This window comes from Onychomys torridus, chromosome 13 (assembly GCF_903995425.1).
Source record: "Onychomys torridus chromosome 13, mOncTor1.1, whole genome shotgun sequence".
Classification (NCBI taxonomy): Eukaryota; Metazoa; Chordata; class Mammalia; order Rodentia; family Cricetidae; genus Onychomys; species Onychomys torridus.
Window position 1 is genome coordinate 47,082,004 of NC_050455.1, and position 72,089 is coordinate 47,154,092.

Here is a 72,089-nt window from a genome sequence, read left to right on the forward strand (position 1 = left end):
TCCCCACCCATCAATGAACGCATGCAAACATTGAACAGCTGGTATGACCCTTTAGCAAGAGAATGCAGGTAATCTCCACAAGATGGCATTGCTTGAACTGAAGGACAGTCATTCACAATAGCTACTTAGATGTACAGTTTGCAAATACTTTTTATTTCATGAATTGGCTCACTACCAGCAGGTTTACTGTATGCATCTCATTTATCTGGGCTTGCTTTTGTTGCTTATGCCTTGATGTCTATGGCTTTGTGTTTCTCAGGTCATTGTTGTGACATTTTTCCTCTCTGTTGTATTCCAAGATCTTTAATATTTCCCATATTATAGGTAAACTTTGGGGGAGTTGATTTTTTATGATTTGATAACATATTCATTTAATTTGTCTGTGTATGAATACCCGGTTTTCCTGGTACCATTTATTTAATGAATGCCTTTCCCATAGTGCATATTTCTGTGAAAAAGCAGTTTGTCATGAACATCCAGAAATACCTCTGGATCAGCCTTTGGTGCAGTGGTTGGTTGCAGATTTATCAACTGGGGTATTATAATGGTAAAATTCTACTCATTAAATCATTACAGAAAAAAGGTATACCTCCTATCAATCAAACATACCTTGATTCTTATTTCAATTTTAATGGAATATGCTATAATTAATTTTTAGAGAACTGAATTCTCAGTGCTCTTAAGTATGATATAGGGTTATGATCAGGAGAGCTAAATTCTATTTTGTGGTGTGGTGCTTATTGAGTTTTATAGACTTGGATGAATTTTCCCAGTAACCCTAACTATGTAAAAGTTTTTACATGACAAAATTTAAAAATTACATTTTGTATATCTTTGCTTATAATTACACCTCTGTTCATGTTAGAAGCATATAAGTGCTGGCTCTTCCTCTACTTAATTTTATCATAGTTTGATTATCTTTTGTCATGTCATATAAACTTTATGTCAACAATAACGTTCTACATTATTTCACATGTATTTCTAGTAAAATATTGTTTAACTCTAAAAATTGGCCATTGTTATGCATTTAATTGTCAGACAGTGTGTTAAGTGTCCCCTCTTAGCATGCAAGAATATATGAACAATTCTACTTTTCTTTCCGTGTATATACATGTTTATTTATCTGTACATATGTGAGCAGGTAAGCACACACATATGTGCATATGCATGTGAAGGCCAGAGTGCAACATCAGATGTCTCTCTCAACCATTTTCCACCTTGTTTTCAGAGACCAAGTCTCTCACTGAAACTGGAGATAGACTCTTCTGTAAGGCTGTCTGGTTAGCAAGCTGCAGGGATCTCTCTGTCTCTACCTTTCCTCACCTCTGCTCCAATCCCCTCCCTACTTCTCCACTCCAGCCAACCTCAGTACTGGAATTACAGGTACACATCACACCAGATCTTCATACAAATGCTAGGGATCTGAACTTAGGTCCTCATACTTGTGTGGCAAGAACTTTATAGACTGAGCCATTTCCCCAGACTGTATGTTTTTCCCTTTAAAAAGAACTTTTAGTAAGTTATTATCTAGATGCTTTCAAACACTAACACCCAGAAAGAAGGTACCAGATGATGTCCTTGAAATGCAGACTTCCAAATATCACACCGTCCACACGTGGATGCTCTTGTCTCATTTCTGTTTAAAAATTCCTTTGGCATTTTTCTTTCCAATGGCTTATTCTCTTATTCTATGTCCTAGCTTACTTCACTATTTTCCAATATGATTACATTTAAAGTATAATCTACACATTAAAAGATCTTCTCTTAAGTACTCTCATTCAGAGCCGTTTTCAGCAGTTGTGTTATTACTTACTGGAAGAAGGTTGTGGTACTTGCATTCAATCAAAATTTTCCATCTTTGTGAAAATGTCCCTTTTCTCTGTGTAGAACTGTAGATATCAAATTGCAGCCTAGATAGTAGGAAACTCTGGTGGGATCAGAAGAGAGACTCATTTGGTAAAGAAACCCTAGTGTTTAAAAATTTAAATCCATGATGGGGTTCAATTTTTCAAACCTAGATACCAGTAAACAAGTATGAGATAAATGTAAATGCTATCCTCTTCAGCTGTCTAAATGAATGTTACATGGCCTGTTGACTTCATCATGGTAGCTTGGCACTTGAGGAGAGTGCCAATGTGTCTGTCTTTTCTAGGTATTAACCAAAATGTAATTTAGGATGAATGAAATGCTAAGCAGTCTCCAGACAACAACAAAACTTATACAGTCTTTGGCATTCTTAAATTCTTGAGATAGTCAGTTGTTGCTGTTAGATGTGTCATGGTTATTTGGTGTGTGTGTGTGTGTGTGTGTGTGTGTGTGTGTGTGTGTGTGTGGTGTGGTGTGTTAGAAAGGTAATTTTTTTTTCTTGTTGTTGTTGCTAAGTCTCCATGTCAGGAGCAGCATAAACAAAGTGAGAAAGTCATGAATTTGACACAGCAGTTCCATGTATTAGTCTTACTAGGGTAATCTTTCTTGGGACAAGGAAAGATACTTCTGTGCATGACACTGACAGTGTGGATCTAGTGAATTGATATGTTATGACAATAATAATGATCACTGTTCTACTATTCTACTTTCTAAATATTTTCAATTCATCACTTTCCTTCAACATTATTAAAGGTTTTCAGTTTTAAAATCTCTTAAAACTATAGGTGGATGTGAGATTTGCTTAGGACAACCAAGTAATAACCATGCACTCAATACTGATCTTACTTCTAAATAACTGTATTAGGCAAGAGTGTCTTAAGACCTGGGCTAAGTATATAATATCAGCAATCAAAAATGTTGAGTTACTATTTTGGATACTTAGAATGATTATTAAGGATTCTATTTTATTGCAATGTAACCCCCTACCTTCAATGCAAAATTGGCTCAGTCTCTATACTTCAGCCTTTGTGACTCTCTGTTACCTCTCCTTACATCCTTCAATATACTCCTGTGTTTCAGTCTATGTCTATGCCTCATGCTTGTGACGGGTGAGTAGGCTTCAGGGCTCCCGAGTAATCAACACATAAATAGCCACTGCTATCTACTCTTAAGGTCAATGCTGGAGATATCATGCTACTCAAAGGGAATTCATACTGACAATATGAATCATCTCTGTGTCATTTGGGAATGACTCATATTAGCTAATGACTGGCCTTCCAAGTACTGGCCATATGTTTTTGTTGTAAATACTATTAACTGATGGACTGCAGCCATTATCTAAATCAGCAGATATTTAAGCCTAGATGAGCAGTATGAAAGCTGAACAGTTGGCAGCATGATGTCTTTAGCTGCAGGGAAGGTGAACTGTCTGTGGCTTAGTGGCTTGTCATACTTTGATCTGTGGAATAGACATTTTCTCTTGGAAATCCCTTTAGAGAGTCCCATGCATTATTCACACACAAAAAAAAAATTATCTAGGAAAAGATTAGTATTTCCCAGCAGAATTACCAAATATTAGCTTGGTTTTCTTTCCTTATTATGCAATATATTAAAATAGACAATGGCAGCTGAAATACTTACATTTTAAAATGAATTTAATTCTCAGCATATATTATGCCATATATGATATAGTTTAGCAATTGTTTAACATAAAATGACATTTGAACATTCAATAAACATGAACAACATTTAATCTCATAATTTGTTAGTGAGAAGAAAGTTGAAACTGCAAGGAGAAATCATTTAATGCCATAGAGTAGACCAAATATAAATGTTTATTTTTATTTATTCACTTATTTATTCATTTATTCATTGAGACAGAATTTCTCTGTGAAGCCCTGGCTGTTCTGGAACTCACCATGTAGACCCATCTGACCTCAAACTCACAAATCTGCATACCTCTGCCTCCTGAGCACTGAGATTAAAGTTGTGCCCGCCCCCACTGTTTAAAAAACCTTTTTAAAACAAAGGTTTTTTAAAGTGGCAAAAAGTTTTATACATTTTAATCTCATATATTTTGAATGAAATAATCCCTGTAGGAGGCTTATTTGGCAGAATTTAATCAACTTCAATATTCTCCTATGATGTAGAAATTCTACTTGACACAAAATCTAGGGATGCTGTCACATAACTCACTAGAAGTCATAAAATGATAATGGCAGTATTCTCTGGACTAAGAGACAATTGGAAATCTATTAGTGTCCATATACTGAATGAATGAATTAATGAATGTACTGTATTACATTGATTCAATTAAATGATCAAGAACTGTTAAACAGACTAAATAGACTTATAGAATCAATATGTATATGTATTGGGCATATAATATTGTGGTGATATATTGTGTACCCTAATAAAATCTGCCTGAAGATCAGAAAACAGAACAAGCCACTAGATTAAACATAGAAGCCAGGCAGTGGAGGCACACACCTTCAATCCTAGCACTGGAGGCAGAGCTCCATCTGGATCTCTGTGAGTTCAAAGCCACCCTGGACTACATGAGATTGACTCAGTATAGGAGAGAAACAGAGCCAGGCAGTGGTGGCACACACCTTTAATCCTAATACTTGGGAGTCACATGCCTTTAATCCCGCACTAAGAAGGAAGTGATATGGTGGGTGGAGAAAGGTATATAAGGTGTGAGGAGATAAGAACTAAGGCTTTTCTGCAGCAGTCTTTTAAGGCTGAGGAGTTGGCAAGGTAAGACATGGCGACTGATCTTTCAGCTTTCACCCCAATATCAGGTTCAGGTTATTATTATTATTATTATTTATGACCTTTTAAAATTCGAGCAACATAATATTTCATGGGAAAAGTAAAATAGGATACTATAAAAATATCTTAAACATTCTAAATAATCATATTTTATGTAATGTATTTGCACAGGTAGAGAATAATGCCTGAGCATATACATAAATTCAAGAACAGCTTTCTCTGGGACAGCATATAGAATCTTAAACAGGATTTCAAGTTTATCTATAATATTTTATTATTTTAAGAAGCTTTCAGTAACAGAATGAAAATAAGGGGTAAATAATAAAACAACCACTTGTTTCAAAAATAGAAAACAAAAAAAGGAAAACCACCAATTTTGTATAGAACAAGTTAAATTTGTGTTCTTTGTATGTTGCCCATGTCTTAAACTTACATTTCAGAACTGTTTCCTGTAGTGTTGTGTAAATTTAGCCCTTCAATGGCTGTTGTGTGTCCTATTAAAAGTGTGAATCTTCACCAGATTCCTCGACAGACTTGAACTGTAAGATGAAGTGACTCCAAACATCTCAAGGGCCCCAGTCTACGAAGGACAGGCAGCATTCTAGGCCCAAACAACCTGTCTTCCTGAAGCCTACTGTTCTCTTGGTACTGTGTCTATACTTTTCCTGTATCATATTCTATATATTATAAGCATATAGAATTTTCAGGCTCATTTCTTTTGAAGATCCAATAGCACAGACAGTTAATAAATCAAAGATCAGCTCTTATTTTCGACATACAGTCAGACTGATCCCTAGGCCCTCTTAGTCTGGTTAGGGGTGTGATGTGATGTGCTTTCTCCAGTGGACTCTGAGTGTGACTTGTGGATAAAGCGTTGTGCACAGCTTTATCTGTGCTCTTTCTCCTTCACTATACCAGATGCAAATGAGGAGGACACAGGGGATGATGAAGCTCCAGAAGGGTAAATCCTGGTATTTGAATCAGTACATTAGAAAATCCACTTGATCAATCCTGTTTTATAGTGAGAAATAAACTTCTATAGCATTTAGATCAATTTATATATTTGGGTCAGTGACCTAAAACTCTTTAGCCTAGCCTGACCTGCACCATAGAGTTCATACTTAAATATTATGGATGCTTTAAGGATTCTTGATATATAATTCCAGGCTGCTTTCTGTAAAGAATATATAATTCTTAACACCACATCTGAGCAAAGTAGAGAATGGATTTGGGACAGTGAAAGAGAATGTGGTTCAGCACAAATAACATCAACCCAGGGAAAGCCATCATGCAGAACTGTCAGCAAGAACCCCCAGCACATGGTGATAGACACAGGGTGTCTGATGAAATAGTCTGACCTTTGCAAGAATAAGACACATCAGGCAAAGGCTGGAGGAAATGGATGGCTTAGGCCTCCCAGCTTAAAAGATGAGGACTTTCTGGTAAGAATTTTAGAACTTTGGGGTCATAGGCCATGTAGTTTAGAAAATCCTTTTTAGAATCCAGGGTCGGCTAAAGAAGCTTTAAGAGGGCTGAATATTGGGGTACAAGAACCTACCAAACTCTTCTAGAAGGGTTTGTGTTTATAAGTAAAAGCAGATAAAAAAAGTAGCTGCAAAGGCCCACTCACTGCCTGTTGCCAACTCAAACATGGCATGCTTTTGATGGATTGGTTAAAAGTCCATTAGTACTGCCAACACCTCAAGTGCACACAGTTTATACAACACACACTTGCCCTGCATTACTCTAAAAGCCCTGCACTTAAAGTGATTCTGTGTACAAGTCAGCAATAGGACAAGATGTCCTGTGGATGATGGGAAAGTAGTGGAATTTCATGCCCCTAGAGGATGGTTTAAAGAAGAAATTCTTTTCAATTGACTTCTATTTTGGTGCACTGTATGGGAATTCTTCAATCTAAACGAATGTGCTTTTTTTAAATGTACCCCCAGTGTCAGGTAGCTCTGAAGGTCACAGAGTTTCTGAGCTCAAATGCAGACACCGTTGCTCACCACTCATCTGCTCTTGAGTGGGTTTGATGATGATGCTCTGTGTCACTTTCCTCTTCAGCAAATAGGAATAACCACAATACCAATCCAGTGGCTATTAGATTAACTGAGTTATAGCTATGGAATACCAAAGCAGGCTGACTCCTAGCTCCCCAAGACTGTTGATTCTATGTGTTACTTAGGATGGCAAGACATGTCTTTACAGAAGTGGTCAAGTTCTAGATCTTCTGGTAGACAGAGTACTGAGAAGAAATTTCCTTTGTGTTAAGTTACCCAGAGAGTAACATTGTATTCCAACTACAGAAAACTAATACTAACGTGGATTCATGTCAGCAAAATCATAAGTGTTTGTTTTCTTCTTTCACTAAAGTGGCCAGAATTTCATGACCTTAAATATTGACATAGAAAAACTCATGGACTGTGTTTTCAGGGGACTTAACTACTAAAACATAACAAGGTGTCCCAGATAGTTTATTGTGATAAGGGGCATGGAGGGAACACACATGGCACTGTGATATTCCATCTTCCATTGATAGACATTTTCATCGGATCAAGCAAGGTCAAAGGACCATGCCAGTGTTAGAGGAACCAGCAGCCTCTAAGTCCTTCTCCTCCTGCTTAATTCAGGAGTATGATTTGTATGACAAACAATGTATCTCCTGGCAAGGTTATGTAAGACATTCACAAAAACCTTGAAAACAGCAGTACTGAATAGTATCTAGAGCTAGCATTGACTTCCCAAAGAATAGAACGTGAATGAGAGGGAAGGGAACGTGCAAGAAAACACATTTTGGAATCAAGTGGGACGACTCCCTACTGAGTGTCTATAAAGCACTTCATATTATGTAAATGCAACTCCTCCTGGACCATTTTTAGATTCAATCGATCTCCCTCCTCTCCCTCTTCATCTCCCTTCCTCCCTCCTGCTGTGTGTGTGTGTGTGTGTGTGTGTGTGTGTGTGTGTGTGTGTGTGTCTGTGCGCACGCGCAGATGTACTTAAGATGTCAGCATTGTATTACTGTATGAATCAAACTGAATAATCCGGGAAGTTACTTAGATGCGGGCCTCCTTACTAGTAGGTCAATAGAGAACTTCCCAAAAAGATGAAACTAAAGTGCCAGGTTAGAAGCCTAGACTATTTAGTAGGCGATTGGTTTAAAGGCCAAAGAACGCACAGATTTGTGCACAATGTGTTCTGTTGGGTTTTCTGTCTGCCCTGGCTCCCCAAGACTGTTTGCTCTTTACAAGCTTAAAACCCAGCAGCGTGACAGAGATGGGGTGATTTCCTGAAAAGAAAAATGATGGAGAATCAGGATGTTTCCATCACTTTTCAATAAGCTCCAGTTTGGACAGAAAAACTTTGCCTATGAAAGTAAACTTTGGCACCAAAGACATATTACCAACAAGACCTTATTTTCCTAAGTTTAAACATAGAAAGGGAGTGATCAGAAATCACTTAAACTCTTCATGGCAAAGTTTTAACATTTGATGAATATGACAGAATTAACTATAAAGAGTATCCACAGGGACCCTGTGATCACTGGTCCTCCACTACTTCTGAGAACCAGGATGAGCAGGTGACCTGCTTCTGGCTAATGACACATGAGAGAAAGCTTGCAGAGACACTTATGGAAAAGATATTCTCGGTTCAGCAATGACGAAGGAAGGGTCCCTGCTGTGTGTTTTCCTGCCTCCAGACACAGAGTACTACTCTGTGACACTTGGAGCTTCAGTGGGTACTGTGGGACCCAGAGAAAGAATGAGCTGTACTAGGGAGCTACTGACCTGGGACCATGGCTATGCTGAGCTGCTACTCTCCCCCCAGGACACCTCATTCTTCTGGACTCTAATTAGAATCAAAATAACAAAATTTTATTCACTGGAAATTCTGTTTCTGACAAAGAAATGTATGTGTAATTGATTCAATAAATACAAATAAATTCAGATTGTCAATGATGTTTGTTTGCATGGAGGAGAGTAAGGTATTACTATGTTACAATATTTTATAGGAGTAGATATTATTTCAAATTACTCAACCTGGTCACTTAAAACGTTTGAAGTTGAAAGAAAAAAAATGAACTGACTTTACATATGAATTTATTTGTTCAATGAGCATTTGTTACATTTTTATTGGTTAACAGGCATTGTTCTGCTGGGGATACTTGGATGCAAGAGTTGGACAAGTTTTCCTTCCTATCCTGTGTAGACACAAGTAACTCATGAAAAAATGTTTAATAGTAAATGGCAAGGGCTAAAAGAAATAAACATACAACTTTTCAATGAAAGAATCTCCTCCAGACAGACCTGAAGGCTGAGAAGGAGCCCAGCATATGAATCTTGGGGAATGTCTTACCGGACTCAGCACAGGGCTTGGGAATGGGGCAGTTCTTCAGGAATCCACTGTGGCTCAGCAATATGAGAGGAGAGGAAGCAGAAGAGGGAGCATGCAGCTGGACCCTGTATCACATTGCAGGTCCAAGGTAAGGCAGTAGATTGCTTTCCATTTTAAACACAGTTAGGAAGCCAAGGAAGGACTTGAAGGAGAGAAGTGAGATGCTCTCATTTATGTTATCAACAGCTCACTCTGCTGTGCTCAGTGTGGATTAAGAGACAGGGGTTCAAAGAGAAAACCACTTAGCAGTAATCCAGAGGGGACAGTGGCCACAATGGGCAGAGAAAAAGCAATACCGGAGGAAAACTGATGGGAAAAACAATGGAGTTGGCTGATGTATGGGATTTCAGCACAAATGAAGGCTGACTTAGCACCTTCTAGGTGTTTCACATGTTATGGGCGGTACAACCTTCTAATGTGGAGGGAGACTTTTATGATAAACATTCACAGCTCTGCTTTGAACATGGTACACTTGAGATGTTCTAGAGAGATCCCAGAGAAAGTGAAGGGTGAAGTTGGATATATGAGGACATGTGCTTGCTGTGGCAGGTGAGCTATGGGGCTCAGTCATGTCATGGACGGTTAGTGAATGAAGAAAGAGGAAAGGTACATAAGTCAATGTTGACATGGAGGCAGATAACAGAAGAGCAGTGAGGTAAACAAGAAAAGAAAAGCAGGTGAAAATCCTGCCATGGGAACTCAGAAGGCTACAGTACCATGGCGGCCGTGGTGTGGCCCATTCACAAAGTGTGAGTGCCCGGAGATGTGCTGGAATACACGTGAAAAGCTTAAGAAGCTGGGTACACAGATGGTCATCAGCCATGGACACGCCCCTGAGGTTTGCGACTCAGTTACTCCCATATGCACACATGAGGGATACAAGCGACCCAAAGAAGGCAGAAGCGGGGCTCCAGTGAGTTAACAGAAATAGGAAATGAAGCAGAGTCACTTTCTAAAAGTTTGTCTTTGAGGAGCTTAGAAATATACTGAGACCTGTTGGAGAAGAGGACGAGATGCACTGTCGCCTCCTCTAATCTAATATGAAGACTTCACTTTACAAGAGGTGCCTGACGAGGAAAATCCAGTGGAGAATAAGACATTGGGTGCAAAGGTACACAGTGGGGTGAGTGTGGAACAAAGGCTGTGGGGAGGTGGGTGGTGGTGGTAGTGGTGGTGGTGGTGGTGGTGGTGGTGGTGGTGATAGTGGCTGAAATAGTGATGCAGGGTGATGGTGGAGGTGGTTGGGATGATGGTGATGGGGTGGTGGTGGTGGTGGTGGTGGTGGTGGTGGTGGTGGTGATGGTGGTGATGGTGATGGTGGTGGTGGTGGTGGTGATGGGGATGGTGATGGTGGTGGTGGTAGTGATGGTGGTGATGGTGATAATGGTGGTGGTGGTGGTGGTGCTTGTGGTGGTAAAAGGATCCATAGTGCAAATGGATTCTCCCTAGCATCAAGGTTGTTTCCTTTAACTTCTCAGGATGGGAGATGTGACTATTGAGTGCTGTGCTGACTTCAAAGGCTCTGCCAATCTTGAATGACAAACACAAAACCCATTTGTCAAACGTGGCATGCCCACCCACATCTGAGCAATAACACAGTGACTCAGAATTGCAAGAAACAGCTGAAGTAGCTAAAGAAAGTCAGACATAGTGATTGAGGGGAGGTGTGATTAAACTGCCTGAAGATGGGCGGTTTCAAGATCTTAAGATAAATGTCATAGACAATAACATGTTCCAGTGTAGGAAAGAGTTTATAAATTTCATTTTTTTTCTTCCCCTTCCAGGAGTCCATTTATTGAAAAGTGAACCAGACTCCGTGCTGGACAGAAACATCCTGATGCAATACATGGAAATGCTGAAATTCAAACACAATAAATTATAAACATCTTTCTGTCCTCAAAGGATGATCCTGGAGAAGTGAGTGTACTAAAATAGAAATGTGTCTCTGAAAGGAAATTCTTTGAAAAGAAAGTATGACAGTTAGGAACAGCAGAACAGGTCAGAATTATAACCGCCTGAACACAGTGATGGATGACCAGGCCACACTGAGACAGGAGGACAGTGGATGTTTCAAATTAGTATACAGTTAATATGCCACAGAAAGATACTATCAAGTCAACGAAGTCCTATATTTCCCAATTTTAAGATGACTAACCTGCTCGTATCTTTATGCGCAGAATATTAGTTACTTTTCTGTTGTTGGAACACAATAGCACTGAGATTACTCACCTGCAGCCCTCCTAGGGAGACTAGTTAACCCCTCCCCTGTGCTATACCCAATGAGCACAAGCACACTATGGTTCTAGGCCACAGTGATAGGGTAGAGAACCCCATTTTATCCTAGCTTCAGTGTACATGTGTCTGTGTGTCTGTCCGTTCTTCATTCCCTCTCTGCCCCTAGCCAGAGTTTCAGGATCTAGAAGGAGCAGGACTCTGCATATATTTTTTTCTTCTTATTGTTTTAATGACTGTGAAGTAAAACATTTTGTACGCTTAATGTATACCTTTCAGATATCTAGTGGTGTTAAGCACTTTTTGTGTGTGCTTTCCAGAAATTTATGTTTCTTTCGTAAAGTGTCTGAACCTTTTATCTTGTTTCCATGGTATTGTTTGTTTCTACTATTGAATGACACGAGTTAGTCATATACTCTGATTTTCTGTGAAAATAGTATGTTTTCTCTAGTAGTTTCTCTTTGGGAAGAATCACTATGAAATACAACAACAATAAAAAAAATGCTGTGCTTTGTGCTCATTCCCATGTGTGCATTCTCCTGCCTCTAGTGTGGGGCTCCTTGCTTCCTTATCTGCTCTTGTGTCTGACTAATTGTTGGCCAAGACATCTATCAGTGGCGGTATACACCTCATATTCTCAGCTCTGGAAATGTCTTTCCCTATGAACTATGTGACCAGGTTACTACCTAGAGCCTTGTCTACTGGGAGGAATGCCTCTCATTCCTCCTATTCTTCAAGATTTACATAAACATACTGAGCCAATACATTTGTAAATCATGTTGCTTGTTTCCCATCAACTGGTGATAATGTCACCCTTTGGGACCTTAGGGGGAGTGCTGACGGGACAGTAGTGGCTGGCATGATGTCTACGTTACCTATTCATATGCTGCACATAGTTTATTTTTTCCTGTGCTTGATGTCAAGTATATTACTTCAATTTTTTTTATGGACTTCTACATGCCTGCTCAACTTCATATCTTCTTGGTGCATCTGATGAAACCATCTCAGGACATATGGTACCATTTGTTAGGTCATTTGAAGATTGATGGCATGGTCTGGTTTCAAAACTAGTGGTACTAGATTGTGATTCATATATTAGGCTTGCCATAGATTTAATGATCTAGTAATACTACTCTTGGTTAAATATCGAAGAGATTAAAATCAGCACACCGCAGAGATATTTGTAAACCCGTGTCTATTGTTATAATATTCATAGCAGCCAAACTACAGAACCAACTCAGATTTTTTTTATCAAAAGATGAGCTAATATTTTATGAGCACACACACACACACACACACACACACACACACACACATCATGCGGTGACATACACACACATATCACCACACACACAATGGGATTTTATTCAGCTTCAAAAAATGAAATTCTGACATCTGTAGGTAAATAAATAAAACTTTAGATCACTATGTTAAGAGAAATGACTGGACTCAGAAAGACAATTATTAAATATTTCCTCTTATATGTGAAATCTAGAATTAAATATATATATGAAAATAGAATAGGGACTTTGGGTGAGAGTCTAAACTTTAGAATCTAAAGGACACGAAGAACAAGAAAGAAGAAATAATAGGTGAATATGAAAGAAGGAGGCATGACTGTTTGGAAGAAAGGAGAGCAGCAGGGGTGGAGGAAGAAGACACAGTGTGTGTGTGTGTGTGTGTGTGTGTGTGTGTGTGTGTGTGTGTGTGTGGTGTAGGGGTGGTGAATAAGAGTTGTGTAATTTTGTATATATGAAAAGTCCCAGTAAAATCCATTAGCTTGCACGCTGATTTTATAGAATAAAAAAATATGAAAGCAAAGTGGGAGGGGCTGGGGCTGGGATGCAGCTCAGTTGTAGAATTCTTACCTAAAGCGTGAAACCTTAGGTTCAATCCCCAGTACAGCCAAAAACAAATCCGTATGTAGTAAGGATTTAATCTTCGGAACTCTGCTCCTGGCCGAGTTGCTGAGTTCCGGTCTTCACTCTTGGGTCCTGTCTTTCCACAGACTCCTCTGGCTGCCCAAACCACCTCTGGCCCTTGGACTCTGCTTCTCATCACCAGTTTTCTTTTTCCTAGTGCATCGGTCAAGCTTTGAAACTGTCACTCAATTCTTATAGTTATGTGCCCCGTATTTTTCAATGCTCGGTACAACTACCATGGCATTCACTCCTGCTAATATGATCCCCGGCCATTGTTGGTAAAATTTTGAACACTGCCAGGGCTGCTGGTTGTGCAGTGTTTATTTAGTGTTTGTTTATTGGTGGTGCTGTTCATTATCAGCCTGATGGCAGTTCATTTTACTCCATGATGCATGAAAACTGGCAAGCAGAACACTCACTAGGAAGCGCTGTTTGTCACTCTGTCTGCTTCTCTCTTGTGACTTCTAATGTCACATGGTAAATTATTTCACATTGCCTTTTGAGTAACCTAAACTGCCTTTGTACACTTTAACCTCTGTCCTTCACTTTAGATAATTTCTACCAGTCTTTTGCTATGTCAGAGATCATTTTCCTGCCACCTGTAACCTTACATGCAGACTTCCCAGGGACGTTTCATTCCAGACACTGGCTTTTGTTATTTATTTATTTTTTAGGACCATTCTTGTTTCTCTCATGTTGCTATCACTTTCCTCATGATCATCCTTTGCCGTGGAATAATCCTTTTGTACACTGTGAAGATTTGTTACTTGGATTGGTTTCATAAAAAAAAATGGTTGGTCAGTAGCCAGGCAGGACTTAGAGGTGGGATAACCAATCTAGGAGAATGATGGGGAAGAAGAAAGGCAGAGTCAGAAGGGTTGCCAGCCAGCTGTTGAGGAAGCAAGATATGTAGAAAACGAGGTAACAGGCCATGAGCCACATGGCAAAGCTATAGATAAAAAAATATAAGTTAAGTGAAATGTAAGAGTTAACTAGTAACAAGCCCGAGCTATTGGCTGACCATTTATAATTAATATTAAGCCTCTGCGTCAACTGGCTGGTGGGACAGAAACTTCTGCCTACAATCCTTTCCTCCAATATCCTAAATTTGCTTATAACTTTTTAAAGTTTTGCTCTCATAATTTCATCATCTGCAGTCCATTTCTGTGTACTAGAGGATTTTGATCAGTAATGCATGCCAACAAATGAAATGTGGTAACTGACATAAATAGGGCCACACAAGTCAAATAATGCCACCACTCGTGATGAGCTTTAGTCAGAAAAGAGATGGTCCAGGCCAGTAGCATTAATGTGGATACAAAGTCTTGGGATTTGGGGCATCAGGTTTCACTGATAAATTAGAGAGGGGAGAGAAAGAGAAGGGGAGGAACAGGACAACATTAAATGACAACCTATGATTATACTCTGTGACTAAAACGGAATAGCTATTTGTTTAGCTATAACAGGGAAAGGCAAATATTTAAGAAGCAGTAAAATCAAGAGTTCTGCCCGTCTCATGTTCAGTGTGAGATATCTACTCAGTTCTCATGCAAGATGGTCAATAGATACTTTTTCAAGAGTTGGAATTCAAGCCTGGGGGCAGGCATGATACCGGTTTAAAGTTTAAGGGGTATGGGTGGTATTTAAATGCTAGGGTCTGAAGAAGACATGTATTTAAATTGTTAGAGCAGTGGTTCTCAACCTGTGGGTCTCAACCCCATGGGGCCACAAATCAGATATCCTGCATATCAGATATTTACATTACGATTCATAACAGTAGCAAAATTACAATTATGGGGGTTAAGGATTTAGCTCAAGGCCCTGGGTTCAGTCCTCAGCTCTGGAAAAAAAAAAGACAAAAAAAATTACAGTTATGAAGTAACAATGAAAATAATTTTATGGTTGGGGGTTCACCACAACATGACGAACTATATTAAAGGGTCACAGCATGAAGAAGGTTAAGGACTACTGGGTTAGTGTTTTCAAGCAGTAAGAGGAACATAGGAAAAGAGTCTAAAACTAAGTCTGAAGGGGAAATATGAAGAGTATGGAGTCTAAGAGACGGAGTGAAGATTATGGCTCCAAAGAAAACAGCAATCAGTGTGTCAAGTGTTGTTGATTAATAGGAAAAACAAGAATCAAGTAGTTAATGTATCAATCCACTGAGGGGGTTGTTTCAGAAGTATATTAACATATTAATCAATGCCGTATAATCTAATTTCTTGAGTGGCTCAGAATTTGAATTCTGATAAAGTGCTTAACTTTTAATCAGCTTTGTTCCCCAAAGTCTATCTGAGATCAGTGTGAGCATTTCCATAATAATGGTTTTGTCAGTTAGGATGATCATATGCTATGTGTCACCTGAATGTCCATTTAGGGGTCCCTATTCACTGGCTCCTTCCAATACCATTTATTTAAGCTGACTTAGTTACTACTCTAACGATAGATTATTGGGAATAATTTACCAGTGAAATGGGCATTCATGTTCTTTTTCTACTATAGTGAGGCACAGCTTGTCACTGCTGCACCTCACTCAAGGTGATTGTGCCCAGTATTCATGGTGTTATTTATGATATGCTATTGTTATGGAGACTGGGATCACTACATTAGGCTGCCAAAAGCTAGATTCGGCACAATGGATATGAAAACTGATTTCTTTGGGGCGGGGTTGGGGAGGTGTGGGGGGGGGAGAAGAAGAAAAGCAAAAGAAAACCAACAAACAAAAAACATCTTATACATTTTATAAATGCACTTTATGTACTTTCTTTTAAATAAATCTCCTTAAGTTCCCTGAACAAACCGAACCAACAGTTCCAAATCAACAGCTGTAGTCTAAAAAACCCCACTATTTTATAAGGATTACTACCTCAAGTCTAATTTTATGCTTATATTCACCAGCCCTTCATCCCTAGGATCTGAGGTCAAGGATCCTGCTCTCAGGCTTGTGATTTGCGGCGACTTGTAGTGCCCAAGGGGTCACAATTGTGAAGGTGATCATTTCTACCTAACCGACACAGGAAAACGTTCTGTTTCAGTGAAAGTTCCAATTTTGCTCTTCCCTCTCCATTCCAAGCCTTCTCAGAAAACTAGCTGGAGATCAAGAAGGACCTGCTCTCGACCGCAGGTCGGAAGGCGGTCCTTTGCAGCCCGGTCTGGTCCTCCGCGGAGGCCTCGCGACTGCACTCCTGACTGTACCGGGCCACCCTAGCTAGCTGCAATTCCCGGCGCGCTGCAAGCCACAGGTGACCAGGGCTGCAGCAGCAGCAGCAGCGGCGGCGGCTGCAGGAGCAGCCCCGGGGGCGGCGCGGGCGGGGTCTCGGGCGTCCAGGGCCCCGCCCCTCGGCCTGGCGCGCGGAGGCGGCGCGCACGCGCGGGGAACATGGCGGCGGCGGAGCCCTCGGTGGCCGCGCTGGCTGGCGGCGGTGTGGGCGCGGGGCCGCCGTCGGGCGGCGTGCCGGTGCTCTTCTGCTTCTCGGTGTTCGCGCGGCCCGCCTCGGTGCCCCACGGCGCCGGCTACGACGTCCTCATCCAGAAGTTCCTGAGCCTGTATGGCGACCAGCTCGACATGCACCGCAAATTCGTGGTGCAGCTCTTCGCCGAGGAGTGGGGCCAGTACGTGGACCTGCCCAAGGGCTTCGCGGTGAGCGAGCGCTGCAAGCTGCGCCTGGTGCCGCTGCAGATCCAGGTGGGTCCCGCCCCCGCTCGCTCGCCCGTCCGCCCGCCCGCCAGCCCGCCGAGCCGGGTCCCCGCCGAGCCGCTCACGCCCCCACGTGTGTGGTCCCCAGCTCCCCAGGGCTTCGTGCGGCCGCCTCCTGCGTTGCCGTGCGGCCGCCGCTGCTCCTGTGTTCACCGGTTGCTGCAGATCGTGGAGTGGGGGCGGCGGGGGGGTGGGTGTGTTCGCTTTAGGGCTTGTTCCGGGAGTTGTGGTAACCAGTTGCAGAAATGCAAACTTTGCCGCGGCTCTCCTCCTTTCCTTTTCCTTTTGGCGACAATCGGATCGCCTCCATAGGAAGGGAACTGCAGTAGCTAGCTTGTGAATCCTAGGCTGGGGGAAGTTATACCCAAGGATTAGAGTTTATTAATTTCTGTATTGCTAAAAGCCGTCTTGCAGGACGGGACAACCTCTTGTCCTAAGATCAGAGGATTCTCTGACGAATGTCTGCTTTTGAGAGGAAAGGAGGTAACTTAGGCACCACACCACCCATAGTTTTGTTTGTTTGTTTGTTTGTTTGTTTTGTTTTTTTCTCTACGTGTAGAATTGCTAAGTCTCTTCTCTAGGAGATGAGCTGAAATGTGGCATTTGAGGTTGGAAGGAATTTTCATATCCAAGTGCCATTTTGAGAGGCATATCCCTGATTTTCGTTTCTTATCATCTCTGCTAAGTCGGAGACAGACTGGATGGTGCTGCCCTTCCCCCCCACATCTATGGATCCAAAGGGAGTTCTTTAACTTGATTAAAGTTCATATGTTCAGAGGACAGAGTTCATGGGCTAACTGCCAGAGCTGGAGTGGGTGGAGTGATCTGTCCTGCTGCCCAGATGGAGAGCTGCGTTTTTTAGTGCCTAAGATTCTCCATTTTTTATCTCTTTAAGAGTTCTAGATGACGGCTGTCTGCAGCCTTCCAACCGTCCGTTTAGATTACCGCTGCCAAACATCCAATATGTTGGATGCACTTTTGACAACTCCATTATAAGGCCAGAATCAAAATACCGAGTGGGTCTGGAGCTATATTGAAGATACAGACTTCTTTGTCAACCATTTCCTGCTATTGGGAGAGAGAGGGGCGCCTACCTGTGACTGCTGAACTAAACTAGGCTTCCGATTTTTACATATGCTTTTGCTTTTCTGTGTGCCACGGCAGGAATTTTTATGTTTTGAAAATTTCAAGGCATGATTCGACTTTTAGATTAAAGGGTCTGAAAATCAATTGTGTGTGTGTGTGTGTGTGTGTGTGTGTGTGTGTGTGTGTGTGAGAGAGAGAGAGAGAGAGAGAGAGGCAGAGAGGCAGGCAGAGACAGACAAGGACAGAGAGAAAGAGGCAGACATTCATGCTGAAAAGGCAGTATATAATTCAGGTCACTTTGGCTTTTGGAATATTTTATGTATAATTGATTTTTTTGGAATGATGTTTAAAACAATCATTATACAATAACAGTATTCTTTTCTATGCACTAACAAATAGTATGTTTTTTTCTCACTAAATAAACTAAGAATTCTTAAGCTTATCATACATCTGTGTCTGTATTTTGAAGTACTGACAAATACTTTCATATTCTCACTTTATTAATTGTGATATCTCCCTTCCATTGTGTGCCTCTCCCAGCATAGTTGTAGATAATATGAAAGAACTGTTTACATGTGACAGGATATACGTGTACACACATGTATTTATGTGTGGGGATGTATTTTCAGAAAAGATACTTCTTTTCATGGCTGCTATATTTTCGGGAACATATGTATATGTGTATAACCCTAGTGACCATGGGTGTTTTATGTCCAGAAGAGTTCATTCCACACTGAAATGGCATCTTTGAGTGCATTGCATGGTGGATACAAGCCTGGATTCAGTTCTCGTTGGAGGTAATCATGATGTTCATTACTCTGAGGAGCCGAGCACAGAAAGGTAGGAAGGTTAGCAAATGGTCCTGGATTATATGCTCATAATGGCCGAGCTAGCGAAGCATGAACAAGTCCTCATCAGACATCTGGATATCAGCCATAGCATGGCTGTTTTCTTTTCGTGGTTGATGGGAACGTTGAGCAGTCTGGAGAGCAAGCCAGACTTGAGCTTCTGTCTGTCGATTTCTCTGGATACTGCTCCCTACTGTTTTACAGTGAACACCTGTCACTCAGGCAGACTCAAGGTGGCTTCTGAGGAGATCGGAGTGATGCAGGTGGTAGGCCCCTTTGACTCAGGAGCAGGCACTGCTAGTTCTGTGTGTAATCCTTTGTGTGGGCAATGACCTTGTGCAAGGGTGGGTGGTTGTGCCACATGGCCCCTGCGGTTGACAGCACTTCTTTGGGAACTGATGATCTTGAAGAAGATCTTTATTGTCAGTACTGGTGTGGTAACTTTTTAGGGACTCCTTTTTAAAAAATATCCTGTCAGAGTGACTAAATGTCTGCTTGACAGCTCAGGTAGCTGAGGCATGGCTCATGTTTCATTCATGGTTTGTGTGCCCGGAGTCTGACAAATAGGACACAGAATGTAAATGAAGGGATCATGGGGTAGAAGTATAGGTGTTTTTATGATGATTCACTTGTACTCTTCCAAAAAGGTGTTGTCCAAGTCTGCATGATAGAGATGTGGGATGCTGGAGACTCACGTAAAGCTGGGACAGCGTCTCACACTTTGTCCAGGGCAGGAAGGGCCCAAGTAGAGGTCAGGAAGAAATGGTTGCTGGCAGGGAGGTGCAGGCCAGACAGAAGGGAAGGCGTTGGCAGCTTTTGAGAGCAGGAGATAAGAGCTTCCCTAGGCAGGTTATTTTGACGTGTTCCTGGGGTGGTTAATTAGGAAAGGATTTGGGTCCAGCTTTCATGTTCTAGTAAGATTTTTTTTTTTATTATGAGGGTGGAGCACAGACATTTTACTAGAAGAGACAGTCAAGTTTGTGATCAGAAAGAAGGAAAATGCAGATATAGAAAGAGGAGGAGAGAACTATGGTGGGCTGCTGGTGGCTTCTGGTTGGAAGGTAGAGATCAGGATTGTTGGACCTTTGCTTTATCCTGTTGGGGCTTAGCAGGAAAACAACATGGATAACTTCACACTCAGACCAAGTGAGGAGACTGCAGGGTGTATCTGAGGTGCAGTGTGCTTTAGGGGGACATTGAGAAGAGATGCTTAGATCCTGAATTTGGGGTGTTGCCTCCAGCCTGTTAGTTTGATAGACATAGGGAGTTATGGGATATGTGGTTATGAGGTATATGGGCCACTTACAAACTTGCATTATTGCCAGGTAATACCCAAACATTGTATCTTTTTGTTCCTTGTGAGTAAATTAGCTGCTACCTATTTATAGGTAGCAGCATTTGAGAGGGGGAGCTGCATGTGACCTGCATTTAAATTTCTTTCCTTCCTTCCTTCCTTCCTTCCTTCCTTCCTTCCTTCCTTCCTTCCTTTCTTTTTTTACATTTGGTTAGTCAAGGGGAATCTTAATGTAGATTTAAATGTCAGTGTGCTCTTGGCTCAGCTTCACTTTCATCCTAGTCTGAGGCACAGTCTCAAGAGATCCCTCAGGTCCTGCCTCTCAGTGGGTAGGCACAGCTGGCCTTCCTTGGGGAGTCAGAGAGCTCAGACTTCATTATAAGTTGTGGGTGTAATATTATACCAGAGACATCAATGCCCGGAATAGGTACATATGTTTTAAAAGCAAAAGTGAAATATTCCCTTGCCAACTAAATGAACAGACTCAGAATCTATTTTGCCAAAAATAAATCATGCGATGATGAGCCTTTTGGTGGTGTCTGGGAATGCACTTTATGAATGAGTTTCTTAATTTTGCACACTAAATTAGTACAGTGATGTTTCCAGAGAGATCTTGGTGGTAAATCATCTTTAACCTCATTAGAGAGCTTCCCAGCCTGTGCTGACTCAAATGTTTGTTTTGCAGGATATCACCACAGCCGAAGAAAAATGCTGTTTTTCTTAACTGTGTTAAAGATAAGGAAATTATATTGGAAGATGTTAATGATTTTCCTATATTTATGTAACTGAACCTAGTGAAGCTGAGGTTTGAACTCAGTCAAATGCCCCCAGGCCTGGGCTGTGCCTGGAATCAATCCTTGAAGGCTGTGTTGGGGGTGTGGGGTGGGGTGGGGGACTCTCTGATTGAAATGAGTTGATACTGGGTTCTTTACCAAAGCTATGCAGTTGGATTGGAAACAAGACTTCAGTGCTGATAACCTAGATCCCCTTCAGACTCTTACTCAAGTAGATCATATTTATCTCATGACTATAATAGGTTGTCGATTTTAAAAGAAAAGTCACCCCACTTAGAACATTTCCCATCCCTAAGCATGTACAGATTCCTCCCTGTGGCACAGGGACTATCATAAGCACTGCTAACTGAGAGATTGAAACAACACAGACATTCTCACATTTCTAGAGGCTACAGCCCAAGGGTGTGGGCAGGGATGCTTCCTCCTGAGGGCTTCCTTCTGAGGAAGAGTCTTTTCATGACTACCTCCAGTTTGTAGAAGACCATGTCTTACAGATACCATCACTCCAGGCTCTGCTTTCGTGGCCAAGACATTCTTGTTGTATGTGTATCTGTCTGTCCATCTCTCTGTATAAGCATCTCCTTTGCGTACAGACACCAGTCATCTGTAGTTACTTACCTACCTTACTTCAGTGGGTGACTTTATCTTATGTCAAGTTATCTGTAGTACTCCAGCTCCATGGAAGGTCATTCTCTAAGGTACTGGTGTTAGGAATTTCAAGTATGACTTTGCAGAGGATTGGGTACACTGTTCAACAGTGTGACACCATATCTTACTTCCATGCCAGGAACTGGTATGTGTCATTAAGCTGGGCCACCCATTTTTTGTGTTCCTGAGTGGCCTGTGGCCATTTTATAAAATGATCAGAGTACATGGCCAGGGTAGTATCCAGCTTTTCTGTGACAAGTCTATAGGTGAGAAATCTGCCACGCTGTGGTAGGTCTAAAGGAAGTGGACAAAGATTTTCCACCTAAATTCTATCTCTCAAACTCTTGTTTGAGGAAGTCGCTGATTAAAGTAATCAGTCTTTTATATTTAAATGTGTATGTTCATGTGTAGGTATAGGTGATTTGGTTTTTGCATCTGCACTGATTGGCACGTGCTACATTTTTGCTTCTGAAGATAATTGGTCAGCCCCGCTTGCATCATGGCAGCATTGGTTGTTAGTTATTTGGCGGCGCTCTTACCCTGCGAGGAAATGCCACGAACACGACAAGATCCACTAACAAGAGTTTTTATTAAGATAGGAAAGAAAGAGACAGGCATGAACAGGCCTGTGGAAAACACATGGTCAAGAGAAAGTGAGGCCGGGGAACATGGCCCTGGTTTATAAAGGGTAGGCTGCGCCTGCGCACATGAACCCATGTGGCTACTCCACGCATGTGCGTAGATCACATGGCTGCGCCCCACGCAAAGCCACGGGGGTCCTGGTCACGTGAGACATGTTGACCTGGAAATGGCTATTTTGAGCTGGAAATAGCTAGGCAGAAGTGTCTAGGTCCGCCAGGCATGCCCAACCATGGGGGCATGTTGTGAATTGGTATCATTGGTCATCTTGCAGTTGTAAAATGTATATTTGGGGCCATGGCAATAGTTTTTGTACCTACAATTTAGTTTTAATTAAATTTTTTTTTTTTACTTAGGCTAAGGAATCCTGAATTAGAATGGAATTGAATTGTAACAGGATCTTTTTGGACTCTGAGCATTTAGGGATAGGGAGGAGACAGGATTAGATGGATAACATGGTTATAATTTCTTGAGTTTTGTTTTTGTTTTTGTTTTTTCTGGCTTCATGGGTCTGGAGGTTATTTCTACAGTCACACCTTATCTCCAGCTACCATGTCCCAGGGAAGTCATTATTTTTATTTTAAATAAGGCTTGCATTTTAGAAGAGTTAGATTTATGCTGCAGTTGCTTAGATAGTACAGACTTTGTGTGTTCCTCTGCCCCACTCATTCCTCTGTTTTTCATATTGTACTTTCTTGTGGTTCATTTATCACAGCCGGTGGACTAGCATGGTGGATCCTTTTAAACTGCTTTTATTATTTTATTTATTTATTTTTTTTAGTATATATGTGTATCTCTAGAGTCACAGAACTTATGGAATGAATCTCTCACAATATATAAAGGGATTTTATTGGAATAACTTACAAACTGTGGTCCAATTAATCCAACTATGACTAGCCCTGAATGGGAAGTCCAAGAATCTAGTAGTTGCTCAGTCCCACAAGGCTTGATGTCTTAGCCGGTCTTCTGTAAATGTTGGAATCCTGGAGAAGTAGGCTCTCATGGCACTGAAGGAATGGAGGTGCTGGCAAGGCAAAGGCAAGCAGGCAAAGAAGAAAGAAACCCTTCTTTTTCCCTTGTCCTTATATAGGCTTCCAGCAGAAGGTGTGGCCTAGACTAAAGGTGTGTCTTCCCGCCTCAAGATCTGGATCAAAAGCTTGTGTCTTCCAGCCTCAAGATCCGAATCAAAGGTGCGCCCTCCATTTCTGGATTGTAGTTTGCTCCAGATATGGTCAAGTTGACAACCAAGATTAGCATTCACAGTGGGTATATGCATGTGAATGCAGGTGCCTTTGGACTTCAGAAGATGTGTCAGACCACCTGGATCTTGACAGGCAGTTGTGAGCTGCTCAGTGCATCCTGGGAACTAAACCTGGGCTTTTAACCAGTAAGCCATCTCTCCAGCCCCTGCACACTGGTTTTTACAAGCTTTTCCTTCTTGTCTTTTCTCTGTTTTGTGTTTCAGGATGACCTTATCCAAGGTCTAGTCCAGGATATGGTTAAATCCACTTGCCTTGCCGACTGTTTCCTCTCTGCTATGACACTTTCCTTGATTTAATTGTTATGAATGGCTTTGGCAGTATTAAAAAGCCCCAGTCAGATGTTTCGGTGGGGTGTCCTCAGTTTTTCTAGGGGTAGACTGAGATTGTAGGACTGTGAGGACCCATGAAGGCCATTCTCATGTCAAGTACTCAAGCGGTTGGTGTGGCTTTGTTGAGTACACGGGTGAGGATCTTCTAGCTCTTTTGTGTGTCAGGTTTCTCTGTGTGTCAGGGAGTTACTCTCCTGCCTACACACTCTACCTCAGGAAGATGTTTGCCAGATGCAGCTACATGCAAGGGTACAGGGAAGTGTCTGTGACTCACACAATCAGAAACTCCATCTTTACAATAAAATGTGTTGCTGTTCCCTGTAGCATCTTCTTTTGTTTACTGAAGAGTTCTGTGGGGTGGAGATGGCTGTAGGGCCGTTTTTCTTATGACCTCAGAACATTTATTTAGATTTCTGGCTAGGTAAGTATTTATTCAAATGTAGCTTAATATTTTGACAAATAATTTAACAAAATAACAATATTTTGACCATTTTGATCTTGTGGTCCCTCTAAAATAGTGTATTATTTGACATACTCTTTTTTTTGACATATTTTTAATGAATACTAGAATGGCATTTTCCTAATTTAGAACAGTGTGTTACTACCTCACCAGATGCCAGTGGACCTGAGCTTGGCCTGCTTTTCTTGTATTTTGGATCTCTTTTTCCATCTCCTCTGTCAGTTCCTGACACTGCTAATTTGCCTCCAGCACTCTATTTCTGATTGTATCTCTCTAATTTTCTGTGAATTTAGAATGTAGACTCTTCTGTGGAACCCACAGTGTCAGACTGTGTAGACTAAATTCGTATGGAAGAGCTGAGGCCCTGAGCATGTGTGAACTGTGAGCATGTGTGAATTGTGAGCATGTGTGTGAACTGTTGAGTATGTGTGTGAACTGTTGAGTATGTGTGAACTGTGAGTGTGTGAATAGTATGTGTGAACTGTGAGTGTGTGTGAACAGTGTATGTGTGTACTGTGAGTATGTATGAACAGTGAGTGTGTGTGAACTGAGTATGTGTGAACTGTCTGTGAGTATGTGTGAACTGTATTGTGAACTGTGAGTATGTGTGAACTGTCTGTGAGTATGTGTGAACTGTCTGTGAGTATGTGTGAACTGTCTGTGAGTATGTGTGTACTGTGAGTATGTATGAACAGTGAGTATATATATGAACGATGAGTGGGCATGCCAGGGCTTGACTGTTTGCATACTTATGTATGTGCCAGCGGTTTCCTGTGCAAACTTGTTGGCTAGTGGAACAGCAAGTTCAGCTGAGTTGTATTACTGTAATTTCAAAGAGGCCACTTATAAATAAATTGCTTCATATCATATACCTTAATCACAGTGGCACTGTGATAATTTATTTAAATTTATGAAAGAAAAACCATAATCTTGAGCATAGTGAACTAAGATTTAATGTTTACTGGGATTTTAAAATGCATAAGTCATTTGTAGTGATGGCGATTTAAAAATAATATCCTAAATACACAGAAAATGGTCTTCCTGGCTTCTGTGTGGAGGTCACATTCACTGCTTTGCAGATGGCTGAAGTCCAGGCAATCGGCAGGCACTTCGGCTCAGCTGATAACTGCACTTGTCACCAAGCCTGATGAACTGAGGTCTGACCTCAGAGGCCAGGTGGCGGTAGGAGAGAAGAGTCTCCGTGTTGTCACCTGATTTCCTGGTGTAAATCCTGGAGCTTGCACATACACAGACACACAGACAGAGACACAGACACACACACACACACACACACACACACACACACACACACATACATACACACACATTGAACAAATAAACGTTAAAACAAAAAAAAAACATACAGGTAAAAGGTATAATTTAAAAACAGTGAGGGAACTGGCAAAGCACTTGAGCACTTACTTTAATAACAATGCTTTATTGATAAAGGTAGAGAGAGTCTCTCCATAGGGTTAACTGACAGGTGGCTCTCACCAGCTAGTGTAATCTGCTTCTGGATTGCCCATGGTAAATGAGTGTGCATGCTGTAGCCTCAGCCACAGTGGGAGACACAACTACTGGAGTCTCCAGCCTGAACACGGCAGAAGCCATCACTGAGCAGTTAGAATAGCCACAGCATTGGGCATAATAGATTTATTTCAGAGGCTCCTTTAATCCACATAGGAATTGTTTCCTCTAGAGTCCGCTGCATGCAGGGATGGTAAAGGCCGAGTCTAGAGCTGGGCTGCTGCCCCATGCAATCAGGACACATGCAATCTTAATAATTGATATCTGTGGGTGGTTTTAGGGGATGCAAAACAGGTAAGTGGAGGAGGTTTTAGTGGGTGACTAGGTAAAGTAATGACATCGGTTTCTTCAGGAAGAACACATTCTTGGCAGAGCTTTCTCTAATTTGCAAGGTGGAAAGTAATTGGGCTTTTAAGTCTCCGGTGAAGTTGAAGTCCTGTATCCAGTGTGAATTTTACAGTTAGGGGCTGCCTCACTGGGCCCTGCCTTTTGGAGTCGGGTACTGAAGCAGATGGGAAGGTTGGAAATTTGGTTCCCAGTTTTCCTCTTAACTCATTAGTTTCCCCACTTGTGATAATGTTTAGGAATTCACCCTCCAGTGTATTCCTTTCCCAGCCCAGGGCAGTTCCCATGTGTCATTTACTGCCCTCCAGAAGTCTCCCTTGCAAGTGGCAGCTTGGTCTTTTTATCTTGAGAACGGTGATTGTGTGTTTGCTGTGAATTGGTGTGTTTTCTGCTTATTGTTAGTTTTATGTTTCATAGTCTCCAAATACAGACTGTTTTTCTTTAAATTATTACTTTCTTTGCATGTAGTAGTTTAAATTTAATTTCTGTGCCTGTCATACCACTACCAGATCTGTATTTTACTATTGTACATATTTTTTTCTGATTTGAAGATAATATAGTCACAATAACATTCAGCAAATGCTTTTAAATACTCTAAAAATTGAAGAGTATAAGAAAGGTAATATTCAAACTATGTGTATATAGATACATATATATATATATATATATATATATATATATATATATAAAACTGCTAACTTTTTGATATATTCTTTTTCTTTATTTTTTTATATTATTGAAATCCTATTCAAGTGTGCTGTTGTCAGAATTAACATTATATGGTAACTGTTTCTCCTTAGATGGAAGACATTCTTTGAAACATGTACATATTTTTAATTGACTAAAATACTTTTTTCTCTGAGTATATTAAAAAGTCATTTAAACATTTAGATATTGTTAGTATTTGCTTTATTTTTCCCTTCCCTACCAAATGTAGTTTGGAGAATGTCTTTGTGGGTAATGCCCTTTTTTTTTGGTAATTCTTGTAATATCGGGCCTGTTAAGTTTGCTTACTGAGACAGAAAATAAGAACATTTTTCTTCTTGCACTGACCTCCACTGGAGTTAAATGTCATTGTAATACAAATGCCAGATCATTCTTGTCTCCTTTTTCCTCAGCTTACGACCCTGGGAAATCTCACACCTCCGAGCACTGTGTTTTTCTGCTGTGACATGCAGGAAAGGTTCCGACCAGCCATCAAGTACTTTGGAGACATTATCAGTGTGGGACAGAGACTGGTACGCTTGGGTGTTTTTGTCTGTTCCAATTTGCTGAAACACAACATGCGTTCCTGTTGCTACTCAGCACATTTTTTGCACTTTTGTTTGGTACCTTTTTTTTTTTCTTCCAGTTGCAAGGAGCTCGGATATTAGGGATTCCGGTTATCATAACAGAACAGTACCCCAAAGGCCTTGGCAGCACGGTGCAAGAAATCGACCTAACGGGTGTGAAACTGGTTCTTCCAAAGACCAAGTTTTCTATGGTGTTACCTGAAGTTGAAGCAGCCTTAGCCGAGATCCCTGGCGTCCGCAGTGTTGTGTTATTTGGAGTAGAAGTAAGTACCCTCTTGGGTTTGGGCATGTGTGGTCTTGTTTATAGGATCCCTCATTACTCCTGGACAATATTTGATAACCATTCCTTTGTATGTAGTTAGTCTTGTATTAAGTTAGAACCTTCTTATTTAGACAAAAGGGGGAAGATGTAGTGGGTAGCCATTCCAGCTTTGACCTGGAAGCTCCAACCCACATTGAGGCTTTGGTAACGGTCATGCCTACAAGGCAGGGCTGAGAGAGGACGCTGAAGACCTGGGTTCCAGATGCGCAGGCTCTCTTAGCTCAAGGACCCTGGACGCTGGAGGTAGACCGAGCAGAGTTCTCCAGAGAACACCGCCAGACTGCGCCACACCTTTCCCAGACCCTGCAACCTACCTATCCCTTCATTTGTAAGTCACACCACTAAATAAACCTCCCTTTTTACTACATGGAGTCGCCTTAATAATTTCACCAATATCTGGCGCCCAACGAGGGGCTGTCAGATACTTTAGGCCTGTAGCCAATAAGTGGCATTGAGGGGAAATGGCCACCACTTGTTACATGTCCTCCACTTTCATTGCACTGATTTAAATGCCTTATGGATGTTGATACCATGAACGCTCACAACAGCCCTGTGAACTGTGTATCCTTTGTCTACCAGGATCACAGATGAGAAAGTAAAGTATAGCGATGTCAGTGCCTTGCCCACGGTCAGACACCAGTAAGGCAGCATTTGAATCCAGGCTGGTGATCTTCAGCTGTCTTGAAAACCACCTGCTTCCTGCTTTGAAAGATATTTTCCCCAAAGGCATTATTTTTATTTGTGTATTACTGGACTTCACTGGGGGCATATTTTCTGCTATACTCCACCTCACCCCACCCCCAAGGTTATAGTTCATCATCCTTCAAATAGGTTTGTGTCAATGCGCTTAAGAAAGAAAACATACTCATGGATTCCTAGTGCCAATTTCAGTTGATATATTACATTTTATTTTATTTATTTTTTGAGATCCGACCTTGCTGTGTAGTATGGAGTGCACAATGTAACCTAAGCTGGCACCAGAGTTGTAGCAATCCTCCTGCATCTGCCTCCTACGTGCAGAAATTACAGGGCTATGCCTCCATACTCAGCTTATTTCCAACTTTTAAACAACTACTATACTGAAATTTTAAAATTTACCAACCAAATTATTAATGTAATAAAATAGCACTAATTTAACACGGTTATATTTTGATAATAAGGTTTTATCATGATAGATTTTCAAAGCAGAAAAATATAACCTCAAATTTAGATGCCCAATAAGTATTTTTTATATTTCTTTGTTCAGTCGTGACAGTAGAGAGGAAGCTTGTTTGTGCAAATATGTACTACAAATGTGGTGGTTTCTGCACATATTTTCAGTCATTATACTTAACTCTCATGTGCAGTTGAAATCCTTTCTGAGCAGTGGGGTGCTTTAGTACTTACTACCTAAAGGAAGTAGTGGCTGGTTGCTCCTCAAAGCTTTCTTGTCATGGAAGACAGTTAGCATTGTGGCAATATTAAAAACATAACTCTCGTTGGTTATGTGATGTAGTTACTGTGAGAGGGAGTTTTTGCTTTGTGTCCTCTGCAGAGGCAGTGCTACAAATCATTGCCTGTGAAGACAGGGTCTGTACAGTAGAGTTGTTGGTAATGTTCACTGGGTAAATCCTAGTTTTTTCAAATGAATGAACCGAAGCTAGATAATGCTGATTTACGCTCAAAACTACCTGGCTAGCTGGAGCCTAAACTAAATGGGAAAAGGGTCATTTGACTTTCAGTCCTTTCTGTTCTGCCCTGATACATATTTGTAAAATGTTGTTATGTTTTTTAGGCCTGCATTATAAATTATTTACCTTCACCTGTCTTTACTTCTGTGTGATTCCATTTCCTGGGTGCTTTCTCGGTACTGCGACCTCATTCTTTTGAGTTATGTACCTGATTCGAATGTAGACATAAGCCCAAATGCCAGTGGCCCCACAGCTGAGTGATAATAGTGAGCTTTCTCAAGGCCGATCCTAGGGCTTAGATGAAAGTCATTAGAAACTGAACAAAATCCTGAGAGTATGTTCAATGTGACCAGGAGAGACATTGCTAAAAGCCAGTTCTTGGTCTGTAGAAATGCTGATGTGTGTTGGAGCTCGCCTAGCTCAGGAGAGCCAGAACAGTGCTGTTAAATGTTATAATGGCCTCTTTCATCCTTTTGGAACACATATCAAAGCACCAACAGTTTCCTGCATTCTTACATGTAATGCTTTGCTTTCCTGCAAGACACACGTATGTATCCAGCAAACTGCCCTGGAGCTGGTCGGCCGAGGCATTGAAGTTCACATCGTTGCGGATGCCACCTCCTCAAGAAGCATGATGGACAGGATGTTTGCTCTTGAGGTACTTGTTTTACTTAAAAATAAGTTGTTCATTGAGTTTTCTGAAAAGTTAGGAGTCTTGAGTATTTAACAGTCCCTAAAACTTTTCCAAACTTAAGCTTGCTCTCAGCATATCAGGACCATGTCTTTTCCGAGAAACAACTGTACGTACTTTTGCTATTTCACATTTTATCCTTGGGATTAGATGTTTAGAGATGCCAAAAATCCCTTGATAGTCTTGTGGTCACTTTACTGTAGTGTTCAACATGGACTAGACATACCTCAAGTAGCTGGGACTGAATTTTACAGAACTGCACACTAAAAACAGTTCACAAAGATACGTAGTATGTAGCCCCAAACTCTGGCAGAATGGATGTAAGCCTGAGTCAGCCTTGCGTAGGTGACTGTAGACATGACCCACGTGCTGCTTCCTGGCTGATACTGGAGCTTTGTGCTGTCAGACCGAGTCAGGGACTCAGCCATTCTTTCTCAGTGTTGCCTAATAATCATCTGAACTAAGTCCCTTCTATTCCAGGACTGTTGAGGCTAGCAGGTAATCCTGGGAGGTTTTACTCAATAAGGGATGTGTGTGTGTGTGTGTGTGTGTGTGTGTGTGTGTGTGTGTGTCCGTGTGTCCCTGTCATACTTAATTCTAATTCACCAATGATTTTGAATGTATATGTGGATTTAATTTCTGAATTGTTAAACTACTTATTGTTATTAAGAATGAAAAATACCAGGGCTTGCAAGGAGACTCAGAAGGTAAAGGGCTTGCTGAAGAAGCCTAATGACCTAAGTTCAATTCCCAAATCCCACAGTGAAAGGGAAGAAGTGACCTTCCTGAATGCTATCCTCTGACCTCTGCATGCACATCTAACACATGTGCAGGTGTATGTGTATGTGTCACACACACACACACACACACACACACACACATTAATAATAAATAAAATAAAAACTCAAAGCAATTTTAAGGAAATGCTGGAGGGTTTGTCGTTGCAAGATCATCCAGTTCTCTGGATACAAACTGGCTTGTGCATTGTTCTTTGTTGGGACTGTGTCAGCTCCGTGGCCTAAAGTGCCCTCAAGTGTGCAGAAGGAATGGATGGAAGAGGAAAGGCCATGGGGAACAGGCCATAGGTAGTAACAACTGGTTGGCCTCCCTTCTTGGCTTTCCTGTAATAAAGAGTGGAACCCCTGTTGTGACTACAGATAGACGTTTGCTGTTTATTTATTGAAATATTTATACTTACTCTTCTTTTAAGTCCTTTCCCGTCTTAAGTCCAGTTTGTGTTGCTCAGCTGGTCTTGGGTTTGAGTCCAGCCCTGCAGTGTGGTTGGTTAGCCTATCAGGCCTCATATTCTTAAGAAACGGACTCACCTTTCTCCTGGTAACTATCAAACGCCAGTGGCTCCTCAGCTAATTGTGGAATGATGTGTCCACCTTCCCCTCTCGGTGCTGGGATTTTGTCTGTCTGGGCCGTACACAGGTCTTGTGTGTGCTATGAAATTTGCCGAGTTCAGATGTGCATTTGCCCTGTTGTGCCTGGAAAATGCTGCGTCCTGATGCTATTCACTACTCTTACTGTCTTTCCGTCCCCTTGTCCTCTAAACCCCAGAGCCTTGGGCTGAGACGCGTGAAACTACTGTCTCATAGGTAGAAGTTTCTTTTGTTAAACCGCCCCATGCTCATTGAAAATGTTGTTTTTTTCTGACTTTTAATAAATGATACTGCTTCTCATGGCAGCAAAGCTCTGTAAGCTCTTCTAAAGCCTTGAGTTCATTCCGATCCACTCTTGAAGCTTCCTCATAAACCTGAGGTTTTAAAGCTCCAGTCAGGCCAGTCTCCTCTTAGCAAGCAACTGTCTTCATGTATCTTCATGTGGAAACTTCATTGCCATGGTAATGCTCAGACTTTGAAGTATTTCAGAGGAACCCAAATGGTCAAAAGCCGTGCAAACAAAATAAAACCTTGTTTGCTGGGAAGATATGTCAGGACCTTCCTTCTACATTCATATAAATTTTATTACTATTTTTTTTCTCTCATATGTTATATCCCGACCAGAGTTTCCCCTCCCTCCGTTCTTTCCAGCCCCCCCCCCCCCCGACCTACTGCTCTTCCCATTTTCTTTCAGAAAAGAGTAGGGCCTCTGTCAGCTGAATGCAGCCTGACAAGTTACAGGAAGACTAGGCACAAGCACTCATGTCAAGGCTTGGATGAGGCAACCCAGTAGGAAGAAAAGGTCCCCAACAGAAAAAGGCAAAAGAATCAGAGACGCCCCCACTCCCACTGTTAGGACCAACACAAGTCCCAAGCTAAACAACCACAGCATGTATGCAGAGGGCCTAGTGCAGACCCGAGCAGGCTCTGTGGTTGCGTTTCAGTCTCTGTGAGCTACCATGGGCCCTGCTTAGGTGATTCTGTGAGCCCTGAGACATTCTAAAAAGGGACCGAAAGAGCCTGATCTTTTGCATGAACACAGAAGAGTCTGCCTGGGTTAAAACATCAAGGTCGAAGGTGGGAAAGTCACCACAGCAGGTGAGGTGATGATGTGCAGTGTGTGCAGGTGAGGTGAGGTGATGGTGTGCAGTGTGCAGGTGAGGTCAGGTGATGGTGTGCAGTGTCTGCAGGTGAGATGAGGTGACAATGTGCAGTGTCTGCAGGTGAGGTGAGATGATGTGCAGTGCAGGTGAGGTCAGGTGATGGTGTGCAGTGTGTGCAGGTGAGGTGAGGTGATGATGTGCAATGTGTGCAGGTGAGGTGAGGTGATGATGTGCAGTGTCTGCAGGTGAGGTAAGGATGTACAGTGTCTGCAGGTAAGGTGAGGTGATGATGTGCAGTGTCTGCAGGTGAGGTAATGATGTACAGTGTCTGCAGGTGAGGGGATGATGTGCAGTGTGTGCAGGTGAGGTGAGGTGATGTGCAGTGTGTGCAGGTGAGGGGATGATGTGCAGTGTGTGCAGGTGAGGTGAGGTGATGACGTGCAGTGCAGGTGAGGTCAGGTGATGGTGTGCAGTGTCTGCAGGTGAGGTAATGATGTACAGTGTCTGCAGGTAAGGTGAGGTGAGGTGATGGTGTGCAGTGTGCAGGTGAGGTGAGGGGATGGTGTGCAGTGTCTTCAGGTGAGGTGAGGTGATAATGTGCAGCGTCTGCAGGTGAGGTGAGATGATGTGCAGTGCAGGTGAGGTCAGGTGATGGTGTGCAATGTCTGCAGGTGAGGTAATGATGTACAGTGTCTGCAGGTGAGGTGAGGTGATGATGTGCAGTGTCTGCAGGTGAGGTGAGATGATGTGCAGTGCAGGTGAGGTGAGGTGATGATGTGCAGTGTCTGCAGGTGAGGTAATGATGTACAGTGTCTGCAGGTAAGGTGAGGTGATGGTGTGCAGTGTGTGCAGGTGAGGTGAGGTGATGATGTGCAGTGTCTGCAGGTGAGGTAATGATGTACAGTGTCTGCAGGTGAGGGGATGATGTGCAGTGTGTGCACGTGAGGTGAGGGGATGATGTGCAGTGTGTGCAGGTGAGGTGAGGGGATGATGTGCAGTGTGTGCAGGTGAGGTGAGGGGATGATGTGCAGTGTGTGCAGGTGAGGTGAGGTGATGATGTGCAGTGTCTGCAGGTGAGGTCAGGTTATGATGTACAGTGTCTATGGAGATCTAAAGTTTTTTGGGGAAATGCTTTTCTGTTCTGTGAACTAAAAATTAACAGCAACATGGTCAGCTCCTTTTCTTTATTCCCTCAGAGCAGAACTACTTCAGATTATCCTTATCCATATTGCCTGCTAAATTTATTTCACCTGTAAGATGTATAGTTAGTACACAAAAGGCCCGTGGCCTGGACTTTATTCACTGGATGTGTCCTTGTATGCACCGGCCATCTTTTGAGCAGTCACACCTTGAAGTAAATAATTGTTCATAATCGCATAATAAAACAATAAATTGCTGTACCGCCCTACCCCTGCCTGATTTTGTCTGATCTCAAAAGAATTGCAGAATGGATGGAGTAAATCTCTTGAACTTGATGCCTCTGTAGCTTTGGGTGTGGCTTGGATATGAAGTGGGCTGCTTGGATATGATGTGTGCATCAAGGAATCTTCCTTTATCATTGATCCAGACTGTGCAAGTGTAAGGAGGAGTCTCCCATAGCCTAATGCCCCATTTTATCTCTGGAGAAAAAGTGGCCTGAGACTAAGCATGATCAGGATGTGGGCAGGAGCAGCAGAAGCTGTTGCTATTGTCTGCTCACCTTCCTCCCAGATTGGGGAGGGCAGGCTCTATGCACACACCTCGAAGCCTGTTCTAAAAGCTTTGCATTTTCTGGGCCACATCTTCCTTCTCACTTGGGTTCTTTGCTTGGTTATGTTTAAACCCCAGTGTGACCCAGCTTCCAGCACCACCAAAGATTATTAGGGTCCACAGACAAGACTTGGGTCCATACAGCACAAGAAAAAGCCTTGTGTTCTTCCAAGGTTCCTGTAGCAGATGCTTCTTGGGGTAGCCTTTTGCCTTTACCCTAGAGTTTGTGACTGCTGACTACTACAGAGAGTGAACCTCTGCTGTGGGATTCACTCCTGGAGCTGGACACCCCTCCCCCCCTGCCTTCTTGAGAACAGTCCTGTTGGGGAGCTTTACATAGTTACCGATTTTATAACCTTGTTTAATCATTCTAAAAAGTTTATAATGGCAGAGGAGGTGGTGGTTCCATTATTCCCTTACCTTACATGAGGCCCTTCACTTCTGCCAATTGTAGCCAGATTTCTCCGGCCCCACCAAGCCCCCGCAATTCCGTGGCCCACGCATAAAATAATCACTTGGAAGCTTATATTAATTATAACTGCTTTGCCATTAGCTCAGGCTTATTACTGACTAGCTCTTACACTTAAATTAACCCATAATTCTTATTTGTGTTTAGACACATGGCTTGGTACCTTTTCTGGGTTCTGCCTTGTCATCTTGCTTCCTCTGTGTCTGGCTGGCAACTCCTGACTCAGCCCTTCCTCTTCCCAGAATTCTCCTCATCTCTGGCCCAGCCTATATTTCCTGTCTGACTACTGGCCAATCAGTGTTTTATTAAACCAGTGTACAAAAGCATTATCCCACAGAACTCTAATATCAATCTTTAATCAAGAAAATGGCCTGCAGGCTTGCCTAGAGACCAGTCTGATGGAAGCAACTGTTTAAATAAAGTTTTCTTCTTCCCAGAAGATCTCAGCTTGAGTGTCAAGTTGATAGAAATTGACTGGCTCAGATGGGGATAAAACTTATACCGCTCTCCTCTCTCTTTGTTCATGTTTTACATGATTAGCCTGGTAATCTAGTACCTACAGATCTTGACATCAACTCCCTGCCTCCCTTTATTTATTTCTAAACCATTATTAATATGGAGAAACACTCATGATGGGTTTGTGATACATCTGATTTTGAAACCTTTCTCTTATCACTGAATTTATTGCTACGGCTGAGAACCACTGTTATGGATGAGGGCCCTCATCATTGTCCTGTTGCCCACGTCTGTTGTTTTTAACTCATCTCCACTTTCTTGGTTACTTCTTGCTGTTTCTATTTTCTAGCGCCTTGCTCGAACTGGGATCATCGTAACCACTAGTGAGGCTGTTCTGCTGCAGCTGGTGGCTGACAAAGACCATCCGAAATTCAAGGAAATCCAGAACCTAATTAAGGCGAGTGCCCCAGAGTCCGGTCTGCTCTCCAAAGTGTAGAAGACTTGAAGGATTGGGATCCTCGACGATGACGGGACTGCAAGCCAGACCAGCCCTTGTCTCTACTCAAACTAAAACGTTAAGTCAATAGCAGCCCCTTCTTCGCAGCTCTTAGTAACTCTAACTGGCTAGACCATTGGGTACGAGCATTTAGTTACGACGTCAAGGCTTCAGGTGCTGCTTATCTTCTTTGTTTCTTGAGGGGCTTTTATTTATTCAGACAAATTACAATGGAGGTGCCTGTTTTGTCTCCGCCATATACACCGACCCTATCTTTCCAAAGTGCACCCTCTGGTTGAAGTTTTCTTAAGGTGTGCACTTTACACAAAAACAAAAACAAAAACACATCTACCATAATGATTTGAGTTTTCTGTTGTCGTGAAACATCCGTTGTCGTGTCAGTGTAGACCCAGTGTTTTCCCCTCACGGGCTGACTGGTGAACGATTCCTGGGTGAGAATTGACACACAGGACTCCGTATTGTCACCTACTTCTGTCACAGTGTAGAATTGCTGACTGAGTGGGGTGCGTTGATTTAACCAGAGCAAATTATCTTGAATATTGTTGTACCTGTCTTGAGTGTCCTGCTTTTCTTCTTCCCGGTACCATCTTTGTGGATTCTCTTCCTCTGGCTCATGGTCTGCGCGAACATTTTTTTCCACTGAATGTTTCACATCCTCATTGGTTGTTTTAGTTTTGTGAAGAGATGGGAGTGATTTGCCATGCTGGGTGGCTGAGAGTGTTAACCAAACGTAAGGCCTTTACAGTCTTTTTGAGTGCACCTTTTGGTATACACAGGTGTTAGTGGAGAAGTAAACACTGTAAAGTGTAGTTTTAAAATGCCCGTATTACCCTTGGCATTTTCTCTCTCTGCCATTCAGACATTGTTCTTGCTGACGTCATCAACAGTGACTTGATAGGGGTAATACTGTGGTCATTGTCAACCCATCCCTGAGTTTATTTTTCATTTACTACTTTTTAATGCTTAAAAATCTTTTTAAAGAGTGTTGTGACTTGTGGAACATTACTCTCTTTGTATTGAATTAAAGGAAATGTATTACCTGGGTGAAATTGTTTTTCCCGCATGGCTCCATGAGTACTAGTTAAGGAATTCTAATGACTTTTCAGAGGTAACAGATTTAATATTTATAATCTTAAAAGTCATGGGAACTTTCAAAGGAGGAGAATCCTTCACAGTCTCAGACTGATGGAGTTGTTACAGGGCCTCCCTGTTGGAGCTATAAAAACGTGTTTTGTTCTTTGAGCCTTGGTACAACACCACAGCCTAGTGTTCTTGGTGTGCTCAGATGTTTGCTTTAGAATAATGGCTCTCAGCATGTGGGTTGTCACCCCTTTGGGGGTCAAATGAACCTTTCACAGGGTTCACTTATCAGATATTTACACTATGATTCATAACAGTAACAAAATTACAGTTATGAAGTAGCAGCAAAAGGAATTTTATGGTTGAGGGTCACCCCAACATGAGGAACCAAAGGGTTGCAGCCTTAGGAAGGTTGAGAACCAGTGCCCTAGAAAATGAGTCCAGAAAGAAGCGTCATATAGTTATCTACATTTTAAAATGATGTCTAATAAGTGTAATCTAGTGCATTTCATACTTTTATTATCTGGAGAGCTTGTTAAAATACTAATTCTAGCTTTTTTTCATTTAAATAATAAAAAAAGCCATTGCCACCAGTGACACAAGGATTTAATTTAGAATGGTTTCCTTCCCTTGGACACACACCTCTCCCGTCTCAGTGAAACACCATGCCAAGTGAACCCTTCTCACGGCTAAAACCAGCTACATCAACCTGAATTAGTGTCCTGTGGCTGCCCTAACAAAATGCCGCAGACACCATGTCTAAAAACAACAGACTGTTTTCTTCTCAATTCTGGAGAGGTCTGAGGCTCACTGTACTGAGATCAAAGCTTGTGTTGCAAAGCTGTGATCTTTTCTGGAGCCTACAAAAGGTGATGATCTATATCTAACAGCTCCATGCTTCTAGAACCCTCTCATGGCTTTTTGGTTTTGTTTTGTTTTGTCCCATTACTGCCTTCTTCCCAGTCCTTAGGTCCTGTCTGACTTTCCTTCCTTCTTCTGCCTGGCCTAAGATCTCATGTGATTGTAAGGTCCCTAACTAGCAACCTTATTCCACCTGCAGCCTTAACACCCTTTGGCCATGTAGCAAGGTTCCAGGCTCCAGGGATAAAGACATGGGTATCTTCAAAGGCCGTTCTCATCACACAGATATCAGCTAGGAAATGTGAATTTAATTAATTAAATTGTATCAGGTCCAGGATTGAAAATACATGGAGGCTCGGATTAATTGTGAACTCTGCCTTTTCTGTTTTGTGGATCATGCCAAGAAGGTGGCAAGGCTTTTACTTTATGATTATAGGAAAACTGAACTGATTGTAATACATTAACTTTTGAAATGGAAGTGTCCATGACTTTGTAGGATGCTGAAATCCTTTCCATTGACATAAATAAAGAACTTAAGGATATAAGCAAGACGAGTCCAGTGTATTGAATCTCAAGGGGCCTGGGAGCAGCAACAGGTTCTTTATGGAAATGCTCAACATCTGTGCAAACTTAATCTAAAATTAAGCTGGTAGCTTATTCCAGCCAGGAAACTGAATACGCTGTTACGTCCATTGAAATTTCACATTTCTGTACTTAAAGTGGATTACTTTCACTCTTTCAAAATTGATATCTGGGCAAGTAGGACTTTATAGCTGGGGACAACGATCAAGATCCCACTCAGAAGTTCATTTTGGTTCTGTAACTGCAGGTTTATAGAGACACAGGGTGTGGGCCACAGAGATGGCTTTTCCAAATTTGTACAGTAAGCGGAGAGTGTTTCCATGTCCTGTGCTTTTCACTTCATTAGCAATACTAGGAGTTATTACTCGGCAATGGTAGGATAACGATCACGTTAGACAAGCACAGGAAGGGCCCACGCTCCTCTGTGTAACCTCCTGTTTTGATGAGCAGAGCTCCTGGTATATGGTTGCCTGCTGAGAGCTTTGGGCAGGGGGTTGCTCTCCCTCCAGTGCTGTTTCTGCACTATGTATCCAGCAGTCTCTGTGTTCCATAGCTTTCTCTAAAGCATATTTTCCTAACTCATTCGAGGAAAAGAATAACAAATGGTACGAAAATGGTGATTATTTTCTTCATCAAATAATTCTAAATAGATTTCCCCACGAGTGAAAACTATGATGACTAGTTTAGCCCTCACTGAACACAGCTGTTGCTGTTAAACTCCTGATTTGAAAAAAAAGAAAAAAATCAACTCACTGGTTATCACAACATATAGCATTATATAGATAGAATTAAGATGGATTTTTACATACTTGGAATTGACTCCTAAAATTCTTACCTGTGCGTTATCTTTTATATTAACTAGTTTTATTTGCTATGTATGGCGAATAAAAAGCTGTCTTAGCAGAAATTTTTAGTTTTAGATCACAGATGCTTGAAATTTGCTGAGAATAGATGGTAAATGAACTCACCACATGTACAAATGTGAGAAATACTGGGTGTTCTATTTATTTTTCTTACATGTGTATTTTGTCTGCCATGGGGCAGAGACTCCAAGGACCATTTGCAAAATCAGAGTCCAAATTTGAGAGTTTTTATTAAGCCAGCTGGAGACTGCCTGGAGAGCCAACTGTTCTCACAGAGGAGTCCTGGCTGCTTTCTGAAGGGAGCTTTTAAAGGCAAAACCCATATCCTGGTTGGCAGTTGCAGAGGGAAGTAAAGTAAGCAAGCTGTTTAACAGAAGCAAAAAGCAGCAGTTAGCTGGGGCTTCTTGACCTCAAGTCCCTGAGATAGGGTTGGGAACTTTTGTAAGGGACTTTGCCATAGGAGAGAGTATAAGTGGGGAGGGGGTTCAGCTCTGAGTCAGTCCTTAGATGGCTGCAACAGGAACAAGATGGAGGAATCTAGTCCCTGACAGTGTCTGTGGTATGCACGTCTGTAAATGTGTTCAAATATGTGTTCGTGCATGTGTGAAAGGATGTATGTTACTGTGTGTGTATGTGTATGTGGTGGCCTGACATTGATACCTATTGTTTTCCTCTTCCTCAGTCATTGTCTGCTTTATTCTCTAAGGAGAAACCCTCTAGTTGTCCCCAGACCTCACTGATCGGACTGTTCTAGCTACCTAGTTTACTCCTGGAATCCCACTCTGCCTTTCAAGAGCTGGAATTAAAGGCAAGCCACTATGTCTGCCTAGAGTTTACTCAACTCACAGGGCAAGCACTTAATCAACTGAACCATCTCCCCAGACCTGATGATCAATATATTAATCACTGTGTGGTTTTATTTTACAGTGTAAACACTGATGAGGGAAGCGTTAAATAAGTCCAGCTTTTATTTGCCAACTGCAGCTCCCAATTGGAAAAATTCAGCATGCATTCAGCATGTATATACTAAAAGCTTCTTTTGACCTGAAGTGTATAACTGACCTGTTAATCCCTATGAAAAAGAGAATTCCAATTTACTTGCTGAAAGGAACAGAATCCTGAAATAGCCCTTCAAATTTCCACTCCCGGTGGGTAAGTACTATCTCTCAATTGCCAATGTAGGTTACTAAATATAGCTGAGGTTCATTAAGCTCTCAAAGCCGTTTAATGTATGGACTTTGCCTTGATGATGCTCTCTTGATCCAGTGAGACCTTGGTTTTTAAAAAGGAGCCGGCAAATCATGCACTTCTATCTCTGGGGATTAGCCCAGTGAGTCTGCCATCCATGTATTCTCAACCCACCAGATCTTGTCTAGATCCCATATCCAGTTCCCCTGCCTAATCAAGCCACCCTTGCTGATGCCACAGCCAACCTCTAGGAATCAACTAAGACCCATCCTGACTGCCCTGACCCACAGGCTTTTTTCATATCAAAGATCTATCCCTGCACTCTAGACTTGGAGCAGGCAAATATCTTGCCCAGCAGCCCAGTCCCCTCTGTCTACATGACATCATCTGGCCTCAGCCATTTCCAATCTCTAGACCTAAGGCACCCATACAACCTTCCTTCTGCCCCATCTTCTGTCCATATCAAACACACAAATAAGACGTCAAATGCCTGGATCTCATTGCCAAAATACAAACAATATGAAAGATCAAGCCAGTATCTTCCCTCCTAAACCTACCAATCCTGTAGAAGGGTTTGCCAATGAGAGTTGCCTAGATGAACCCCAGGGCACAGAATTTAAACTTCATCAAAGAATTCGAGGAGTTTAGAGAAAACACAAAGAGCTTTGGGAAATTAATGAGAAAGAACTTAAGGAGTATAAATATGCTGATGAAAATGAAGACAATACAGGACTTGAAAACAGCATTCAAGGAAGAGATAACCATGGGAGAACTCAAGCTGAAATGAAGATGGAATGGAAAAACCCAGTAACCCAACAAGAAAACTCAAAGCCTTGTAAGTAGAGTGACTTAAGCAGAAGATAGACTATCAGGACTCAGGAGTAAAGTAGAGGATCTAGACAAAGCAATCAAGGAATGTGAAAATTTAAAAAAAGACACAGGAAAGGAACATATAAAAATGGAAGGACAGCATGAAAAGACCAAACTTTGAATTATAGGGAGAAGAATCCCAAGTCAGTGGCTTAGGCAAGATCTTCGACAAGATCATGTGGGAAAAAATTAGTGAAAAAGAAAGATATCCAGATGAAACACACACACACACACACACACACACACACACACACACACAGAGAGAGAGAGAGAGAGAGAGAGAGAGAACACCAAACAGACAAGAGAGAGAGAACAAAATCCCAAAGCATATGATAGTGAAAACACTTAAGTATACATAACAAAGAAAGTGTATTGAAGGTTGAAAGAGTAAAAAAACACAAGTCACATCTAAAAGAAAACCAATCAGAATAACACCTGACTTCTCAAGGAAACTTAGAGAGCCTGGAGCAGTACAGTCACTCCTAAAAGAACCTGAGTACCAACCCATGTTAATGTATGTGGTGAAACAGTTCACCATAGTTGAAGGAGAAAGAAATTTTTTCCATGTTATAAAAAGCCTACAAGGTTTATATCCAGCAAACAAAACAAAGTAAATGCAGGAGCAATTATTTCAGGCTGAAGAGAGTAGTGAGCACAACCAAGTGACTGTGGAAAGAAATATGGAACCATAATTACTAAAACACAAAGGACTCTTGAGAACATGACACCAAAAATCAACAGCATAATGAACACAATTCACACACACACACACACACACACACACACACACACACACACACACACTTCTTTTTTTAAAAACCAACATACTATTTTTATTCATTATTTAAGAATTTCACATAAAGCACCCCAATCACACTAACTTCCCAATCCTCTCAGGTCCACCCCACTCCCCACCCCTTGGGACCTCCCGAAAAACAAGAAGAAGGAGGAGGAGGAAGAGGAGGAAGAAGAAGAAAGTACCAAGTCAACATGTAGAAGAATGCAAATAGATCCTTATCTATCGCCCTGCACAGAACTCAAGTCAAAGTGTCAAAGACCTCAAAATAAATCCAGTTACAGAGAAGCTAATAGAAGAGAAAGTGGGAAGTAGCTTTGAATGCATTGACACAGAAGACAACTTTCTGAATAGAATATCAGTAGCACAGACAGATCGATAGTTAATAAGTGGGACCTCTTGAAACTAAAAAGCTTCTGTAAGGCAAAGGACACTGTCAGTAAGACAAAATGGCAGCCTATCCCACATCTTTACCAACCCCACATCTGACAGAGGACTGATTCCAAAATATATAAAGAACTTAAGAAACTAGACACCAAAATACCAAATATTCCATTTAAAAATGGGATACAGATTTAAACAGAATTCTCAACAGAAGAATCTCAAATGGCCAAAAGACATTTAAGGAATTGCTCAATATCCTTAGTCATCAGGGAAATGAAAATCAAAATGACCCTGAGATACCATCTTACACCTGTCAGAATGGCTAAGATCAAAAACACTGATGACAGCTTGTGTTGGAAAGAATGTAGAGTGAGGGGAACACTCCTCCACTGCTGGTGGGAGTACAAACTTGTATAGCTACTTTGGAAATCAATATGGCAGTTTTTCAGAAAATTGGGAATCAATTTACTTCAAGACTCAGCTATACCAATCTTGGGCATATACCCAAGGAATGCTCAATCTTACTACAAAGACACATCCTCAACTATGTTCATAGCAGCATTATTCATAATAGCCAGAACCTAGAACAGCCTAGATACCCCCTCAACCAAAGGATGGATAAAGAAAATGTGGTACATTTACACAATGGAATATTACTCGCCTATAAAAAACAGACATGAAATTCACAGGCAAATTGATGAACTAGAAGAAAATCATCCTGAGTAACCCAGACCCAGAAAGATAAATATGGTATGTACTCACTCATAAGTGGCTATTAGGTGTAAAGTTAAGGAGAATCAGGCTACAATCCACAGCCTCAGAGAGGCTAGGTAACAAGGAGGGCCCACAAAGGGATGCATGGATTTCCCTGGGAAGGGGAAATAGAAGAGATCTCCTTGGTAAACTGAGGGTGGTGAGGGGGGATAGGAACTTGAGAGGTCAGATTGGGTGAGTTGGGAGCAGGACAGAAGGGGAAAGTTATGAAAGAGATGTCTTGATAGTGGGGAGTCATTTCAGGAATAGGGAGAAACCAGGTGCCAGGGAAACTCCCAGGAATCCACAAGATGACTCCAGCTAAGACTCCTAGCAACAGTGGAGAGGGTGCATGAACTGGCCATCTCCTGTAATCAGATTGGTGACAACCCTAATTGTCATGGGAGTCTTCATTCAGTAATTGATGGAAGCAGATGCAGAGATCCCCAGCCAAGGATTTGGGGCCTGAGTTCTGAGAGTCCTATTGAAGAGAAGGAGGAGGGATTATAAGAGCCAGGGGTCAAGGTCATAACAGAGGAACCCACAGAGTCAGTTGATCTGGGCTCATGGGAGCTCATGGATTCTGGAACCACAGCTAGGGAGCCTGCATGCGACCTACCTAGGCTCTCTGCATGTGTGTAACAGTTGTGTAGTTTGGTCTGTTTGTGGGGCAGTGGGATCAGGACCTGTCTCTGGCACTTGAACTGGCTTTTGGAAACCTATTCTATATGCTGGGTTGCGTCACCCAGCCTTGATGCAGGGAGAGGAGCTTGGTCCTGCCTTACCTTGATATGCCATGCTTTGTTGATGCCCATGGGAGGCCTGCCCCTTTCTGATGGGAGAAGGAGGAAGAGTGGATGATAGGGGTGGGGTGGGAATGGGTTGGTGGGTGGTGGAACAAAAGGTGAGGAGGGAAGGGAAACTTTGTTCAGGATGTAAAATAAATGAAAAAATTTAATAAATAAATTAACATAAAAAAAAATCAAAAGAAATTTTTACTGATTATTTGGGAATTCACATAAAGCAGCTTGATCACACTTCCCAGTCCTCTCAGGTCCACCCCTGACCCTTATGGCTTCTTTCAAAAACAGAAAAAGAAAAACAAAGAAAATTCCAAGTCCTTTTGATGTTGTCCATGCACTCATTGGACCATGATCAAACTCTCAGTGACTACCTCCTTAAAAAACAAACAAAAAAACAAAAAAAAAAACTGAGTCCACCCCCACCCCCATCAGATGCCATCATCTATGGAGAACTACAAGTCAGCATCTGTATCACAATATCTTAAAGTATTCTCTTCATTGGTTTCCCGACTGTATTGTTCCTCTTTAGGATGGGGAGGGGGTAGGAGGGTCTGGGGGTTGGGTTTCGGGAGAGGTTATCTCAGAAGCCTTCACATTCTCAACTGGGAGTCTGCAGTCATCAATACCACTCCAAAAGAAGCTTCCTTGCCCTTGACTGTCAGTGGCAGCCTGGGTCATGGACTTCCACATGTCCTGCAGCATCAGCATATGCCATGGACCTCAGTATGTTCTCCGGCGGCTGTGCAGACCACAGACATCAACATGGTCCTCAGCATCAACATAGTCTCTGGCAGCAGCACAAGCCATGGACATCGACATGGTTTCAGGTGGCAGCACACATTTCAATAATAACTGTAAATGTCAAAAACACACAAGCTAACTAAATAGATCAAGTAGCAATCCATCTATATGTTGTTTACCAGAAACACATCTTAGCTTTAAAGGTAGGCACTGTCCCAGTGGACAAAAATACTCCATTCAAATAGGACCAGGAAGCAAGCTGACATTGACCTCACTATCGAACAAAATAGACTTCAAACTAAAACTAATCAGAAAAGATAGAGACACTTCATTCTACTTAAAGGAACAGTTAACCAAGAAGACATTACTATCCTGAACATATATGCATCACATTCTAGTGGACCCAGTTTCATAAAAAGTATGCTACTAGACTTAAAGATGACTTTGACACTCTACTTTACAATAGACAGGTCACCTGTACAAAAAAAAAAAGCAAACAGCAATGTCAGAATTAAATGGCATTATATATCAAATGTACTTAACAGATATCTACAGAATATCCCACCCAGACACCAAATAATACACCTTCTACTCAGCAGCATATAGAAGGTTCTCTAAAATAGACCACATCCTGATAGATACATCAGAGAAATCTATACAAATTCAGATTGAAATCGCTGCCAGTATTCTATCTGAACACAATGTAATAAAACTTAAAGTTGACAGCAAGCAAATCTCTAGTAAGTTCACAAACTCATGGAAAGTAAACATTCATTACAGTGTGATGAGTGTCAGAGGAAATCCAGAAAGAAAAAAAAAGTCTCTTGGGACTGAATGAAAAGAAAAATAACACAACAAAACCTCTAAGACATATTGAAAGCATTCATGCCTCTCAGTGTCTACATTTAAAATCAGAAAGAGCACAAATAAATGTAATGGTGCAATTGAAAAAATTTGGAAAACAAATGAATCCCAGTTAATACCAGGAAATAACAAAATCAGAACAGAAGTTAATAAAATAGGGGGAGAAATCAATGAATCTTAGCGTTTATTCTCTGAGAAGATAAACATTATTCACAGACCCTTGGCCCACCTAAGCAAAAGAGTGTGAGAGAGGACCCAAATTAACTGATTCAGAAATCAAGGAGAAACATTAACAACAAACCAGAGTGATTTAGAACATTGTAAGGGAATAGTTTATAAATCCATACTCCATTAATTTGGAAAACCTAAAAGAAATGGATGAATTCCTAATTCAGCCACATCATCAAAATTAAATAAAAGATCAACAATCTAAACAGCTCAATACATGAGGATATTGAAATATTAATAAATTGTCTTCTAACTAAAAAAAATTCTGGGCCAGATGGACGTACAGCAGAATTGTACAAAACTTTCAAAGAATATCTACAACCAATCTTTATCAAACTATTCAAAAGCAGAAAGAGAAAAACAGAACTCCATCTATGAAGCCTCTACTACTTTAATACCAGAACCAGGTAGTGACCCACATAAAAGAAAACTACAGTTTAATATCCCTGATGAACATAAATTCAAAATTGCTCAATAAAATACTTGTAAAAATACAAATGTACGTCAACAAATATACACTGAGATGCCGGGGTAGTTCAGTATACCATCAGTCAAGTCAATAAATGTAATAAACCTATTTGGACTTAAAGACATAAGTTGACATAAGCACAAAAGTCACGTGAACGTCTCAATAGATGCAAAAAAAAAAGTCCTTTGACAAAATCCAACATGCGCTTATGATAATGGTCCTAGAAAATGTAGCACCAGAGAGAGCATGCCTTAATAAAAATCTCGATATGAGAAACCCACAGCCAGCATCATCCTACATGGAGAAGAATGTGAAGCAACCCCTTTGAAATCAGGAACAGACATTATCCACTGTCTTGACTCCTTTTCAATATCCTGCTAGAAGCATTAGCTAGAGCGATAAGGTAAGTGAAGATAAAGAGAAACAGATAAGAAAAGATGTAAAACTGTCCCTATTTACATTATTACATATTATACACTAGATATCCCAAAAATTTTGACAGAAAACTTCTATAAGTGATACTTCTTATAGTACTGGCACAAAACCAGACATGTACATCAATGGAACAAAATTGAATTCACCGAACTTTAGTCATTTAATATTTGACAAAGATGCCAAACTCATACTCTGGAGAAAAGAAAACATCTTCACCAAACAATGCTGGGATAACTGGATGTTCACAGGCAGAAGGATGAAACTAGACTCATATGTATCATATTGCATAAAATCTAAATCTAAATTGATCAAAGAGGTAAACGTGAAACCCTAAACACTGAAACTGCTAGAAGAAAGCTTATGCAGTACCGTGATCCTTCTATACAAAGGATTAGAGCCAATGAAGGATTTCTGCAAGTGGTAGAAATAAAGGCTTCCTCGGAGAAGAACACACCAATTGGTTTTACAATACCAAATTGTCAGCTTCAAAAGCATACATAACATTATACCGACTTGCAGGTTGTACTTACATATTTAGGAAGATGTATGTTATGTATGTAAAAGCAATTAATTACAAAAAGTGGCCATGAATTTTAAAGAGCAAGGGGGCATATATGGAAGGCTTCGGAGAGAGGAAATTGAAGGACAAATTATGTACTTACGATATAATTTAAAAAAATAAATAATTTTTTTTTAAAGCAGCTGTATGCAATTAACTCATTCATTCCCTGAGTGAACTTTGGCTGGAATTGTGCCTCAGTTTGGCACTGGGACTTTAGGGAGAGGAGTAGACATTGCTTCATCTTCTTCTGGGAAGGAATTTTAGCAATAGTGAGTGTGCTGGTGCCACGGGAGTCCAAAAGTGGAGATCCCCTGGTGTTGGAGTTCCAGGTGGGTATAAGCTGCTCCATAAAGGAATCAAACTCAAAGTCTCTGTAAGAGCATTATATACTCTTAACCACTACATCATCTCTTCAGCCTCAGAAAGGAACGCTTTGTGTTTTTAGTTTTTCTTCAAGTAGCTTGTATCTCATAATAGATATCTGCATTCTTTGCCAGCAATACATTGATATGGATTGTCCCCTTAGTGTCATTCTGTTTTAATACCAGTCAGATTTATTAAGTTCAATAAACTCATGTGGTCTTGGTTTATTCTGTGACAGCAATGTCTGTGTTAGTTCGAAGACCATCTGCACTGTTAGTCATGTGATTGTTAACATAAAGAAAAGCCTAGCAGATAGTATGGTAACGGTGTTCTTTGGATGTTTTTATTATCATCATAATAGAGAAGGAGGAGGAAGGAAACAAGAAGCATTGTTTCAGCAGAAGAAAATAAGCTGGTTTCTTCTCAATTAACTACCAGTTTGTTTCCAGGAGTCCCACCCCCCATTCTGTTAATAATACAGCACTTTGCCCTGTTAAGCTAGCTTTCTGTGGTTTTCATCACGTGAAACAGTCAGCTTGGAGCACACCTGTCATACATGACACTTGCTGTGTTGAGGTAATTGTTAGCTGCACTGTGTATTTTACTGGCTTCAGATTTGTCCATTGTTCTTAGAGCGGTTTCCTTGATAACTGTTCCTCCCACCTCAGTCAGTAAGTGCAAGAAGTGAGGCGATGTGTTTCAGAACCTATAGTTAATACACAGGCATCCATCGCTAACATATATTGAACGTGTGCAGCTTTGAATTGAGTCTCTGCAAAATGCAAATTTTGTTTTTGAAATTACCTATTCGGCAGCCCCGACTAAAAATATGAATTGCACATAAATTAAAATATTGGAACTCTGGAGGCTTTTCCCCTAAAAACAAAGACCCTAGATGCATGAGATAGATGAATGAAGAATGCAAACGTGTTTGCTATTATTCAGCTTTTAGTGTTTGTTGCATTATATGTATGTCTTTATCCTTTTGGAAACTTGGGTAAAACACACAAGTGCTCTTTGCCCTGTGATGTCAGTGATTATTCCTCCAGCTAGACATGGGCATCTTAAGTAGAAGATTGAATAACAAACAGGAGTGTGTTTCAAAGGTGAGTGACACCCTTTGTCTCCAAAATCAAAAATAGAATCACTGAAGGAATTGATAGTGAAGACAAGGGGAGAGACAATAAAAAGATTTTCTTTCTCATGCTTTAGGAAATGCCAGAGGTCCTTTGAAGGGTTTTTAAGTGAAAGCATTAAACTTGCTGATCATTTTTAATAGCATTTAACACTTGGAAATTTCTTTTTCTATTGAGAACAGAATTTTTTCAAACAATGTGTTCTGATTACTATTTCCCCTCCCTCAACTCCTCCCAGATCTATCTTGACTTAACTCCCCATCCACTCAAATCCACACCTTTCATTTTCTCTCTAATTAGAATACAGATGGTGTCTAAAAAATGATAATACAATAAGATAAAATGTGGTGGGTATTGTGTTCCCTGAAATAGTGTGTTCCCCGAAATAAACATATCTGGGGTCAGAGAACAGACAGCCACTAGAACAAAGCCAAAAATGGTGGCTAGAAAAAGGGAAGAGTAAGCCATAACAGAAGTTGGGCGGTGGTGGTACACACCTTTAATCCCAGCACTTGGGAGGCAGAGCTAGTGTGATCTCTGAGTTCAAGGCCACTTTAGAAACAGCTAAGCGTGGTCACCCACACCTTTAATCCCAGAAACCCAACCTTTAATCCCAGGGAGTGGGGGCAGAAAGAGAAAGGTATATAAGGAGTGAGGACCAGGAACTAAGTGAGTAAAGCATGTAGTTAGTTAAGCATTTAGTTGGTTAAGTGTTCGGGCTTTGGAGCAACACAGTTCAGCTGAGATTCATGTGGAGGAGGACTCAGAAGCTTCCAGCCTGAGGAAAAAGGTTCACCTGAGGAACTAGCAAGGTGAGATAGCTGTGGCTTGTTCTGTGTCTCTGATCTTCCAGCAATCATCCCAATAATTGGCCTCGGGTTTGAGTTTCATTAATAAGAACACTTAAGATTCATGCTACATCTGGCGCCCAACGTTCGTGGTATGAATTCATGAAAAAGCCTCTTGCCTGTGGCCTTGTGAGCCCTAACTCAAGCCTGAGCTACACTCGGGCAGCTGTGGTGGCACATGCCGGTGGGATTTACTGAAGAAGGCAGAGGCAGGGGATCCCGAGTTGAGGCCGGCCTAGGAGAAGCTTTGGCCGGGGCAGAGACACAAACAGTGTCGGTGGGACCATGGAGGCAGTGGCTGCTGCTTCAAGTTGCCGGCTGCTTCTCATCGTGTTGGTGATTGCGGTGATGCTGCTACCTGGAACAAAGAATTTACTGCTGCTTGTTCAGAGAAGAATTGCCAGGACCAGTGTGTTACAAGAAAGCATCGGCAAAGGTCAGTTTGGAAAAGGTTTGCAAGAGAAATGGTGGAGAGAAATTGCTGTGAAGATTTTCTCTTCTAGGGAAGAACGTTCATGGTCCCGAGAGACAGACATTTATCAGACTGTGATTGCTCCAAACCACAGAGGAGGCACACACACACACACACACACACACACACACACACACACACACACACACACCAAAAAAAAAAAAAAAATCTAAAGGGAACCATGATCATGCTTAACAGTGACTTTGAAATCTTCAAAAGGATGATGGGACTCCACAATGATGATGCCACATGGACTATGGTAAAGCCATTAACACCATGGAAAGATCGACTTTGGACTACAAACTGCTCAGGACAATTTTGAGATGACTGGCTGAGATGATACAGCATGACAGACTACTTGAACAAGGACTTATTACTTCCAATATTTTTTCTTGTTCAACTGGACAACCCTCTCTGTAATTTCAAATAAATTGTAGTTTGGTTATTTTCTCAAGACTTACATTTTTTTCACATTCATTTCTTGAGCACTTTCATTGAGAAATTTGCAAAAGGCTAAACAAATATGCTAAATTCTAAGTTTATCACTAATTTTTTTTTTTAAGAATTGCATTCAAATGTGTAATTTTCTTAACAAGAAACAATGCCTGCAATTCATCCAACCTCTGATTTCAATTCTTCCAGTGCTGAAAGCTCATTTTATCTGTGTGGAATAGTCACTGACTTTGACAAATTACTTTATACATATTTTATCTTTCAATAGCTCCATGCTTATCTAAAACTGAAAGCCTTTAGTTCTTCAGAGTATCTGAATCTATTATATATTAGCTTAAGGTCAGTGAGCTTATTTAGTGACATCCATGATTCTGACCAAAATTAGAAAGGGTTTATTGACTTAACAGTAGTAGGGGGGGAGCACTATGCCCCTTCCCTGTTTTCTTCTCATGCCGACGAGTGTGATTGGTTTTGAGTAATTAAAATAAAATCAGTTGCTATCACGATAAACTTGGTAAACTTTTAAGCTAAAATGAGACATTCATATCTGGGATTTAATTTTTTCTCTCTTATGAAGTCATCACTTTGCCTGCCACTGTTTTGTGTGAACTACCAGCATTCCTGGATCAGAAACAAAGGACCTTGTTACTCCTGTCTCTGCATACAGAATGGGCAGCTCTCTGCTGACTCGCTTTGCTCCCATATCCACTGGGGTGAAGTTGTGGGCCAGATGGATGCCCTTTGGGGAGGAGGTTCATAGTGAATTTTTCTACCACACAATAAGCAATCCTTCTCTATGCTCAAAGTAGTTGTTACCTCAACAATCAAAAGACCCTCCTCAGCCCCGAGAAATGGCCTTGAAGTTTTGGTATTCCCATCAAGAGAAGCAGTATCACAAGAACTGCAGAGGAGTGACTTCTGGCAGACAGGGATGGTACACTGAAGCAGACCTGGCAGGGTTCTGTTTCCGGCTTATGCTACAGTAACCTACTTCTGGGGTAGCATCAGGCTTTTACATGGGGCGTGGGCGATTGGCAAACACCTCCTTTCACCTAAAAATTGCTAGGGGGCTGGTCTTTGGAAACCTTACTTAGGGCTGAAGATTTGACCCCAGTATTTTCATATAACTAAGCAATACAACACCAAATGGGCTGATTACTCCTCCAGGTTATTGGAATATTAGAAGAAAAACTGGATCACAATAATGATTCAGTTAGCCTTTCACATGGTTAACAGAATCATCTTCAGAAACACAGTCACAACTATAGATGGCAGATGAGGAGGGCTGGACTTCACCTTTCATTTTGCTTAGCAAAACATTTCAAGCACAAAGGGGTAGGTAATTTAAAAATTGTATTTCTTTCTACTTTAGGGCCATTTTAGATGGGCTGCATATTCTGAGGTCATTTTATTTTCATGAACTGAAGAACACATGATAATTACTTCTTTAACATAGTTTATAGATTTTTAAAAAGGAAATTGTAATATCTGTGAAAAATATGAATTTTTCTAAATTATACCATTTTTGGGTCAGCTTGACTGGTTTATAGGTCTCAAAATAGTTTTATCCTTTCTTGTTTAACCCTGAAAATGTCAACTGTATTGAAAAATTTAATAAAGATTTAAGTAAGAGAGACTTGGGTTGGAAAAGTATTATGTAGCTAAAATGCAAACCATAGTTGAGAGAGAGAGAGAGAGAGAGAGAGAGAGAGAAATCCATCAAACCCTCTGTCATTATTTGATAACATTTTGGTTCTCCAAAAATATGTTTTATTATGACTAACTGGAATGTGGAAATAATTAATTCATTTTAGAGATATTTATATCTCCATTATCTTTGACACAAGATGCTTTGTCATGGACAGAGCATAGTAGAGTAGGTTTTAAAGGAGTCTGGAGGCTGGGGTGATGAGTCAGCAGTTCAGAGGTTGTGCTGCTCTTCTAGAGGACCCACATTTGCTTCTGGCTTCTGCTGGTACCACATCATTCATGAACACCACTTTCTGCGCCCACACACAGACACATAAAGCATTTTAAGACATGAGGAACAAAATCAAGACAAACACCAACTACTGAGGGCTCTTTAGAATCAGTGTATACTGTGTATGGATTTGCTTGTTCATTTTCTCAGTACTACTTTACTAATTGCCTCTCTAATTGAAAGCCCCTTAATTGGCGAAGTTAAAAACCAGGAACTGTTGCTTCTGAAGCAATCTAGTCTAGAGGTAGAGAGCCAGGAAGAGTTGTCTATGCCAAGATGAAGTACCATGTTCAGGGAATGCTAAGGGATGAGTGCTCACTATTTGTATTTGTTGTAGGGTCCTTAGATGTCTCTAAATGACCAGAAGACATCCAATGTGCAATTGCAGAAAGCAGCTTTATTCTTGAAAAAAGACCAGCATGCTGGGGCCTACCCAAAATGGCTTTGATCCTGGGAGAGGGTTAGGCAGCCCCTTTAAAGCCTGCTTAGGGGAATTCCAGCTGTGGTTAAGTGTACTTTGAAGTAATTGAGTATAGACCCTTACCGATACAGGAATCATTTTATGATTGACTCATGATGTCTGGTCAGCAACTATGATTGTGGTGTCAGGGGTCTGTCTGCTGTATCAGGGGTCTTTCTGACTGAAAATAGCAAGAACAGTTCCTGCATGTGGCCAGGTAGGACACTGATTGGCTACCAGACTGGACATACTTCCTGAGCGTCTGGTTGAAGCCAGACATGGGTCAATGTAGGATGGTGGGGTAATATGGGGCAGGGGTTTTAGCAAACTGGCCCCTGGGAAAACAACTGGCCCTGGTCCCCTCATTCATCATCATACTGCTACCCAGTATTGTTACCTTAAAACAGGGAAGTTTGGGTTTTTGGGTTTTTTTAATTTGTTTGTTTTTGGCTCATGGTTTTTAAGGTTTCAGTCTGTGTTTAATTGGCTTCCCTTGTTTTTGGTTTCCTGGTGAGGCTGTACATCATGACAGGAGTGTGTGGTAAAGAGAAGTAGTCACCTCACAGCCATGATTTAGAAGAGATGAATAGTCTGCAACCTTTGGTGAGGTCATGTCCTGAATGACCTCTGACTCCCTACCAGGTCACAGTAGTGAAATTCAGATGAACAAGACTTCAACACATGACCTTTTTTTTTTTTTTCTTCGAGACAGGGTTTCTCTGTGTAGCTTTGCAGCTTTCCTGGACCTCGCTTTGTAGACAAGGCTGACCTCGAACTCACAGAGATCCACCTGGCTCTGCCTCCTGAGTGCTGGGATTAAAGGCATGCACCACCACCGCCTGGCTACACATGACCTTTTGAAGGCCACACTGCATCACAAGTATAGAAGGATTCCTTAGTCCAGCACATCTTTATTGTATTTGTCTGAATCTACTAGCTTTAATATAACAAATATTTCTTATTATTAGTCTTTGATAGGATAGAAAATTTACCCTAGTTCATAATTGTTTATTACATTTATTTATTCTCTCTATGTCTATGTGCATGTCCACATGTGTGTACGTGTATGTGAGAACACATACAATTGAGAGCATGAGGAGGTTAAAAGACACCTTGCTCAAGTTGGTTCTCTCCTTCCACCACATAGGTTCCAAGGATCAAACTCAGGTGGTCAGGCTTGGTGACAGATGCCTTTACCCACAGAGCTGCTGTGTTGCTGGCCCCACATTTACAGTTTCAAAGGAGCTTGTAATATGATTACATGAAGAGCTACATCGGCACTGGGACCGCCCAGCTTCTATGCACGTGAAAGGCATGGGTGTAAAATGTTAATACATAATGGCATAAATCCAACATCTGACTGGAAACTGGAGACTTGGACAAGTGTTCTTTCTCTTTGTATAACCTGTCAGATAGTATTTTATCCTCAAACTCAGAGTTAAGTACCTGGTATTATATATGTGCTGGGACTTGCAATATATAAATTCTGTTTTATGAGCAGCATGACTTAATGTTGGGGCCTTGAAAATCACTCTCAGTTGTGAAAGGACCACCTGTTACACCAGAGGGGTGTCTAAAAGTCTCCTGGGAAGGCTAATTATTTTTTTCAGGTGCAGCCATTTTTTATGAATGGCAACAGCCCTCATCATATGAAGTGACCTGGAGTTCCTGTGCTGCTGGGCACTGCTGAACCTAGAGCCCACAGGGCAGTTTTGAAACATGAATACCTGAAGCAGAACAGGTCCTGCACAGCACAGAGGAACATTCTCATACTTTTTAATGTCAGCCAGGCACCGCTTGGCTCCCCATGTTGCCATTTGGAGCTCCAGATCCAGAGCAAATGAAAGTCCTGGCTGTCAGGTCTGTGGTCCATAACACTATTTGCAGGTTCATTTATCAGCTGTAAAAGATGTCTTATTCTAATTCTTCCACAATTATAGTTTGCCAGCTGATCTTCAGTATTTACCTCTCTAAGCTCTCAGAGGTAGCAGCCAATAGTTTTGCTATTTCTTAGAATCACCTGGAGAATTTTTTAAAAATTCTAAAGCCCCAATTCTACATGCATGAAGCCCAAATCTCCATGTCAGAGACCAGGATATGCTTGGCCTCTGTTTGTAAATGTTTTGTGAATCTCAAGCCTTATCCCAGAACCTGGCTCTCCAGGATAGGGAAAGACTCTTGGCTCTGGATTGTAAGTCATGCTAGAGTTAGAGGCACGGTAGTGATTTTTCTTAATTATATAATTGAAAGGCATGCTTCATTTACAAAGTGAAATACTACAGCCCTGCAGAAGTTTAACACAACCCTCAGATGGCTACCATGCTTGAGAAGCACTGTTTAATTCTCCAGTGAGATGGACATTCAGGTCTGAGTCTTAAGATAGTGCTTCTGCTTGCACTCACAGCCGTTTTACATGTGTGAATGTACTCCATTTGTGTGAGTGTCTATGGAGGTCAGAAGAGGGCAGTGAGTCCCCTGGAGCTGGAGTTATAGGCATTTGGAAGCTGTGTAATATCGGTGCTGGGAACCCAATTTAGGTTCTCGAGAAGAGCAGCAAGTGCCCTTACCCACTGATATATCCCTTCAATCCAGAATAGTGGTTCTTAATCACTGTTGTACATTAGCATCATGAGAGCCCTTAAAAATGTGTTCCCACCTAGGCCAACTCAAGATACCATGGCTTAACTGTGGCTTGTCCTTGACACGCATGTTTGAAAGAACTGCTCCAAAGGGAAGTCTAATACGTAGGCAGAATTGAAAACAATGATTGTTACTGGCTCAGTTTTCCTCATTCTGTGTTCTATGAAGTCATCTTCATCCAACAAAGCTTTCCCCTGTGGAGTCATCTGGTCATTGTTTCATATTGGAACAACCCACTGGAGACTGTCTGTCTGCCAGAAAGCATGTTAGAGCTTATATTTAGTGATGGTTTGTGATCTGTTCTAGTTCACTCCAGCTCCCACTCTTTAAGGTGGACTTACAAGTTAGTCAATGCTTGTCTTTAAGCAGGTGACCCTTCATTCTGGTTTTCAAGCTAGCTATACTACAGAGCACCTGCAGTCCTGGTTTTAAAATGACCTCAGGATGCAGACACCTACACTGGCTGGATTTTCAGAGTTCAAAAGACAATTCTGATCAAGGGAAGGGAATCCACCGTTTCTTCTCCAGAAGGTTAGAGAAATGTGTCTGTTAGCCAAGTGTCATAGAAGGACCTTCTCTGGGCCTAGGGACTGTCGAAAAGGGGCAGAATAAGTCACACTTTATAAATTAGTCCTACAAACTCCAGCTTCTTCTATCCCTTGTACATCTCTTCGTGAGATGCGTCCACAGAATGTTTATAAAATATGGATAACTGTACCCGTTCTCTGACCTCACCTTAATCTTGGAAGGTACGTCTTTCCCCGAGGGAAGACAGTAACTTCACATGGTGTATTCCAAAGGTCTCAGCTTCCTTCTCTTCAGATCCAGCCAAATTACAAAGATTTGTTATTGCTTTGTGGTTATATATATATAATTATTTTCAGTCACATATATGAAGGAAAAAAAGAGAGAGAAGACAGACAGGAAGGAAGGAAGGAAGGAAGGAAGGAAGGAAGGAAGGAAGGAAGGAAGAAAGAAAGAGGGAGGAGAGGGAGGGGAGGGAGGGAGGGAAGAAGGGAATGAGGAAATACCGTTTCTGTGAAGTTAGCCTGGAATATAATAAGAACCAAAGGGTCTCTCCTCTGTATAAACCCAGTGATCCTTACCATTATGAAAGTTAAGGTTTGTTTGTTTCTCTCCCCAACAGCTACATACTTCTATTACTCAGCTTTGTGGTACATCCCAGAAAACCAGGTCATGCGTTCTAATGCACATAGTAGATTCATGGGAAAGTTCTTTTGTCAAAGAAACTAACAAATTACTCCTATCTCTGAAATTTACAGGTGTGTTTATGTATATGATATACATTGTTTCAAAGCTTTTTTTTTTTGCTACAGCAGAGGTTAAAAAAAAGTAAAGTTAACAGTTATGGAATACTCTTTTGGATAAACATAAGTAGGTCTAGGAGAGTGCCAATGTCTGGTGCCTAGAGAAAGCAATATCTGTCTTTATAATCAGGTCTATCCAAATGCACTTAACAATGTGTTCACAGTCCACTGTCAGTGCTGGGAGCTCTATGGCGCCCCCTCTAGGCCTGCTGTGGGAATAAGACTCTCATACTGCCATCATACACAACCCCTTGTGGTTGTCTTAAACAGCCCTATAGGAAATTTAAATGTAGTTATGGAGTGTAGTATGATAATTTGATACTGAATTTCTGTTTTATTATCTTCTGTATAAATCTTTATTTAAAGAGAAGTTCCTTTCCATATGGTACTTCCATTTTGGTAGGATCTCAGCTTTCATCTTCTAAAAATGGGTTGGAAGGCTTAGGAACCATTCGAAAAGAATGAAAACATTCCATCTCCCATGTAGTTCTACTATCTGGAGCCTACTTCATGATAGATTATTAGAATTGTTTATTTCCAGTTTTCTATTATTCTGCTGTTTCTAGGTTTCTTACAGTAAACATTAGATCTTGAGGTATATTGACCGGTTGTACATGCTTCAGTAGAAATCTACACTAAATTTCCCTGCCGAATGCAACCTTTTATGTTACAATCTCATTTATCTTAATGAGATACAGAGTTATAGATTTGACCTTCTTACCTAGTGGTAATTGAGCTGGCTTTAGTGTCAAGTTGACTAGAGTCCATGAAAGAGTCTCAGATTTTCCTCAGGTTATAAGATGATAACATTTGTTAACAGAATTTGTAAGTTCTCAGAACCTCTAGTAAGAAAGAGCCAGGACAACACAGAGAATGGAGATAGGCTATTTGTGATTTATAAAAACATGGATTTTGATCAGAATTATTTACTTATTTTTTCCTATAGCCTCCCTACCTCTCCCTCTTCCAACTCCATGCCCTTTCATTATCTCTTCAGAAAACAAACATACAGGCAAACATTAAACCTCAAACAAACAAAAACCCCAAACAAACAAAGCACAACACACACACCACAAAACACACAATCATAAACCATAATATATACAAGCAAAAGACCAATAAAACAAACAAAAAAGCCCAAACAGAGCAACACGAGACAGAAAACTTACAAAAATACCCTTGAGTTCATTTTGTGTCGGCCATTTACTGCTAGGCATGGCTCTTACCGTGAAGTATGGTTAATATACCAGTGATAAACCACTGGAGAAAATTAGTTTCTCCTTTGCAGGCAGGTTCCAATTGGAGCTAGCTTCTTGGTTAGTGGTGGCCGATCTTGCCTACTCCCCTCTCTCATACTGGGAACTCCATCTGGCTTAAACCTGTGCAGGACCTGTGTGTCATGCCACAGTCTCTATGAATTTAATATGTTTATCAGTTCTGTTATGTCTGGAAGACAGTTTCCTTAGAATCGTCTGTAGTTAGAGTTTTCCTGCCTGGCCCACAATCAGGACAAATCTCTCTTACCCTCCAGTCCCACAGTTGCTCAGACCCAACCAAGAAAGCACATAGAAACTTATATTGCTTACAAACTGTATGGCCATGGCAGGCTTCTTGTTATCTACTTTTTCTATCTTAAATTAACCCATTTTTGTTAGTCTATACTTTGCCACATGGCTTGTGGCTTACCGGTGTCTTTACATGTTGCTTCTCATGGCAGCAGCTGGCAGTGTCTCTCTCTCCCAGCCTCCCACTTCCCAGAATTCTCTTCTCTCTTGTCCCGCCTATACTTCCTGCCTGGCCACTGGCCAAACAGCATTTTATTTATACAGAGCAATATCCACAGCAATCACCCATCACCTCAGACTCTTACAGTTTCTCAACCTCCCCTTCCACCATTGTTTGCTGAGTCTGTAAGTGTTGTCTTCAATAACAGGGCCTTACCCTCAGTTTGTAGAGACTTGGCCAACTAGATATGACCCATTCCTGGAACTAGAGGTTTTACTTTGTGGCAAAAGATATCTCGATGTAGCATTGTCTCCTCCAATATTTGATGACTTCCTTTGTATTTATTTCATATATGCATACATTCTAGGAAGCTTCTAGAGTAGGTTTACATATGTCTCCCCAAATGGCCCTTAGTGTTGGTTGTCCCTCCCTCAAATCTCTCCTTTACCTCTCTCTTCTATTCCCCTCTGCATTTAACCCTCTCATTCCTTTCTCTCTGACTCCCATCTTCCCATAATCATCTATTCTATTTCTTCTTCTTTGGGGTATTTTCCTCCTCTCTTCTAGTCCCTTACTAGGTACCTAATCTCTGTGGTTATATGGATACTGAAATGGGTATCATGCATACCAAAGGCTTAAAAGCTAACCCTGATAAGCATCCCTTTCTTTAGATTGTGAACATTTTCTTGTATAATTTTGTTAAAAATATTTTCTGTGCTTTTTACCAGGGTTTCTTCTCCTTCCTTTATACCTAATATCAGTAGAGTTGGTATTTTCATAGTCTCAGATTTACTGGATGTTTGGTGCCTAGATTCTTTTAGAATTAACTTTTTTTTTTTTTTTTTTTTTTTTTTTTTAGTAAGTTATCCATTTCTTCTACTTGGTCTTCAAGACCAGAACTTCTTTCTTCCATGTCTTTTCATTTGGTGGTGAGGATGACCTCTGTGGTCTTTGTTTGACATGCTAAGGTTTTCACTTCCAATTTTTACTTCAGTTTGGGTTTTCTCTACAGATTTGGCTCCTTTTAAAAAATTCTAGTTTTATGTCTTAAATTGTTTTCATTGCTTCATTCAACTGTTTGTGTTTTCATGACCTTCATGGGGGTGTTTATTTGTATACTTTTAAGGTCGTTGAATATACTCAGAATTGCTGTTTTGATGTTCTTGTCTTGTGCTTCATTCAGCGAAATTGCTTTTCTCAGAGCCTGTTCCAACAGGGTTGCTGACTTCTGGAGGGGACATATTGACTTTGTTTTTCATGTTTGTGTGTTTCCCTGGGATCTAAGCATCTTGGGTTATGACATTTGAAGTGTTTCTTGGTATAGATACCTGAACCTGTCATTGTCAGGTGGGTGTTCCAGACTTTGGTTACCATTTTCCACTCTAGGTCCCAGGCAAGTGTGGTGGCTGTGGGATCCTTAATTCCCAGCTAAGTGTGGCACACATGAAATCCCTGGTAGAGAGCAGTATTTAGTCCTAGCTAAGTGCTGTGTGGGTGAGGTCCCTGGCAAGAGCTCTTATGCAGGTTGACAAAGGGTCACAAAGAAAAGAAGATGGGCTAAAATGATTTGCTGAGAGACACAGCTGGAAGAACTAGGTAGTCTTTGAATCTGACCAAGAGGCTGAGTCTCTAGAGGATGGGTGTGGGCCCTGAGAAGGGGCTCCTGCTGGTAGTCCACAGCAGGACTAATGGTAAATCTGGAGAAACTAGAATGAAGGACAGGAAGGAGCATGAAGGTACATGAGCTTGAGTTCTAATTTGTGTGGCAGCTGTGGGTCCTTGATGTAGAGATGTCCTGTGGGTCAATGCAGTCACAGAGGGTTGGAGATGGGCCAGAAAGATATCCTGCAAGTGCTACTGGGAAGAAGTAGTGGGCCCCTGGGGCCTCACTAAGAGGCCCAGTACCTAAGGGATGGGGATAGGTTTGGAGCAGGGAATCAGGCAGGCAGGCTGCAGCAGAACTAACAATAAGTCTACAATAAGATTCATATGTGCACAAGCTTATAGATGATTGATTTGCAGTATTAGTTAATTCAAACCTACTATCATATTGTATATTTAGAAATTAGTAAAATGTTTTCTCAGATATAGACAGTTTAGAAAGTAAAGTTCTTAAGAGGAGAAATAAAATGTTTAGACTTTTACATGACAGGACCAAGCTATCTATACTAATAATTACACTATTGCATAATTCGTATGGCAATTTCAAAAGTCTGTGTACCTAGATAATATACAGAAGAAAAATTAGAAAATGTGGATGATGAATATTGTTGCAATGGTACATTTTACTAAGTAATATTTTGATATTTTAGGATCTGTTATAATATGAATTATGGGAAAACTTACCAGCAGGTGGTAGCACCAGTTAACAAATATGTCTCTAGTTCACAAAGCAGGCAGTTCTGAATAGGTTACTAGCTGCAAGATCAGTCAAATTCTACTATGTTAGAATATTGAGTTGGAACTTGACAGGCCTGATTCCTGTCCCCAGCTGTGTTACATATAGTCTCCATCATTTTAGAAAATGTATGTAATCATGTAGTGCTTAGATGTAAGTAAACTTTATACAGTGATTCTTCTGGCCTACATTATTTTAACAATAGGAAACACAAATTGTTGATAGATGGTATGAGAAAGGTATAGTGCTATCTAGAGCAGACTATTTTCTCTCTCTTCTTACCCTCTTCCCAGCTTATTACTTGTATTTAGACATATATTTTCATATATAGTCCCATTAGGGACAATGTGATCACCATGTTGCCTTTTAAAGAGTATACTTAGAACTGCCAAATGATTTTTTATTGCTCACATGTTAACATTTTTGAGTATTTTTAAATTCTGTTTGTTTCCATATGTTGTAAGCTGCTAAGAACGCTGTAATCATTTGGTCTGAGGAAAAGTAGTTTCATGCTCTGAGTACTTTATGTTGTAACCATTTTTGCCTAATGTGTACGTATTTGTATACTAAAGCAGAAAATCTTCAGTATACAGGAGGAGAATTCAGATGCTCTCCTTAAGGTATTTTGCAGAAGAAAACATCATCTCTGTATACCACCATATCCAGAATATAGGAACATAGCAAACTGCACACTTACTTATATATACTGAATATTTACTTATTGAGAAGAAGTAGACGACTGGTCAGAGAATTAAAAACCATCATTACCCGGGTCCCCTAAAAATGAGAGACTTTTTTCTTCAATCCACAGATTTTATTGAACATATACAGTAGACCAAGCACAGTGCTAGGGGTACAAATCAAGCTGGACACACACAATTTTTAATGCTGGCAAGGAGTAACAAAGGAAAGAAGATGGGCTAAAAGGATTTGCTCAGAGATGCAGCTGGAAGAACTCAGGGCTGGGGGTGTCTTTGAATATGACCAAGAGGCTGAGTCACTTGAGGATGAGTGTGGGCTATAAGAAGGGGCTCCTGCTGGTGGTCCACCGCAGGACTAATGGTAAATCTGGAAAAACCGGAATGAAGGACAGGAAGGAACATGAAGTTCCCCTACTTGAGTTCCAACCTGTGTGGTAGCTATGGGTCCTTGATAGAGAGATGTCCTGTGGGTCAGTGGAGTCACAGAGGGTTGGAGATAGACGGACCAGAAAGAATTACTGCAAGTGCTGCTAGGAAGAACTAGTGGGCAACAGATCTATAAGTTCAAGTAAGTGTGAATAAAATATAAGGCCAGAAAAGGGAGCCTTCAGAGGGAAAGAACCAGTAGGTGGCTATTTGGGTTGCATCCCAACTGAAGGAAATCAGCTGTGAGGTGTGACTAGCAGAGAGAGTCCTACACAGACAGAGCAGACATTTGAAGTTGAGGAGGGAGGGGAGGGCGGAGTCCTGAAGGTTCCAGGTTTTGCATAACCACTGACAAGTTACTTCGATTGGTTTTGCTTCTTGCTTGCCTTATCCAGCCGAGGCACATGATGGTAATCTAGTTTTTAGAGTTATACCGAGAACTAAATGTGAAACTGAGTGCACAACAAACTCTTAAAAAGGGCACTAGCAAGCTGATTTTGCGAGATACGTGGGAACTATAGGGAAGCGGCTCTAGGACACGGAGGCCTGAATGTTGAATGTTGGGTTTATTACAGTAGGAATGGGACGCAGCACAGATTCTCACAGAGAGGTGTCAGTAAAACAACACATCAATGGTGTTGTAGCAGCTGTTCCCAGGCTGTTTCAAAAACAGTGAATGGAGGCATGAGAAGGATGATATCTCCAGAGGACAGATATGAGGTAATGTGAGCTTGGGCTTGGGTAAGGGATTTGGAAAGACTCGATGATTATAAATTGGATGAGAACAAGAGGGGGAAAAGATTAAAGTTCTTCTAGCAACATGAGCCTGGGGAACTAGGAGAAAGGTTGTACGTTTGGCCAAAGGATTTTGTTGTTGTTGTTACTCTTATTGTTTTTAACATGTTGGAGGAAAGCAGATACATTTATATTTTATGGGAAAGAGATGGGAAGAAGACACAAAGCACCGGGTAGTAGGATCCAAGACCAAGACTGAACATTTCTGTTGGGGATAATCTGTTGACTTTCAAAATGTTCATTGAAACCAGCTGCTCCTACTAAAGGTAGTAAGGGAAAGTGGAACATTAAAAAAATAATAATAGTAAAATATATAAAAAGATTCCGAGAAAGAATATCCTGAGGGCTGATAGGAACATTTGGAGAGTGAAACCCTTCCAATCGTCACAGTAAGCCAAACTCTGTGTACATGAACTTGGAAGAGCAACTTCCTCTTCCTGTACAGAGATTTTCCCATGTCCTTAATGTTCCATCCTTATTTAAAATGTCATGGGTGGAATCAAAAGAAAATTCCTGTTGCCAGCATGTAATAAATTAATATCTGGCTGAAGACATGTGGAGTAAGGACTAAAGCAGGCACCTTGCTCTTTGTTAAGTGGGGTTTGTAATGTAAAATCAGTGGACTCTTTTTCAAGATCAAGTTGACCACCCATAAAACACGGGGGGAAAAAGATTAGCAGTCCCTCTCAGAGCCTCTGGGAAGACTTCCTGAGCTCCATGAGTTACGATGTTGGAGCAATATGCCACACTTATTTCTATCACATGTTTGCAATATCACCTTATTATATTTTCAGATTGGGCTGTGATCCTTAAAGACTTTAAAGACAATCATTTTAAAGGCAGCTTTACTGGTATCCAAAGAACATATAAAAATTACCAATTTATCGAAATATATTTATTCTAATAAACACTGTTGTCATGCTATAGAACATTTCTATGTCTATAAAACATTGCCTACACTGCCTTTTTGTACTCCCACATTCCAACATTTCTCTCTTACTCTGGTCTCTGGCAATCATGGTCATCTTCTCATTCTACTAGGTTAAACTTTTCTAGAACTTCATATCAATAGCATTGTGTAGTTCTGTGCCTGTGTTCTTTTGCCTACAATCTGCTCTTAAAATTCGTCTGTGTGGTCCAATGTACTGATGTGTGTCTACCATCCTGGCATTCAGTAGGCTGAGGTATGTGGACCATGATATTTAGGGCAGGCTAAACTGCGTAGTGAGTAGAGACCAGCTTGGCCTACATAGAGAGACCCTTGTCTAACATCTAAAATAGTTCACCTGTAATACATATATAAGAAGTCTTATTCCCATCACCTCCTTTGATTAATCACCATACTTTATTAATAATTTTAGTATATCCCTGATATCTTCTTCCATGATCCATTCCAGGAGGCCACATTATTTTTAGTTGATATATCATTTTAATTTCCCACAGGCTGTAATTGTTTCTCAAACTTTTCTTGGTTTTAGTGACATTGACAAATTAGAGGGAATTTGAGAAGAATTTTGGAGAATGCCTCGTGAGATTAACTTGCAAATAGTTTTTGTTTGATTGGAGCTAAGGGTCTTTAAGAGTACTTACTATATATAACTATAGGATTGAGTTAATTAGTCTTTTTATCACTGGGCCCAAAATACCCAAGACTGCTTAATGGAGGACTTGTCTAGGCTCATGGTTTCAGAGGTGTCAGCCTTTAATTTCTTGGCCCTATACACTTGTGTGGAACATCATGGCTGTGGCTGTATGTGGCCAAAGTTTTCACATCATGGCAAACAGGAAATAGGGAACGACATAGGGGAGGGGCTGGGAACAAGACATCTTCAAATAACTCAAACTCCAATGCTTTACTTTTAAAATATAAGTCTCACTTCCTGGAGTTTCTAGAGCTTTTTAAAGTAGTGCCCTCAGTGGGGGACCAAGCATTGCACATACAGGTATGTGGAGGATATTTCATACTAAAGTAACATCCTCAAACTCTCAGCCCAGAAAGTCTCACAGCCATCTAACACTGAAAATTGCATGTAGTCCCAGTGTCTACAGTTCCAGTGTTTTCAAAAGCTTAAGTTCAGAGTCTCTTCTGAGGCTCAAGGCAAACTTTCGCTTGTGAACCCCTGTAAAATGACCAAGTCACACACTTTCAAGACAGAAGGCCCAGCATACACATACTCTGTAATCTGTCTAGACTACTGTCCTGTGTGGTCTTGAAAATGATGTGCTTTGTAGATGTTTGAGGGACTGCTGTGTCATATCTGTTAGGTCTGAGGAGTCTGCCAAGCAGTTTAACACTGCTAGTCACTCTGGGGTGTTTTTCCATTGCTGAAAGTAGGAGGTTAAAGTCTCCAACTATGACTGCATTGACGCTTTTACCTCATTTCATGTTTATCATACTTTATATATTTAGGCACTCCAATAATGCCTACATACAAACTTAAAATTGTTATTTATTCTTGACAAAGTAGCTATTTTTTCATGATATAATGTCTTCTCTTGTAGCTCATTTTATGCTTTGCTTTATAGTACCCTTTCAGTATTATTTATTTGTATTCTTGTGTTTTTATCCCTTGACTTTTAGGTTTTTTAAATTAATTTTTATGTGCATGGGTGTTTTGTCTGCATGTACATCTGGGCACTGTGTCCATATCTGATGCTCTTTGAGGCAAGAGGAGTGTGTCAGAGCTCCTGGATTGGAGTTACAGTTATGAGCTCCCATGTAGTGCATGGCATCAAACCTGAGTCCTCTGGAAAAACAGTGCTCTTAACTACTGAGTCATGTCTCCAGCCTCCTTTATGGTTTTTGATATATGTTTTATGAATGTTTGTAAATAGCATTGAGTTTGTAAAGGAAATATTCTGATTATGAGAAACTATTTTGAAATGATAGCAACTTCACATTAATTATAATGGAAGCATGCAGTAAGTGCTGATAAAAACACTTCATAAGTGTATTCCATTCCCTTGCATATTTTGAATTGCTTACATTTTATATATATGTACCTTAAGTACATCTTAGCTTATTATTGTATTTTTGATTTTTATCTTCACATTAAGAATACAAGTGACTACATAATATTTTGCATTTTGAAGCCTTTTTAATTTCTACAGTTACTATTGAGTTTATAGAACATATTTTCTTTCCTTTTCAAATAATATTTTTATTCTTTGAGAATTTGATATACTGTATTTGAACATAGTTACCTTCCTCCCCAAGCTCTTCCCATATCCAGCATCTCTATTATTCTCCTCTTACTTCCAACCCAACTTTGAGTTTTCTTCTCCCCCCCCCCCATCAAGTTTAATTTGTATTCCCAACTAGTATTGAGAGTAGGGGTCTGCCTGGTGTGTGGTTGACCTATGAGGAGTCACGTCATTAAAGAAACGTGACTACCACTCTCCCAGAAGCTATTGAGGGTCAATAGCGCCTCAATTAGAGATGGGATTTCATGCCCACATCTCCTGCCCTGTGCTGGGGTTTTTTCTGGCTTGAGCTTTCATGGGTCTTGTGCATGTTGTCACAATCACTGTGAGTTTGTATCTGCCCCATTATGTCCAGAGAACACTGCGTTCTTAATGCTATCCACCACTACTGCCACTTGCGATCATTCTTGCCACTATTACACCAGTGGGCATGTCTTGACAGGACAGGTGTTGTAAATTGCAGAGTTCACAGCTGGATGAGAATGAGGACTGCTTTACTCCTTCAATAGCATGTGTAGCAGTTTCCAGCGCCAGGAAATCTAGCCAGTGGGGCTGAAGCTTCCAGGTCAGTACCAGCTTGATTTCTCCATGTTCTGGGACTCAAATATGTTCTGTCTTCAGCAATATGATCTTATCATCAAGTTCTGGAGTATAACCAAGAGTATTGGTGATAACCTGTAATGCTGTATGTGACCTCATTCTTCAACATCTCAGAAAGAGGTATAACCTATTGCTGGCACTGGGGATTTGGGCTGGGTGTGTGGAGGGAAGGATCAGGCCACCAAACTGAAACTGACCCTGGAGAAGGATGTGTGGGGTATGGCTGGATGGAAAGTTTGGGTATAGTCTGGGAGGGACTTGTGATCTGTGATGGGCAGAATGGGTCCTGAGGGAAGCCTACAATTGGTTGCAGCACAGGCAGAGAGAGCCAGACTGAAATGGGGAACTGGATGTGAGGGTCGTGAAAGGCATGGAGAGGGGAAGGTCAGGCAGACTCAAAGGGCTAGACCTCGGAGAAGACGGTTCATGACCCGGCTGTGTAGAGAGGTTGGCTGTGGTGTAGACACAGTTCTTATATAACAATATTATGTCAATAATCTGCCTTTCCGGAAAACAAACTCTAATGTGTAGTGTTGGATGATTTCAGTCATGTAAATTCTTCCACTGTGGCTGATCCGAACATGATGCACTCGTGGCTTGGTAACAGTCGGTCTTTCTGAGTCTGCACAAGCTGACTTGCTCATCTTGAGACAGACACTTTGACATTCAAGCCTGGGTGGGTAGAATACCTCCATCTGCCCCCAGGACACTAGACTTAAGTAGCCCGTGTCCTCTGATTTAATTAGCATTATCAGCTGACACACTACATGGCAGCTATTGCATACTCTGCCTTTGGCTACATATAAGTTGGTAATTATTTCTGGAGATACTATGATTATCTGTGCCTCTATAGGGGCATTTTTGATGACATAATTAGACTAAAATACATTGTAACATAAAATTACAATTTAAAGTTAATATTTTAGTGGCATTTTTATAAAACAAATGTGTATTTTATTTGATGTTTTGAAAACAGACAAAACACAAAAGTAATTAAACCTTGTCCTCACTGCATATCCCCAAGATAAACACTATTAACATTGTAGTGTTTCAAATTTACATTTTCCTTCCAAAGCTTGTCAAAGTAGTTTGATAATTCTGAAAATATGTCCACATGACTTGTCCACATTAATATTAAGGTGTGTTACTTTTGTTTATGTTGCATTTGTTTAACTCTGTGAAGCTGTGTTACTTTGCCTGTCTAAAATACCTGATGGTCTAATAAAGATCTGAATGGCCAACAGCAAGGCAGGAGAAAGGATAGGTGGGGCTGATATGTAGAGAGAATATATAGGAGAAAAAATCTGGGAGAAGAGGGGATCTAGAAGCAGAGAAGGAGGAGGACTCCAGGGGCCAGCCACCCAGCTACACAGCAAGCCACGGAGTAAGAGTAAGATTTACAGAAGTAAGAGAATGGAAAAAGCCCAGAGGCAAAAGCTAGCAGGGGATAATTTAAGTTAAGACAAGCTAATAAGAAATAAGCCAAGCTAAGGCTGGGGCATTCATAATTAGGAATAAGTGAATAAGCCTCTGTGCATGATTTATTTGGAAGCTGGGTGGCAGGCCCCCCAAAAGAGTTAAAACAAACAACACTGTTACTGATTTTGTGTACAATTCTTTCTGTAGACAGGCTTTTAATTCTCTTTGAGATATATATGAATTAAATAGCTTATATTTACCTTTTATAGAGTGTCCTAGCTATTTTCCAAAGTGGTTGTAACACTTTATTTTCTGACCAGCAACAGATACAGGTTCCAATTTTTCCAGGCTTACCAATGCTTGTCATTCTAGTGGGTGTGGTGTTACATTGCTTGATTTGTATTTCCTGGTTACCAAGCATGTGAAATATTTTTATGTGCTTATTGGTCACCTGTATATTTTCTTTGGAGAAAAATCTGCTCATAAATTTGTCTATTTTTAGATTGAATGTTTACCACTTTAGTATTGAGTTGTGCATTTTATATGTTTGGGGTATAAGTTCCTGAATGTATACATCTTATAAATATTTTACACTATTCCCTGGGCTATCTCTTTTCTCTCTTGATGATGTCCATCGAGGAACAAAAACTTTTCATTTGGACAAAGTCCAGTTTATTCAGGTTCTCTCCTTTACTTGTCATCTTGGTGTTATACCTAAGAAATCATGGCTCAATACAACGTCATGATTTATCACTATGTTTGTTTCTAAATAGAGTTTAATAATAATTTCAGCTAAACAGTAAATGTAAAATCTTAATCCCTTGGAGTTACTTCTGAGTATCTTGTGAGTTGGAGTCCCAGATTCCTTCTGTTGTAGTTTGTCTACATACTTTCATTGAGAAGACTGTTTCCACATTGGATTGTCCCAGTCACTAGGTTGAAAATTAATTAACTGCATATGTTAGTTATTGTTTATTCCTAGTGTGGTGGTTTGAAAGAAAATAACCCCCAAAGAGAGTGGTAGTATGAGGAGGTGTGACTTTCTTGGAGTAGATGTGGCCTTGTTAGAGGCAGTGAGTCACTGTGGGAGTGACTTTGAGCTCTCATATATGCTCAAGCCATGCCCAGTGTGATAAACCTTTTCCTGTTGCCTGTGCAAGATGTAGACTCTCAGCTACCTCTCCAACACCATGTCTGCCTCCACACTGCCGTGTCTCATCATGATGATAATGGAATAAACCCCTGAAACTGTAAGCCACCAGGTTAAATGTTTTTCTTTATGAGAGTTGTCATGGTATTGTCTCTTCACAGCAATAGAAACTCTAACTAATATACCTGGTTAACTAATTATTTTTAGCAATATATGTAAAAACATACTCAGAATTGGTGAGTTCTCTATTACATTTGAAGTAAATGGCAACAGAACTGTAATTCAAATGCTTGTTTGTGGGATCAGAAGACCAGCATCCTTCCTTTTCTCTTTGAAAGGAAATGCAGCCCCTGGTCTCCTAACCCATCTACATTTTACAGTGTGCGTTCTGTTCCCATCATCCTGCACAGGCAGTGTTTGTCTTCACAATGCTGCCTGTGACCATGGTGGCTCCTTGTTTATCTGGACTTGTTCTCTTTATTCACCTACTTCTGGGTAGTTAAAACTCCCCATAAGCCCCCAATAAAGATATTTAATGTTTGAAAATATTGTAGCTGGAATAATAGAGAATTAAAAAATACATCTACCTATCTGCTAGTAGTTTTACAAAACTTAAACTAGAAAACAAAGATAAATCCCCAGACCTAAAAGCCTAACTCATAGTCCCATAGTTTTAAAAACACTATTTTCTATGTATGTGTGAGAGAGAGGGGGAGTGTGTTTGCGTGTGTGTGTGTGTGTGTGTGTGTGTGTGTGTGTGTGTGTGTGTGAGAGAGAGAGAGAGAGAGAGAGAGAGAGAGAGAGAGAGAGAGACAGAGAGAGAGAGAGAGAGACAGAGAGACAGAGACAGAGACAGAGAGACAGAGACAGAGACAGAGAGAATGCACCTGAGGAGGCCAGGTGTGTAGTGCTGGGAAATGAAATCAGCTTCTTTGCAGGAACAATGTATGCTCCTAACACCTGAGTCACCTCTTTATCCCCACATAGTCCCTCCTTACAAGGAACTCAGCAAATATACTATAAAACCAAATCTATCTTTATGTATTAAAAGGCACTTTAAGCCAAATCCTGCAGAGCATATGCACTGAAGAGGGAAATACAGTGCTCTCCGAAGCACACTGAGTCTTAGGCTGCAGCCATACCTGCATCACTCACTTGCCTTTTCTGTCTGAGTTCTTCAACTTGAAGTACAAGAAGTACATGCCTTCTCTGTCTGAATTATTCAACATGAAGTACACAGGAAACTTGCCTAAGTCTTCTATTCAATTACTATATAAGCCAAATGCTCTTGTTCAGACACCCCCGAGTGCATTCAAGTCTGTAGGACCATGCTCACTTTGTTCAAGGCTCTAAAGATGAAGAAGGAAAGTGCCTCAATGAGCAACCCAAGACCTCCTCCATGCAGAGAAAAAGACCTTTCACATAGCAAAGCGGATGCACACTACTCTCTATGGTTTGTTTTTCCAGCTCTGAGACCTGTCACTTACAATTCAATGTCCCTCTCCTCTGGTTCCACATCCCTCCAGGGGAGCAAATTCTTCCATGGCATGAACTTAGCTTGCAGTGTTTGCTGGATGCTCCTCTTTGGTGACAGGGCCTGCTCTGTTCCCTTCATTGGAGTTTATGCTCCAATCCCAACCCCCTCAGCCTATGACAGCCCTGGATCCTGTGTCCTGCTCTTCCTTCATAATTGCTAGACCAAAGTTTCTATTTCAGAGGCTGCTTAGACAGATGGGATCAGCTATACTTTAAAAAGTCCATCTGTGGTTTTGACAGTAACTACAGGGAGTTTGTGCTGCCACTGTGGAGATCAGTGATGAAGATTCCTTAAAACTAAAAATAGATCAACCATATGATCCAACCATGCCACTCCTGAGCATAGACCAGAGGACTCTGAGTCAGCAGACCACAGGGAGACTTGCACATCCATGTTTATTGTAGCATTATTTATAAGAGCCAAGATATGGAACCAGATTAGATGCCTGTGAGATAATGAATAAAGAGAATGTGATATAAATACAGAAGGTGTTTAATTCAGCTATAAAGAATGAAATGACTTTTTTTTTCAGGAAAATGGATGGAGCTGGAGATCATGTTAAATGAAATAAGAAGGAGTGAAAAGTCAATTATCACACATTTTCTCTCATATAGGGAATCTAAATTTAGATGTGTATGTACATGCATGTGAGCACACCCAACACAAACACATACAGATGCTCACTGAAAGAACAGGTGTGATATTTGAGGGGAAGGAAGTAGCCAGTGGGAGGTAGGAGGAGGGAAAAGTTAGGGTTATATTTGATGACCCCTCACTCATGGCACTAGGTCCTACACCAGTCTTGATGTAGTCCTTTCTCACTAGAAGGCAGTGAGTATATGCGAATTCTCAAATTATCCTGTTTATTCAAGTTCAGGACTATATATTATATAAATCAAGCCTCCCCGTGCAAGTTAGATGCTCACTATTAGATTTTATCACCCCTGTTTCAACTGGTATTTCTGTAATCAGAACAGAACATGTTTTTGCTGAATGTGCTCAGTGCCAGGTTCTCTGTGGTTCGTCCCTCACTGTGGAGAATCTAGGAATATTTACTGAGTAACAAAACCTGCCATGGGAGGAAGGAATTCATGGGAGTTGCTCTTTTCTGTTCTCTGTAAGTGGTTCCATCATGTCAACAAGGCTGACACTAACATTGCTTATTAATTAGAATAAAGACAGGGTCTACCAACATTTT

The 72,089-nt window shown here is 41.0% G+C and overlaps 1 protein-coding gene across 1 annotated transcript; it reads left to right on the forward strand.

Moving 5' to 3' along the window:
- The first annotated feature begins 16,526 nt into the window (after positions 1-16,526).
- Positions 16,527-36,814, forward strand: Isoc1 (isochorismatase domain containing 1). Its single transcript, XM_036205321.1, has 5 exons — positions 16,527-16,878; positions 27,241-27,360; positions 27,474-27,677; positions 29,948-30,064; positions 35,609-36,814. Exons 1-5 carry the CDS (start codon positions 16,573-16,575, stop codon positions 35,753-35,755), a joined length of 894 nt encoding a protein of 297 aa, XP_036061214.1. The 5' UTR covers positions 16,527-16,572; the 3' UTR covers positions 35,756-36,814.
- The last annotated feature ends 35,275 nt before the right edge of the window (positions 36,815-72,089 follow it).

Coding starts and splice junctions, on each gene's coding strand:
- Isoc1 (XM_036205321.1), top strand. CDS start 16,573: ATGGCGGCGGCGGAGCCCTCGGTGGCCGCGCTGGCTGGCGGCGGTGTG. Junction 27,361..27,473: donor TCAGTGTGGGACAGAGACTG/GTACGCTTGGGT, acceptor TTTTTCTTCCAG/TTGCAAGGAGCTCGGATATT. Junction 27,678..29,947: donor TTGTGTTATTTGGAGTAGAA/GTAAGTACCCTC, acceptor CTTTCCTGCAAG/ACACACGTATGTATCCAGCA.